The sequence below is a fragment of the Lampris incognitus genome, chromosome 3, assembly GCF_029633865.1.
Source record: "Lampris incognitus isolate fLamInc1 chromosome 3, fLamInc1.hap2, whole genome shotgun sequence".
Taxonomy (NCBI): domain Eukaryota; kingdom Metazoa; phylum Chordata; class Actinopteri; order Lampriformes; family Lampridae; genus Lampris; species Lampris incognitus.
The window spans coordinates 17,940,700-18,012,788 of NC_079213.1; the positions used below are offsets into that span (position 1 = coordinate 17,940,700).

Consider the following 72,089-nt stretch of genomic DNA (forward strand, 5'->3'; position numbering starts at 1 on the left):
GTTTGATGGCTGGGAGAGCTAGTGCTGGATCGGCTGGGATAGATTGGTCTGCTGCACTGTGGTCCCAGGGACCGCGGCCTTGCCCGGAGCTGCGCCCGAGGAGGTAACACCGAGGGTGGTCTGACGGCGTGGAAGTGGGGCACACTAAACTAACTACTAGCCCATGCAGACCGGCAGTTCCGATAACACCGAGGGCGGTCTGGCAGCGGCCTCACCTGGTGTTGACTGTGGTGTTTTGTTGTCGTCGTGGAGTGCGGGGAGGTGTGTTGAGGGTGTCTGGCTGGGAGAGCTTGGTCTGCTTGCCACAGGGACCACAGCCCCTGCCTGGAGCTATGCCCGAGGAGGAAACATCGAGGGCGGTCTGACAGGACGCGGAAGCGGGGCAGGCTAGGCTAACTGCTAGCCCATGCAGACTGGCAGTTCCGACAGTCATCCTGGCTGGCGTTTGTTCCCTTGGACAGTGATTTTTTTTGTTTAGATATATTTGTTAGTTTGAATATGTGTGTTCTTGTAGTTCTTGTAGTTTTTGGATGTGTTTTTGTCTTGATGTTGCACTGCTGTGGGCTGGGGGAAACAGCATTTCATTTCATTTCATGTGCGCAAGTACATGAGGTAAAATGACAAATAAAAATAAACTGTTCCTGATTCCTGACCCGAACAGCCACTGGAATGACTTTAAATCAAGAATGTTAAATATTTTTATAACAAAATTTGAAGTGAAGCAGCTCAGACCAAGCACAGACATAAAAGACTGGAAATCTGTCAAAAGATTTCAGGATAGGGTGTCCGGGTAGCATAGCGGTCTATTCCATTGCCTACCAACATGGGGATCGCCGGTTCGAATCCCCGTGTTACCTCCGGCTTGGTCGGGTGTCCCTAGACACAGTTGGCCGTGCCTGTGGGTGGGAAGCCGGATGTGGGTATGTGTCTTAATTGCTGCAAGCACCTCCTCTGGTCGGTTGGGGCGACTGTTCGGGGGGGGGGGACTTGAGGGAATAGCGTGATCCTCCCAGGGAGACGTCGCTACGTCCCCTTGGTGAAATGCCTCACTTTCAGGTACAAAGAAGCAGCTGGCGACTGCACATGTATCGTTGGAGACATGTGGCAGTCTGCGGCCCTCCCCCGGATCGGCAGAGGGGGTGGAGCAGCGACTGGGATGGCTCAGAAGAGTGGGGTAATTGGCCAGGTATAACTGGGGAGAAAAACGGGAAAAAAATTTTTTTTCAGGATAGCTGTTCTCTGAAGAGTATTTCACCATATGTTTCGAGTCATTTTCCTGAAGCAAGTTTCGCTCAAGAATTTTACTGTCACTGTCTCCATTCTCCGTCATGAGTCACTCAGGCCCAGCCATTGAAAAATACCCTTCAGAGTAATGCTGATGTCACACTGCTTCAGAGTTGGGAGAGTATTAGAGGTGTGAGAAGCTGTGTCTGAACTATGACCGAAAAAAACATCTTGTTTGTATTCAATCCCCCCCCCCCCATAAGATCACAGCTCCTTGTAAGCCTCATGCTCTCAAATGCGTTTTTGTAAACTGCAACAATTTGGACATGTGCCTCTTTTAGACACTACTATACAGCCCCATTACGGCACAGTTGTCCTTCCATCAAATTCAAGGAACTAGTTTTACAGCACTCCACAGAACCGTGTTCACCTCCCTGAGATGGGTCTTTGCTCGGCTGTTTGGTTCAACTAAACAAACTTCATCTAAAAAAAGACAGTGGGTAGTCCTGGATATTTTCCATTTCCTAATTTTGGGGTATCCGGTTCATATGCTCATGAACTAACTCCAAAAACTTTTGAGACAGTTTTACACCCTTCCCCAGATCAATGGCTTTTTAAAATCTCTTAATTCTATAAACAGTTCCTGCACCAACTCAAAATGCACTGTCACAGAAATGTAGACGACAGTATTCAGATCAAGGTGCTTTTGCAGAGAAAACGGCAGAGAAAATCTTACAAAATCTTTGCACAAAAGAAGCCTTTATTATTTTTTCAAAGCCCATATAGGAACTGAAAGAAGCCATTTCACAACATAAGCAAACACACAAATACATCAGGCTAAGTACAAATGTAAATAGAGAGAAGTACTCTGTTATCTTAAGGCAAGTTCAGCAGAGTGATGTCTGGCCTAGAAACTATTCTGCTTTCATTTGTTTTCTTAGTGTCCACTCCAACAGGCTGGGTAGCCGAATTCTATTGGCCAACTTGCAGCACACCGAGCAGTCCTCCCCAAGTCACTGACTGTTTAGAAAGCCACTTTATTTTTGTAATTGTACATTTGTTTGGTTACAATGAAATTTATCTTGTGCGTTTAACCCATCCTACTCTATAGGAGCAGTGGGCAGCTGTGGTGCAGCACCCAGAGACCAACTCCAGTTTTTTTCTCCTATTGCCTTCCTCAGAGGCACAGGCAGGAGTATCACGCCTAACATATACATGTATTTCGGATGGAGGGAGGAAACTAGAGCACCTGGAGGAAACCCACGCAGACACGAGGACAACAGGCAAACTCCACACAGAAAGGACTTGCGATGGCCTGGGGTTTGAACCCAGGACCTTCTTGCTGTGAGGCAACAGTGCTAACCACTGGGACACTGTGCTTATCCAGCCTCGACCAAATTGCACCATTTAAAACTAGGAAACAAAAATCAAATAACCTCCCCTCGCTGAAGCCTTTTTTCACTTACGTAACAGCTAAAATTCAGTTTTCCTTTCCATGGCTGACGCAGACTCAAACACATGCATTTGTTTCGTCCAGACTTGATTACTGTAATGTTCTGTTTTCAGGTCTGCCACATGCTAGTACTAAAAGTCTTCAGATGGTTGAGAAGGCTGCAGCTAGAATCCTCACTAAATCTAGAAAATTTTACCACATTACACCAATTCTTGCCTCCCTTCATTGGCTCCCTATCCATGTTAGATCAGATTTCCTGGTGCTTCTGCTGACTTATAAAATCCTAAATGGGCTTGCCCCATCGTACCTGTCTAATCTCCATCACCCGTACATTCCATCTCGAGCTCTTCGCTCTCAAAATACAGGGCTCCTGTGTGTACCCAACGTTAAAAATAAGCCAGATGGTGGCGGGGCCTTCTCCTATCGGGTTTCGTTCTTGTGGCATAACCTGCCTGCTGCCATCAAACAATCAGAGTCTGTTGAGTCCTTTAAATCCAAACTTAAAACTCATCTTTGGAGTACTTCATGACCTGTAGTGCATGGCAGGTCGATTTCTGTCTCAATGAATTTACCAAGCACTGTTCTGCCAACAAGATTATAGAGTACAGATTATTGACTACTGCAAACTGTTCTCTTCTCTCACATAATGATTTCTTCTCCTTTCTCTTCTCCTGTGTATGTGAATGGTGTGAGCTGAATCTCTCCCATGTGCACGTGTAGTCTGTCCTCCCAGGTCTCCATGGTCACAGCTGTCACCACCTGGACCCTGCTTGGCTTCCTTCTCATCACATTTTTTAAATATTTTATGAATCCATATAATCAGGGGTGCACGTAACTTTTTTGGGCTGGTTCTCAAGGGAGCATCTGGAGATGTTGCTTGGTACTCAGTCTTTACGCAGAGCGGTTATCCTACAAACTGTCACCATCACTACCCTCCCGACTGCTCTCCTAACTGTCTTCCCCTCTTTCAAAGATGGCAGATGAAGATGTAGGCCTACTCCTTTCTCCCTGGTTGAGTCTGCGATTAGCGGTTTGCATTCATAAGTCAACAGCTGGCTTTGGGTCAAAAGTCTCTGTTGTCATCTTAGACAAGTGGATGTGCATCAGGGATGAGGTGAGAGTCTGACAAGCGGGATCTGTACTTACTTTTTATTATATTGAGACGTGAAAATTCCCTCTCACATGTAGCACTGCTCAAGGGCAGTGTAAGGGACAAAGGGGCAACAGAACGACTTTATGAATTTTGGAGTAACTATCTGGATTACTTATCTTCACTATGTTGACCAAGTCATATACAGATTCAGATTCAGACAAGGCTGCCAAACATTTTCCTGCTTGCTTTAAATGCATCCATTCGCTTACAGTGGAATCTCTGTCAACAGCCAAGCTGGCCTCATATTATTGAAGGATGTTAGTAAGTGTTGTGTTGCCAAAACGGGAGATCTTGCATTTCCTGAGGCCAAGTTGAAGGATCAAAAATTAAAAATTGATCACATGACTTAAGGGACTTATATCTGCTTTCAAACTCATGAATTAGACCTCTCAATACATCAGCCTTGTACCTGTCAGCATCAGCATTTGAAACCGTCTCTTTCCTGTACTTGCCTTCACTGTCAAGCAATAGTGTCAGCTGTCCAGCAGCTACCATGAGCTCGTCTTTGCATTCACCAATAGCCAATTGGTCTTCCTGGAACCTGAGAGAGGTGAACTGTAAAATGTTTCCAGTGTCAAGCATGTTGGCTAGGAAACACTGAAAACGATGTGCGCAGATACGTTTTAGGTCACTGTCATCAATTGTAGCCACTTGAATTTGAATGGCAAGTAATAGCCTCATATTTTCAAGTCTCTTGCCTCCATGCAGACCATCTGATGTGCAATGCCTTTCTCATCACATATCTCTTTAGTTGTTCTGTTCTTTTTGTGCCCCCTCTCTGTAAATAAAAGCTCAGCAACTTGACAACGGAACCATTAAATGTCTCACAGTATGGTACCATGCGATCAGCTTACTTTGTGCAGTTCTCGAGGGTGTGGGCAGTACACAGAATATGCACAAGAGAATCCCCAGTTGCCACCATCTGACACAATTTGGGAACGACCCCACTGCAAACTCCAACGTTGACTGCTGCTCCATCTGTACACACTGAGACCAACTTCATCTTCCACTGATCCCCTAAACCACAAGCATGGAAGTGCTGCTCCAGTCCGTTCACCATGTCCTGTGCTGCTCAGTTCACACCCAAATTAATTAATCCAAGGAAATCTGAGGTAAACTCTCCGTAGCTAGACACAGACACAATGTACACAATTTCCTGCTCCACTTGTGTTATATCTTCTGATCCATCAAAAAGCATGCCCCAAAATTCAGCTGCCTTCAATTTTTCACTCAATTCTAAACTGACTGTCTGTGCAATGCTCTACATGATGCAGGTCCCCCCTTCTCGTGAATGATATGCATTCCTGACATTAACTGCAAGCCTCTTGAAGGCCAACAGAAAAATATTACACAGTGCTTGACGATGTTCTTCATTCAGTTTGTCCTGCCACATGTCAACAGGGCGAGTGGATTTCTGATCCTGGCTGCACCGGTTATCAATAGTTTGCACTATGTTCATGTGCTCTTTACTCTTCTCGTGCTTTTCAAAAGCTGGATGACTGGAAAAACAATTGTCCCTATATACAAGGTGTTGCTTTTATCTGTGAAATTGGGATTTTCATGGCATATTTTGCACTACATCTCTGTGTGGTCATTATCTGTTTGGAGCCAGGCTACTTCCTGCAGCCACTTTTCCACGAATACACATTTTTTATGTATAGGTTCAGACTGGCATTTCTTTGGAGGTGGTGCAAAACCATAGTAATGACTTAATGTAGCTTGCTTCTTGGACATTTTGATGAATGGACGAAAATCCTAAAGCCAGAGAAAAAAATGTGACATTAAGCTAGCCGTAACGTAAGCTAACTATTTGCTGGAGCTCAAGGTTTAACAGCTAACCTTGCTAACTTGGGGGAAAAAAATGCATCCACTTAATCAAGAACGAAGGCTAAAAGTTGCACGATTTACAACTGATTATCAAAATTGACACATTTGTCATGACTTTCTTACCAGTGAATCCTGTTGTTTCAGTAAGTAATTGTGTCCCAAAAATGTTGGTACGCAAAAGTGTCTCTTTTCGTATTATCTGCTATGCATCATTTATTTTGACCACACATGCGCACCAGTTATGTGTACCTCTGCATATAATTTTGTTATCCTGTTTCAATGCTGTATCCTTCTCTCACTCCGATGTGACCGTTTTTTGTCCCCTCTTCTCCTGTGTATGTGACTGGTGCAATGTGAGTCTCCCCCGTGTGCATGTGTAGTCTGTCCTCCTGCCAAAGTCTACATCGTGATGGTGGTCGCATGGCTCAGGTCCCATGCTGTTCTGGTGGCATCTGGACATTGCTTGGCATCCTCATCATACTCTTCATATATATCTTATAATTCTGTTATCCTCTTTCAATGTTGTATCTATAAATTGTGTTTTATTCTGCACACACAACATCCATTGCACTTCTTTCCATCTTGGGAGAGAGATCCCTCCTCTGTTGCCCTCCTTGAGGTTTTTTCCTATTTTTTTCTCGCCGTTAAAAGGTTCCTTATCCGATGTGAGGGTCTAAGGACAGGATATATTGATGTAAAGCCCACTGAGGCAAATCTGTGATATTGGGCTACATCAATAAAATTGACTTCACTTAAGTCTTAAGAAACTGCTTTAGAGATACAGCCAGCTGTTAGTCTTATAAATACATTTTCCAAAGCTTCAGGGTTCTTGCTTTAAAAAACTGTGAGGTAGCATCCTTTGCAGACATATCTTTTAAAGGTAAAAGTCACCTTTTTAGAGATCATATCCAAAAAACAGGGAAGTTTTTCTAAATTTCAACCTGTTGATTGAAAAAGCTAAAACCAAATTCTCCCTGCTAAAGGTTTTTATTTAGAGAGTTGTTTCTTATCTGATGAGAGGGTCTAAGGACAGGATGTTGTGCTGCTGTAAAGCCCACTGAGGCAAATTTGTCATTTGTGATATTGGGCTATACAAATAAAACCGACTTGACTTGATGACAGTTAAAGGATGAGGAAGAGTTAAAAACACGCCAAATACGGAGTGTTGTTTAACCAAGAAGTACATCACACCATTAAATGTTAACACACTTATGAAAAACTTGAAAATAAAACTTTGTGACCTATCAAAATAATTTCAGCTTTTGCTTTGGCTCAAAGAACCCATCATGGCAGTGCACCATTTCTTTGACAAGTAATGAGGGAGCTACAAGGACAGCAAAATATATACACTTGCTAAGTGCTTCACCGGTTTATTTTATTCTCTTGACTAAATAAACTCTCTTTGAAAAAATACTTTACCTGTAATGTACATGACAGGTTTCATCTACCGAATCATGGTTTGCTAACATGCGTCAAAATCCAGTTCGACAGCAAAAACAATAGACTTCAACTCACACCAAAGTTCAGTGCAAAGCCATTTAAATTAAATTCTTGGAGTGCTTGAGACTTAGATACAGTATGTAGACAAAGTAATTACACGAGACCATCAGATCAAGTCTTGAGGCTTGGAGATCAGCAACAATCAGAACAAAAATGCTCCACTGTGCCTGCACCAATTTCATGACCAAAAAAATTATTAACCGTTAAATGACCTTCTATGTAATTTGAATTAACTGTTAATGCAAAATATTGTGGCACGTTAACCTGAGCTGCTCAGTCTTTTAGGTACCAACATCTGTAACTTGTATGGGGTGTGTATTCATAAGCAGGCAATACAGGGAACAAAAGAAATATATGCTTCTCCCGATTAATGTAGCAGTAAAAGAAATATATGCTTCTCCCGATTAATGTAGCAGTAACCAATATTCGGCCTCAGTGTAGCCTCATTGCACTGTTGTAACTGTTAACTGTTGTGTTGTAATTAAGTGTTGTAACACTGCTCTAAAGAGCAAAGAAGTATGGAAGGAAGAAAGGAGAAACACTTTTCTGTGGCTATAGCAGAATACACGTCTGAAACACAACTAGGCACCCACTGTAATCTTATGGCCTATGCGTGTTGTCTCAGAATTCGGCATTGAAGGGATAGTCCTTGTGCTTCAAGCTCCTGTGTGGTTTAAAAAAAAAAAGAAAAAGAAAAAAGACACTGTCACTTAATGTCCACAACACATTTGAATTGCAGTAACATATGTAGCAGCACATAACAAAACCATCTTAAACTGACCTCAAATAGTTTTTATATTTATTCTTAGTATAGAATGATTACACTAATGACTAATGTTAGAAACTACAGAAAAACAAAATATAACTCAAGGTAAACACAAAACATGATCCACTGTAGAAAAGAGGTGTAGCAGTGCTAACTCAATGATAACATTCATTAATGAACTGATGATCTCACCACTGCATGGGACAGGCTCTCCAGTTCCTGTTGAATCCTAATATAGTCTTCATTTCCTCCTCGGAAAGCTCAAAGTCAAATACCTGCAAGGATTAAAAGGAAAACATTCCTGCTCCACACGTCAAAAATAATGCGCAAGAGTCACATTTATTTGAACAAGTTCACATGCAGCCAAATACCTGGAAATTCTCCTGAATGCGCTGGGGTGTAACAGATTTGGGAATCACGATCACGTTTCTCTGGATTTGGAAGCGGATTAAGACCTGACATCGAGAGGAAAACGACAGCAGAAACACGTGAAAGGAACAGAAGATCAGTGACCCTGGGATAACCAGATCCTATAGCACAACTGGGCTTCATGAATCAAACGGGATACAAATCCTTTCCTTCACAAGTTGTTTGTACTTGCGTTTACACAACAGAAGCGGTATTGAGGAAAGTTTTCGGGAGTCAGATTGGCTCAGGAAAAGAGCTCCATTGCACGCGTGCATTTTGCACATGGGAACATTTAATCTTAAACTCCAAGAGTCAAATTACCAGGTGTACTTATTCTAATCAGCTCTAGGTTGAACCTTTTATTCTATTTTTTTTTTACCCCCCCCCCCCTTTTTCTCCCCAATTGTACCTGGCCAATTACCCCACTCTTCTGAGCCATCCCAGTCGCTGCTCCACCTCCTCTGCCGATCTGGGGAGGGCTGCAGACTACCACATGCCTCCTCTGATACATGTAGAGTTGCCAGCCACTTCTTTTCACCTGACAGTGAGAAGTTTCACCAGGGGGACGTAGCGTGTGGGAGGATCACGCTATCCCCCCAGTTCCCCCTCCCCCCCAAACAGGCGCCCCAACTGACCAGAGGAGGCGCTAGTGCAGCGACCAGGACACATACCCGCATCCGGCTTACCAACCGCACACATGGCCAATTGTGTCTGTACGGACGCCTGACCACACCAGAGGTAACGGGGATTCGAACCAGAGATCCCAGTGTTCGTAGGCAACGGAATAGACTGCTACGCTACCCGGATGCCCTGCCCCATATTATCCACTTTTACCTTACCAACACTACGCTCTGTGAGAACACTGAATCAATCTCTGGTATCTCTTTCAAGCTTTTTTATTTTTGCTGGCACAGTAATGCCATTGCTAACACTGCTGAATAAAGTCCACCATTATCCAAACTGCTTATCCTGCTCTCAGGGTTGCGGGACGCTGGAGCCTATCCCAGCAGTCATTGGGCGGCAGGCGAGGAGACACCCTGGACAGGCCGCCAGGCCATCACAAGGCACGCACACACACACACACACATGCGCGCGTGCACGCACACACACACACACACACACACACACACACACACACACACACACACACACCTAGGGACAATTTAGTATGGCCGATTCAGCTGACCTGCATGTTTTTGGACTGTGGGAGGAAACCGGAGCATCATCATCATCATCAGGTCGAATATCCTCAGATGGATCTGACCCTCTCACGCCACCTGTCTCTATCCTGCATGGCAGCTGGAAGATCCTCAGATGGACATCCTGTGTCGCCGACAAGTTGATTGATGTAATTTCTTGCAGGCCTTCCCACACATGTCTTTCCAAGTTTGGGTGACCAAAGCAGAGTGACATTGCAAGTGCTTTCTTGGTCCTCCAGCAATGACAAGCAAATCGAACCCTTCGTTCTCCGATAGTGTTTGAGATGGCAGGTATATTGGCATAGAGACACTTCTTTCTAGGGTGCTTCTTCCAGGATACATTTAGTGGAGCGCGCAGCATTCTGGTGAAAGCCCCATCAAGTTTGGATTCAAGCTGTTTAGTGAGGTTCCAAGAAGATGACCCATAAGTGAGAACGGACTCAACTGTTGCTTGGAAGAACTCCCGCTTCAGTTTGTCTAGGAACGTGGACTTCCAGATGATGTTAAGTCCCTCAATGGCACCCCAAGCCTTTCCAATTCGAAGCTGCACATCTCTTTCGGTGGATTCAATGTTGCTTCCCAAGTAAATGAATTCCAAGACAGATTTGATGTTATGACCATCTGATGAGGAGATGATTCCTTCTTGGTTGTAGCTGACGAATTCAGTTCTCCTAGTGTTGATGTGGAGGCCTACTTGTTTTGCTGTGCAACAGCATGGTAGCATGCTCAATGATGTCAGCAAGATGGGCAAGATCATCTGCGTAGATGACATCAGTTAAGGTTTGAGCAGGATGTCGACTGCTTTTCCTGGGCTTCAGTGAAAGGCCAAGCTCCTTGAATGTGTCGATGGAGGTTCTTCGTACATAATCGAGACACAGAATAAAAAGGAATGGTGCTGGCATGTCACCTTATGACACGCCAGCAGCAAAATCAAAAAACTCTGTCTCCACCCGGAGAGCGAACTTTTGTGCGCATATCTATGTATAACATCATGATGGCTGTGACAGTTTCTTGTGGAAGGCCGTAAGCTAGCATGATTTTCTCCATTCTATCACGGTCAATCGAATCAAAGGCCTTTGAAAAATTGACAAACAAAATTACAGCTGGTAGATTGTTTGCCTTTACACCCTCGATGACTCGCCTCACTGTCAGTATTTGACCAACTGTTGATCTGTACTTGAGAAATCTATTCTGATTTTTACAAAGAATGTTGTTAATAGATGGCTGCACTCTGTTTAGCAGCATCTTGTTGTATATCTTTGCTGCTATTGCTGTAAGTGTGATGCCACGGTAGTTTGTAGGTAGGCCGAGGTCGCCTTTCTTTGGCAAAGGAAGAATGCATCCTTCTCCATCGGTCGATTGTTTGATGATTAAAAACATGCTAACTACTGCGCCACCGTACCACCCTGCTGAATAAAGTGTGTTGTGAAATTGAACCAAGCTCAATATACCAATCAATATAAAGCCTGGAAGTTCGAATTTTTCTGTCTTTTGGCTACTATTCCATTCTTTGGTTGCCCTTCCTTCTTTCCCTTTGGGGGGGGGTCATTTAAAGTTGTAATTTTGTGGTAATCACTTCTGCCATGAACACACCTTTGAATTATGAAAGATTGGCATTTATCAATATACTCAGGTGAATACAAATGTAATCTGTGCCCCAAAAATGTTTTGTACATCCACTGAGAAAATTTTGTTTGGATACCTGTACAAGAAAATACACACACATCCTTACTAATAGGTTGCTAAATTAAGCTGTTGGCTCCATTTTCACTTGCCATTTGGATATAATTTATCCAACGAAGTACAAAATGCTTGTGTGCCGATTTGAAAATGGTTAATAGATTTTTAAAAGATTGCATCATTATTTCAATTAGGAGCAGGGTTGCCACCAGGGCAATAAGTTTCACCGTGGGAGGGCTTTGCAGTTGACCTCAGAATGCTATTACTATGTTGCATGAATGAGAAAGAAGCTATGAAAGAGAAGTGAAAATGTACACACTACATGAACTATGATGCACAAAGTAAATCTGTTGTGGCAAATTAGATGTTTTCCATGTGTTTTATCTTTACCATATAGCAGACTGCAACCTAAGCCAATCCTTTAAAAGACTATTTCCTTTCATTCACATTTCATGTGAGCTTGTACTCTCCTGCTAACTAAATGTGAACAATTGTCCCACCTGTAATGCTGACACTGATTAAGAGGTAAGTATTTTAAAAGCCTTCTCCTCAAAATTATAAAGTAACTGCAATCCAAATACTGGTGTTTTGAAACTTAACTTGGGTATAATACAGATACTTCATTTCCACATTCTGAATACGTAATGCTTTTACTTGTATTCTGTAACAACCCAGCCCTGGTTTCATTCCATTATCCTCTCACATCCCTGTGTTAGTGTCGAACTAATTCTACTTGACCTCTACTTAATTTAGCAAAGTTTGGGTATCCATCCATTACTCAAACTACTTATCCTGCTCTCAGGGCCACGGGGATGCTGGAGCCTATCCCAGCAGTCATTGGGCAGCAGGTGGGGAGACTCCCTGGACAGGACGCCAGTCCATCACAGGGTATGTTCAGCTTAATTCTGGTAAAGTGAATAAGGCTGCTGTACCTGGGCAGGTGTCTTCTTGTGCTTCTCCGCAATGGCCTTAATTTTGGGATCTTCCATGAGTGCGGGGTCTTCAGGTTTAGCCCTGTAAGTGAAATGCATCACCCATTACTGTACACAGGGTACATACACAGCAACAGCATTGGATTATCTCACAACAAATGCATTTTTCCATCAGTGCGTTTGGTGCCAACTGACCAGGGTCTGTCAGGGGAGCCCAGGGGGCTGTAGGCCGTCACTGAAATGCCCTGAGATTGGCAGTAATTGATGAGTTTCTCTTGGGTCAGGTATGGATGGCACTCCACCTAAAAAGGTACACATGTACAAACACAGAGGTCATGGGATTGATTCACTGCAATTTGTGGGGTCCCATTATGCTAAAGATCAACAGCTGATTAGTGACCATCTGTTGACCGCTAGGTCACAGATTTAGTCCAAGCAAGCAAGATCCACTGAGTCAAATTGATGGTGATTAGGGCTGGACCCAAATATTCGGCTATCTGGATATTTGTTCGTTGGGTAGGTATTCAGTCACTGAGGGGTCAACGTGGATACACGCCAGCCACTGTAAAAGTGTACCCAGTCCCCGAGACAACACCACAGCGATGCCAGACACTCAATAGAGTGAGAATGGGGATAGAGAAAACATCACAAGATGGATGTCTGTGCATACTTTTGTTGATGACACCGAGTCAGGTCAACAGAGAGGTAGCAAACCCACTGGACAATCCATCGCTCATTTCGCAAGTGTCAAATGATTCTTGCTGGGTGTGTATGTCAGCTCAACTACGACTGTGGGTGGCTCTGCTGCCATATACAGCCAAGTCATATGTGCTCAGTACAGCCTATCATCTAATGTCACATGTCCCTGGTACTGTATGGTGACCAGAGGATTGAGTGGAAGACCTAATGCCGGCAATTTGGACAATTTCATCAACCAAAATTGCCCATCAGTCGAACCTACTGGGGGACCTGTCCCACAATGGGCACCTCCCATTTGGCCAACAGCTAGTTTTGAATGTTTTTTTATCACACCGGCAGAAGTCTCACTGACGGCATAGCTAACAACACTAAATTAGAAGATGGTAGCACCCTGCAAGATGTGGGTAATTTCACAGGAAACTGCTCTATCATGTATGTCATCTATTCAGATACAGGGATCAGTTGTACCAAAGATGATAAAAGCCACAGCGCATGTAATGATGCCACGGCTGCGGCACTGTTATTGCAAGGACTCATTTATTGTTTATGTGGGGAAAAAACGCTTAAGGCACATATCACCTATGGCTTGGAGAGGGTTATGCACTAGAGTAGTCTTATCTCAGTAAATACACATCATGCCAGCTGATCACGACAGCACCCCGAAACAGGACAATCATGTCCAAAAACGAGAATATACAGAAGACCCACAGGTTTGGATAGACAGCATAGGACTGCCCAGAGGAGTACCCAGTGAATTTAAGGCTCGTAATCAGCTAGTAGCAGGGTTTGACCCCACTATCTTCTGGTGGAGCATGATCAATAAAAATGTTGATTGGATCAATTATCTTTATTATGATCAACAATGATTCATTAATTATATGAGAAATGCATTGTGCTCATTAGGGGGACAGGTGCATGCAACCTCGCAGATGGCCTACCAAAACAGACTTGCCTTAGATATGATATTAACAGAAAAGGGGGGTGTTTCTGCAATGTTCCATGACATTTGTTGTACCTTCCTTCCCAACAACACCGCACCTGCAGGCTCCTTCACTAAAGCCACAAGCAAGCTAGATAAATTGGCAAATGAGATGAAGCAAAATGCGGGTCGCGGCATGTGGAGCATCGATTGGTTTGATAACATATTTGGTATATGGGGGGGGCACTTTTTGCAAAGATACACTCAAAGCTATTGCAGCACTCTAGAGTGACAGTTGCGCACTGGTAAACTCAGTGCAAAGACACCTATATGGACAATCAGAAATAAAAAAATAACTGTGGATTACAGAAAACCCAATTACAGCATATTTGTAATAGTTAAGGATGAATTGCAAAGCGTAATCCGACTATTCTTTTGTGCATCAGACATCAACCTCTGCTGGTTATTTGATTTCCAATACTATGAAAAACAGGTTATTTCAAATCAATACAATGTTTGAATTCCTTGTTTTTGTAATTACTTGGATATTTGTTTGGTCTAGCGACACAAGTATCACAAAGTGGAGCCTCTACTGCAAGTTGACCCATGCAGTAGCTGCATGTCAAAACAGTACTAGACACAAGGGACATTTATGGTGAAGTATGGCTCTGGAAAACAGCAAGAATAAAAGGTCCCCATATCTAATTAGCTTCCCTAGAGGGAACCTGCTGTGCTCGATTACAAACTAACATTTATCTGTCAGGCCCATCACTTCCAACAAAACCAGAGAATGGGAGATAATGGCATTAAGGCCTTTTGCCCTTTACGAACAATTCTAAAAATCTACAAATGGAGGACTGTGGCTGGCACTTCACAACCCAGTGCTCACTATTGTAAAACAGTCTCAATTTCCCGAGCCTGTACTCGAAAACTGTGCTTGGGAGTTGAATGCAATGTTAGGCCGTGGCACATGCTACTACTGTTTTAACACAGGTTTATCAAGCAAAGATTATTCCTGAAGGCGAGATGAAATTAATAAATAGGTCTTTTGCATGGTACCTGGTTGATGGCAGGCTTGTACTTGAGGCCTGGTTTGTTGAGGATGGCCTCAGTCTGCTCCTTGTTAAAGTTGGAGATACCGATGGCCTTAACCAACCCAGCATCCACCAACTCTTCCATGCCCTGAGGAAAAAAATGACAACGAAGATGTTATCAGAAGCTAGGGTTGCATTATTAAGAAGGAACATTCGACAAACAAACTAAGCTTTTTTGTCTCCTGCCCACACTACAGTGTAGATGCTTTTGTTCTTGCTCTGCGCTTTGCTCTGTAACTTTCCGGGTTTTCCTACTTTTTGCTACTTCTCCACGAGCAGTACTTAACAACTAGATTATTTGTAAAAGTGACCACGGTTTGCACTGAGTTTTCAGATTTCATCACTTTGAAGGGAAGAGAGTGTCTGTCCATGGCACTGAGGCTGAAACATAAGTCCCGCTACACTTGGGAGCCAGACTGGCTTTTCTTTTTGGAGACTGTTTTCACTTCTGGTCATGGAATGTGAGGATTTAATGTGGATAAATCGCTTTGTTTTGCTCTAGGGAAAATGCCTCCCCTCTCTTCTCCCTCCACTGAATGCACAAGCTGTGCCATGTCCAGCCAGAAAATCCCAGAGCTTGAAAAAAGAATCTCTATGCTCTGCCAAATACAACAGGATAGAAAACTTACTGACACTCTGATTGCTGCTTCCCAAGCTGGTGTCCCAGAACCAGCTGACGATCAGAACCAGGGACATGAAGCGCGTTGCGAAGTGGCTTTCAGACATAATGAGCCCCATGCCGATGACTATGTGGACACTACTCCCTGGTCCGGCCCAAACCCGCTTGAAACTGACACCACATTGAATCTGTGCTATTGGCTACACCAGGGAGCAAGGCCAAAGACATGTTCTACCCCTGCAGTGTCAAACCCTGAGCTCTGGACAGACATCCAGGGTAAAAGAAGAGTCAGACACAACAAGCACAGTTCCACTAATGTCTCAACAGAGGTTCGGCTGGACAACAGGTTTATTATTTTGGATGAGCTGCTTGTCGGCGAGTACATTGGTAATGCCACAGCTGGCATTAGCACTGCTAGCTCAGAAGTTAATGCCAAGACCCATGCAGCCATGGCCCGTGATACAGTTAAACCCTTGAGGAGTGTCTGTCGGCGGCATCCAGAGGTAAACAACAAATCAATAGCCACTAAAGCTAATGTCACATCATCAAAAAAGACAACATCACAGCAGAACATGCACTGGACATTCGAAAAAGAAGTTAACCAAACTAGACTAGAAATCAAACCAAAGACTCTGCTGGTAGGTGACCATATAATAAGAGATGTCAAAAGTAAAGTTTAGAAAACCATCCGTCTACCCAACGCTATGGTTAGCGACATGGTCAAGACACCGCCACAAGTGTAATTCGACCATTCGGGCACGGACACACTTATTTTGCATGTTCAAACAAATGACGCTTGTCCTGGAATGACACATGGCTCAGAGCTGTTAAAAAGGGACTTCATACACCTAATGGACATTCTACAAGTCCCAGCTCAGATATTTGTGTTAGGTCCAATCCCCACTTTAGGGAAAGGATTGAATGTTTCAGCCACTTGCTGGCATCAAATATCTGGCTTTCTCCTGCATGCACTGCTCAAAAACTGAACTTCATTGACAACTTCAACCTGTTCTGGGAGCAACGAAACCATTTCAGAATTGATGAGGTTCATTTAAACCGAGTGGGGGCCCACATGCTTACTGCCAACTTAAACCAATGGCATCCAACATCCCACTACTGGTATTTGGAAACGGTCAGGAAAACCTGGGAAAGGTAGAGCAATGTTTTCTACCCAAGAAAACAGGGACAACACCATGGATCATTCCCAGCCCCCACCCCCTTCCACACCTGCCCTCCCTCGGGTTTCAGTCAATGAGCTTGAAGATAATTTTAATCCTAAAATTACAGATGTTACTGGTGCCATTGCACCCATTAAGGGGGAAGTTGGTCTCTGGTAAGAAAAGATCTCCATGGAGATGTGCCACACTGGTCAGTATCGACCAGAAGTGTCTTACTGTTCATTATGACATCTATAAACAGAGACTGCACAGTTATAATTTGGAACAGAAATGTGAGGCAATCCTACTTCTCTGACATCATTGCCAAAAACAATAACAATGCATGTGCCTTTTTTGCTACTGTCGACAAGCTAACAAACCCTCCTGTGGCAGTAGCCTCTGAATTTCTATCTACCAGTGTCTGCAATGAAATTGCCTCCTTCTTCAATGACAAATTTCAGAAAATTAGACAGGGAGTTAGTGCCTCCATACTAGATACAGGGTATGTTGTCTCTGTATCCACCTAAAATCAATTCCAACAGCATGACACAATTTGATCCCATCAACCATAAAAACTTGGGTGGATATTATACAACATCTGAAATCCTCCTTCAGCTGCCTTGATATTCTGCCAACAGGCTTTTTCAGAAATGTTTCTAATTGCATGGCCTCAGATCTTCTACAAATTGTCAACACATCTCTTCTCTCAGGTCTCTTCCCACAGGTCCTGAAAACTGCAGTCATCAAGCCACTCTTAAAAAAGAATAATCTAGACACTTCACTAATGAACATTGTAGGCCCATATCAAACCTCACGTTTCGAAGTAAAATCATTGAAAAAGCTGTTTTCCAGCAGCTGAACAACTTTTTGGCACTAAATAACAGTTTTGATGTCTTCCAGTCAGGCTTTTGACTACACCACAGCACTGAGAGTGCTCTTGTTAAGGTCTTTAATGACATCCGCTTAAACACAGAAAGTGGCAGAATCTCAGTCCTTGTATTATTGGATCTCAGTGCTGTACTTGGCACAGTCGACTACAACATATTTACTAGACCGATTGGAAAACTGAGTGGGACTTGCTGGCACAGCACTAAACTGGTTTGAATCCTACTAAAAGGACAGGGACTAAGTTGTGTATATAGGCAATTACAAATCTGAGTGTACAAAAAGGACCTGTGGAGTTTCCCCAAGGCTTCATTCTGGAGCTGATTGTATTTAACATCTACATGCTCCCACCAGTTCATATTTTGGAAAACAACAAAATATGTTCCCATAATTATTCAGATGCCACACAGACCATGCATAACCATATCACCAAGGGACTATAATCCCATACAAGCACTGAGTAAGCACTGAACAAATCAACGATTGGATGTCTCAGAATTTTCTTCAATTAAAGATAAAACTGAAGTAATCGCCTTTGGAGCCAAGAAAGAATGATTAAAAGTTAGTGCTCAGCTACAATCGGTAATGTTAAAAACCACGAAACAAGCGAGAAATCTTGGTATAGTTATAGACTCAGATCTGAATTTATATAGCCATATTAATACAATTATAAAGTCAGCCTAATATCACCTGAACATATCAAGAATTAAAGGATTTATGTCTCAGCAGGATTTGGATAAACTTTTCCACGCATTTATCTTCAGTCAACTTGACTACCGTAAAAGTGTCTTTATAGGTCTCACTAAAATAAAAAAAAAATAAAAAATCAAACAGCTGCAGCTGATTCAGAACACTGCTGCTCGAGTCCTTACGAAGACCAAAAATGTGGATCACATTACTCCCGTTCTGAGGTCGTTATACTGGTTTCCTGTCCATTAAAGAACTGATTTTAAAACTCTGCTCTTTTTTTTTATAAAGCTATGCAATGGCTTAGGGCCAAAATACATTTCTGATCTTCTGTAACACTATGAACCATCCAGACCTCAGATCATCTGGTAGAGGTCTGCTTTCTGTCCCCAATGTCAATACTGAACGTGGAGAGGAAGCCTTCAGTTTTTATGCACCACATATCCGGAAAAAACGCCCAGGAAACTGCAGGTCTGCTGCAACTCTCAGTTCTTTTAAATCAAGGCTGAAGACCTTCCTGTTTACCGCTGCCTATGATTAAATAAAATGTGAAGCTTTTGATTATCATCTTACACTGCACTGAAACTTCTACTTTCTTTTTATTTGTTTTTCAACATCTTTTTATTGCCTTATGTTGCTTCTCTTAAAGCCTCTCCCTTTTTCTCTGGGGAGTTTTTCCATCATCTGCATCGAGATTCTAAGGATAGGTGGTGTCATCCATTGTAATTTACTTTATCTACCAGTTTCTTTCTCTGGGACTGTAAGACCTTCTGAGACCGTAAATGTGATGGAGAGCTATTGCAAAATAAACTTGACATGTTCGTTATAGGTCAGCAGATTAGACAGCCTCTTTCACTCACCTCCCATGTCTGCAGGAAGCAGGTATTGTCACTGATGACTTCTCCAGTGCTGTCCATGGGAAATAATCCACTTTCAGGCTACAACACAACAAAGGTGACACTTGTCAAAAAAAAAAAAGTCCCACCAAATAACCCATAGAGGCCTTGGTCTTCCAAACAATAAACTATCTATCCATCCATCCATCCATCCATTATCCAAACCGCTTATCCTGCACTCTGGGTCGCAGGGATGCTGGAGCCTATCCCAGCAGTCATTGGGCGGCAGGTGGGGAGACTTCCTGGGCAGGCCGCCAGGCCATCACAGGGCTGACACACAAACACACACCCACATTCACACCTAGGGACAATTTAGTACGGCCAATTCACCTGACATACATGTCTTTGGACTGTGGGAGGAAACCGGAGCACCCGGAGGAAACCCACGCAGACACAGAGAGAACATGCAAACTCCACACAGAGGATGACCCCAGACGACCCACAAGGTTGAGCTACCCCGGGGCTCAAACCCAGGACCTTCTTGCTGTGAGGTGACTGCGCTAACCACTGCACCACCGTGCCGACCAAGCGCCACTGTGCCACCCGAATAATAAACTAAATCATATGAAAATTACATTAGTCCTGTCAGCCCCTGCTCAGCCACCCTGGTAAAGTCTACTACTCTAAGGTGCTGGAAAGGAGGCTCAGACCAATTGTCGAACCTCGGAGCCAGGAGGAACAATGCGGATTCCATCCTGGCTGTGGAACAACAGACCAACTCTTTACCCTTGCTGAAGTGCTGAGGGGGACATGGGAATTTGACCAGCCAGTCTACCTGTGTTTTGTGGACTTGGAGAAGGCTTATGACCATGTACCCCTGGGCACTGTGGGGGGCACTGCGGAAGTATGGGGTACCGGGGCAGTTGCTACAAGCCATCCGGTCCTTGTATAACCAAAATGAGAGCTGTGTCCACATTCTCAGCACAAAGTCAAACATGTTTTCGGTGGGTGTCAGACTCTGCCAAGGTTGTCCCTTGTCTCCGATTCTGTTTGTGATATTCAAGGACAGGACCTCAAGGTGCAGCCAAGGTGAGGAGTATGTCCATTTTGGGAACCTCAGAATTACATCTCTGCTCTTCGCAGATGATGTGGTTTTGTTGGCTTCATCAGAACGCGACCTCCAGTGCACAGTGGGGCGGTTTGTAGCTGAGTGTGAAATTGATGGGAGGAGAGTCAGCACCTCCAAGTCTGAGGCCATGGTTCTCTACTGGAAAATGGTGGATTGCTCCCTCCGGGTTGGGGATGAGTTGTTGTCTCAAGTGAAGGAGTTCACGTATCTCAGGGTCTTATTCACAAGTGAGGGTAGGAGTGAGTGGGATATTGACAGGTGGATTGGTGTAGCATCAGCAGCAATGCGGACGTTGTACCGGACCATTGTGATGAAGAGGGAGCTGAGCCGGAGGGCAAAGCTCTCAATTTACTAGTCAATCTTCGTCCCAACCCTCACTTATGGTCATGAGCTTTGGGTCGTGACCGAAAGGGTGAGATCACGGAAACAAGCGGCTGAAATGAGTTTCCTCCGTAAGGTGGCTGGGCTTAGCCTTAGAGACAGGGTGAGGAGCTCGGACATCCAGAGGGAGCTCGGAGTAGAGCCGCTGCTCCTTCGCGTCGAAAGGAGCCAGTTGAAGTGGTTCAGGCATCTGATTAGGATGCCTCCTGGGTGCCTTCCTTCGGAGGTTTACCGGGCACGGCCAACTGGGAGGAGACCCCGTGGTAGACCCAGAATTCGCTGGAGGGACTACATGTCCAATCTGGCCTGGGAACGCCTTGGGATCCCCCAGGAGGAGCTGGAGGGTGTTGCTGGGGAGAGGGACATCTGGAGTGCCCTACTTAGCTTGCTACCACTGCGACCCGACCCTGGAGAAGCGGCTGATGATGAATGAATGAATGAATTACATTAGTCCAGACTGTAATGTTCATTTGTCATATTATTAACATGTGATTTGCTTGTTAGAAACTATATCAAAAAGCACTGCAAGCAAACAAATCAACCCCCCCCCCCCAAAAAAAACCACTGTCAAAAGGAAAAGGCTGATCTTGTTAACTTTCCAGTCTCACATCCACGACATTTTTATCTGACCCCATTTTTTTACCTTGAACCCCATGGGCCAGTGCACTAGGTAGAGATCCAGGTAGTCCAGTTTTAGGTCACTTAGAGTCTTCTCACAGATTCCCTTTACCAGAGACTTCTCATGGAAGGTGCACCACAGCTACAGAAAGAACAAGAAAGACATTATTCTTTCAGAAATCAGGCTGGCAGTGGTGTACATGGCCAAATTCTAACCCCAAAAACATCAAACTTCTACAAATAACACTATTTCAATTGATATCAATTATATGGTTACTATGGGGTAGAAACAACAATGCATGTGTGTGCAACGTATACGTGCAACCATAACTCACCTTGCTGACCACGAAGAGGTCCTCCCTCTTCACCACTCCTTCCTTGATCATGGCGTGAATGCCCTCACCCACCTCCACCTCATTCTCGTAGACAAAGGCTCCGTCGATGTGTCTGTAGCCAGCAGAGATGGCTGCTTTCACCGCCTCCATCACTTTACCAGTGGGGGACTGTAAGAGGCAGGAGAGGAGATGGGAGATTTAATGGAAACATTTTGCTTTCATTTACAGTCTACTACTACTACTACTACTACTACTTTCGGTTGTTCTTGTTAGGGGTTCCATCTCTTCCTATCCTCTGCATCTTCCTCTGTCACACCAGCCACCTGCATGTCCTCTCTCACCACATCCATAAACATCATCTTTGGCCTTCCTCTTTTCCTCTTCCCTGGCAGCTCCATATTCAGCATCTTTCTCCCAATATACCCAGCATCTCGCCTCAACACATGTCCAAGCCATCTCAATCTTGGCTCTCTTGCTTTGTCTCCAAACCATCTAACCTGAGCTGTCCCTCTAATATACTCACTCCCAATCCTGTCCTTCTTTGTCACTCCCAATGAAAATCTTAGCATCTTCAACTCTGCCACCTCCAGCACCACGTCCTGTCTTTTCATCAGTGCCACTGTCTCCAAACAATACAACATAGCTGGTCTCACAACCATTTTGTAAACCTTCCCTTTAACTATTGCTGATACCCTTCTGTTGCCAAGCACTCCTGGCACTCTTCTCCACTCACTCCCCCTGCCTGCATTCTCTTCTGCATTCCCCATTACTTTGGACAGTTGACCTCAAGTATTTAAACTCATACGCCTCCGTCACCTCTACTTCTTGCAGCCTCACCATTCCACTGTCCTCCCTCTCATTCACTCATTTGGATTCCGCCTTGCTCCTGCTGACTTTCATTCCTCTTCTCTCCAGTGCATACCTCCACCTCTCCAGGCTCTCCTCAACCCGCAACCTTCTCTCACTACAGATCACAATGTCATCCGCAAACATAGTCCACAGAAACTCCTGCCTGATCTTGTTGGTCAGTCTGTCCATCACCATTGCAAACAAGAAAGGGTTCAGAGCCCATCCTTGATGTAAGCCCACCTCCACCTTGAACCCATCTGTCTTTCCAACTGCGCACCCCACTACTGTCACACTTCCTCATACATATCCTGCACCACTCCTACATACTTCTCTGCAACTCCCGACTTCCTCATACAATACCACACCTCCGCTCTTGGCACCCTGTCATATGCTTCCTCTAAATCCACAAAGACACAATGCAACTCCTGGTTTTCTCTATACTTCTCAATCAACATTCTCAAAGCAAACATCACATCTGTAGTGCTCTTTCGTGGCATGAAACCATACTGCTAATCACTGACAGTTACTTCTTCTCTTAACCTAGCTTCTATAACTCTTCCCCATATCATCATGCTGTGGCTGATCAACTTTATAACTCTGAACCTGCTTTCACTTACAGTATCCAACCAAAATTCCCAGTCAAATTCATTTAAGACACAGAAAAAAAGCAACAATCCTGTAATAAGTTTTAAAAAGATGGAAAAAGGAATAAAGTAAATGGAAACCTTGAATTTTCTGTCTTATAATTGCTAAATGAAGAGGAGTTTTAATGGTGCATACTCTTTGTATTGTGTAGAACTTTCAGCTGCATTTCATGTATGAAACGTGTTGTATAAATTTAGTTACTTATCATCAACATTATTGTTATAACCTACAGCTACTAGACAGCATGGATTACATCATGAGGGCGTTGTCAAGTCAAGTCTAGTCAATTTTATTTGTATAGCCCAATATCACAAATTACAAATTTACCTCAAGGGGCTTTACAGCAACACAACCTCCTTAGACCCTCGCATCGGATAAGGAATAACTCATTATTGTTATTATTATTTACTTATTGTCGTGTCTACACTATATGTAACATTAAACCGTGTTAAATATAACTCGCAGTTACTACATCCAAAACAGATCCAGCGTTACTGATACGATATCAGTCTCTAAAAAAAAACCAAATCTCAACGATTGCACGGCTGATCATGCAGATATCTGCACAATACGCCACCTTACAGAGCAGTAACTTAACACAGCAGTAACTCAGACGTAAGAAAGTTGCAGCTCACTTATTCACGCTTTCAATCTGCAGCCACACTACGCTATTACGTGAATGTCTGCAGAGTAATCGACGGAATAAACGTTACGCACCTTCCACGTACCGAGTCCCACAATCGGCATTTGTGCACCGGTGTTCAATTTCACAGACGTCGCCATTGTTCTCAGGCGGAAAAAGAGAAATAGAAGCACGAAGGTATCGTCAGAGAAGTTGTACGGAGGACCGCCGCCGGAGAATGACGCTCTCAGTTAAGACCGAGTGAGTCGTCGTTCGGTCAGATCGTAGGTTGATTGTTAATGCCTGCGGTCAACTCGGGGCGTGACTTATTTTTTTCCTATATATATATATATATATATATAATTGACACGTTTTTATTGACATGTTTAAATTATACGCACAACACATGAAAAAAGGGGCGGGGGAATAAAAGTAAAGAAAATTAAATAAATAAAATTCAATACTCCAGCACCCCCGCGACCCCGAGAGCGGGATAAGCCGTTCAGATAATGGTTGGATGGATAAATACATAAATGAAATGGGGGGGGGGGTCGTTGGGGTTCTTTTCAAGTTCAAGTTCAAGTTCTGCTATCAAGCCGGAGTTCCACAGCATTCTTCTCAAAAATCACATCCTTTTTTTTTAAGGTCAGAGAAATTGTCAAATTTAGGAAACAACCAGTAATGCAGATCTTCCCAAAAGGCATCAGCAAACTGACATTCATAAAACACACGGTCTGTTGTTTCAGTGTGTTCGTTGCAAAATGAGCAGTTGTTACAGTCTAAACCAAATCGGTATTTTATTTTTCAATAGCGCAGTGAGGAACTCTGCCTCTGATTGGTTAAGGTTGGGTACGGTTAACAAATCAGAGGCGTGCAAACGCTTTCGTCATACGAAAGTTAGATCTAAAGTGGTTGTTGCTAGAAGGCATCGTCCGGAGGGAGGTGGGCGGGAACTCCGCTATACGTCATCAAATGCTCACAGCGGAATCGGCCAGTCTTGTGATTGGGTAGGGGCGTGGGTAGGGGCTAGTTCAGTTTAGGAACAGCGGGGAAACAGTAGATTGACGTTAGACGCAACTCGGTCCTTTGGCCCTCGCACCCTTTACTTACCAATTCTATGTCAACGTGGATTGTAAAAAAAAACCACACAGCTAAATAACTATAAAGCGCAACATAATACGTGACTCCGCTGTGAGCATTTGATGACGTGCAGCGGAGTTCCCTCCCACCGGACGACGCATTCGTGAACCCACCATCTAAAGTATGCTGGAAAAACGACGGGCATCCGGGTGGTGTGGTGTGGCGGTCTATTGCGTTACCTACCGACATAGGGACAGCGGTTCGAATGTCCGCGTTACCTCCGGCTTGGCTGGGCGACACAATTGTGCGGGAGGGAAGCCAGATGTGGGTATGTGTCCTGGTCGCTGCACTGGCGCCTCCTCTGGTCGGTTTGGGCGCCTGTTGGAGGGGGAGGGGAACAGGGGGGGGAATAGCGTGACCCTCCCTGTTATTTATCCACATATTACATAGCAGAAACGACACGACTGCTCAGTAACCGTCAACATCAGCTGTTTTTTTCCTCTTTTTTACGTCATTTTCTTACGTCTCCTTTCTACCCCCCCTAGTGGGCGGCGGACTAACTACAAGATATAACATCCCTCCATCCCTCGTTGAGCGTAACCATTACTTTGAAATAAATGCCCATCAACACTCAGAGCCCTGTGATGGCCTAGCGGCCTGTCCAGCGTGTCTCACCGCCTGCCGCCCAATGACTGCTGGGATAGGCTCCAGCATCCCAGCGACCCTGAGAGCAGGATAAGTGGTTTGGATAATGGATGGAAGATTCACAGATGAGGAAATATGGGTCTAACCAAATAACATCATATTCACTGAAAGAACGATATAAAGGCAGCTAACTCAGAGTGGCGGTGGACTCAGAACAAGGATTATTGTGCCCCAACAAGCTCTGGCCACTAACTACAAATCAAGTTTTCCGGGGGGGGGGGTTTACAGTCTGATCAATATGGAAACGCACTTCCATCCCTTTTAATGTCCCAAGTTCATCTTTGCAGATATCATGTTTGAAGAGAACATGTTGCAGCTCGCCGTCTGTGACCCTGAAAATTGGCTTGAAAATCTCTTTCCAGTTGAGCCGCAACACACTCATCCAGTCCCGTCCCAGCAGATTTGGACCTCGGTTGCGGACTACCAGCACGTTCAGCTGTAATGTCGAGCCCTTATAGTGAACGTTCACCGTAGCTTTGCTCCAACCCTGGGACTGTGGCTTGTAGTCTGGTAGAACACTCCTCACCTATGACCGTTCGAGATGCCCCCGTGTCCACTTCAAAATGCACTGGACAGTTGTTCAGCTCAACTGTTATAGTGGACCATGTGGTCTCTCTTTCAGCGCCAAAAGATGACCAAGCTGTTCCTCCCCTTCCTCTACAGCCGACGACGGAGAATACTCTGACATGAGATGAGCTTTCCTTGAGCCCAGCGTCCGAGTCTGCTTGCCTTTGTCCTTTATCCGCTGCTTACACACACACGGGCGATATGACACCGTTTTTTTTTTACAGTAATGACACTCTAAGTCTTTAAACCTGCAGTTGTCAGCTGGGTGTGGATCCCCACAGCGGTAGCATGTTGTTGACTTTGTCCCTTGTCGTGCATGTGTAACTGACCCTGGGTTTGCTACCTGATTAACTTGGGGTACAGGCTGCAGGGTTTGTGCACCTTTATCTGCTGCTTCCGGTGTTATGGCTGTATCATGGGCAGACTTCCATGTCAAACTAGAGATTGCCAGTAGGCGGCGATGCATCTGTTCACAGCCTATGCCCCAAAACGAACTGATCTCCCAGTCGCTCCTCTAATGTATTACCGAAGCCACACAGTGTGGCAAAGGACTGAAATTAAAATCCCTCCACAATTTCATTTGGCTTGGGATCGAAATGCTCACCTACACGCTTAACTAGGACCGCAAACGTGACTTCAGTAGGTTTCAGTGGCGCAATCAGATCGACTATTAGCCCGTACAGTGCGCTGCCGCACGCAGAAAGAATGGCCCGTTTTGTCTTTTCTTCCGTTACCTAATTTGCTTCAAAATAAAACTCCGGCCTGCCCACGTATCTACTCAAATTTTCCGAAGTTGGATCTAATGCATGTTTCCAAAGACCGACATCGTTATTGTTTCGTCGCCGATACTTCACTTGGCTCCACTCTCGCTGGCTTCGCCGCCTACTCAGGCGTTACGTAACTGTGCCTTCGCGTCGCTCACGTAGCTCACGATATGGTACATTACTTCTTAGCGTTGCTTTTACATCGTCGCAAATGTTTTTTATCCACATATTATACAGCAGAAACGACACGACTGCTCAGTAATCGCCCACATCAGCTGTTTATTTTCCTCTCTTTTTTACGTCAGTTTCTTACTTCTCCCTTCTACTGCCCCCAGTGGGCGGCGGACTAACTACAAGCTATAACACTCCCACGCGCTACGTCCCCCTGGTGATACCCCTCACTGTCAGGTGAAAAGAAGCGGCTGGCGACTCCACATGTATCGGAGGAGACATCACGTGGTAGTCTGCAGCCCTCCCCGGATCAGCAAGGGGGGTGGAGCAGCGACCGGGACGGCTAGGAAGAGTGGGATATTGGCCAGATACAATTAGCCCCCCCCCCCAAAAAAAAGGTTGGCAAAACGACAGACACACCGGGACATTTTTTCCCCAACAGTACTACAGGGAACTCTACCTCTGATTACAAATTTGCCTCAAGGGGCTTTACCGCAACACAACATCCTGTCCTTAGACCCTTGCATCGGATAAGGAATAACTCACTATTGTTATTAATATTATTTACATATTGTTGTGTCAACACTATATGTAACATTAAACCGTGTTAACTATAACTCGTAGTTACTACACCCAAACAGATCCAGCGTTACTGATACGATATCAATCTCCCCCCAAAAAAACAAAATCTCACGGCTGCACGGGTGATTATGCAGATATCTGCACAATACGTGACATTACAGAGCAGTAACTTAACACAGCAGTAACTCAGGCGTAGGAAAGTTGTAGCTCACCAATTCACACTTTCAATCTGCAGCCACACTACATGCTACTGCGTGGTATATATTGTGATTATACCTGGTCCGTTGCTGCCACCTATAGGCGGACCAGGGTATTGATATTACGGGTGCCTTGGGAGTGTCATGTGACAGTTGTTGTACAATAAAACCGCCAGCTGTCATGACGGCAAATTTCGAATCCCTCTCCCGACTGATTTATGTTGTAACCTAGCAGTATAAGTTGGTCACTGCTCTAAGGAAGATACAACAAAGTGGCGACGAGGATCTTATTCGAAATCCGCGTGTGTTTCTCCACTGGTTTTGAAGATTCTGCGCCGGACTGTTGCTGTGAAAGCTGGAAGCTAGTAGGTTACCAAGTTAGCTTCACCGTCAGAGGCAGCAGTTTCGGCAGAGGTAAGATACTTGTGAAACAAAGCGGCGAACGAGGTGAAAATGGCGGGGATGATTAGGATCATTTACCCCTTAGATGAAAATACTGAGCAGTGGCGCTCCTACACAGAACGTTTTGAATACTTTGTTCAAGCAAATGGGATTGCAGATGAGAAGATTGTGCCAACGTTCTTGTGTGTAATGGGACCGAACACTTTTGGTCTGCTGCGTTGCCTGGTCCAGCCAGCCGAGCCTGGGGTTAAAAGCTACGCTAGCATAGTGGCTACGTTGATGGCCCATTTCTCACCCAAACCACTGGTAATTGCAGAACGTCTTCGTTTCCATAAAAGAAACCAAGAGGAAGGGGAGAGTGTAACAGTGTCTGTGGCTGCACTGAGGAGGCTAGCAGAGCATTGTGAATTCAATGATGTGCTGAATGACACCATAAGAGACAGACTCGTGTGCGGGCTGAGGAGTGAGGCTACTCAGAAACGTCTGCTAACTGAAGGTTCACTCACATTGGATAAAGCTGTCGAGATTGCTGTGTCAGTGGAGCTAGCTACCAGGGAGGATCAGCACCTCAGTGCAAATGGTAAACTACACCGGGTCTCCATCGTGGACAAGGGGGCTCATGAAAAATGTTACCTATGCGACAAAACAGGACATTTTGCAGCTGATTGTTGGATTAAGGATGTGGATTGCAGGAAGTGTGGAAAAAAGGGGCACCTGGAACGCGCTTGCAGAATTAAGGGAGCTGACAGAAACCCAAGGCAAGCAAGTAACCAAAAAGCCAATGCCCAAATTCAAAAAGAGACAGTCTGTACACAGTGTGGAACCAAGCCACACCACCGCTGAGCCCAACAGCTCATCAGATGAGGCATCAGTGTATGTACTGTCAGTGCAGGGAGGTCCAGATGGATATTGGGAAACTCCACTGCTGGAGGGGAAACCAGTGTGCATGGAAATTGACACCGGTGCAGCTGTCTCCATTGTGTCGTATGCTGTTTACAAGGAAACCTTGCAGCACCTTCCATTACAACCAACCAGCCTCAAACTGAAAATATACACCGGCGAGTCAGTGCGAACAAAAGGCGTCGTCAATGTCACAGTCCTGGTGAATGGCCAGACAGCTAAACTACCATTGTATGTAGTCAAAGGGAACTTACCATCTCTGCTGGGTCGGTCGTGGCTGGAGGAGCTCACACTGGACTGGCCTGCAATTCGTATGGCGTGCAAAGGTGAAAAACGTCTGACAACGGTTCTGAACAAACATGCAGATGTGTTCAAGGAGGAACTGGGAACAATGAAAGACATAACAATTAAACTGAATATTCAGCCGGACAGCAAACAAAGGTTCATGAAAGCCAGACCAGTTCCCTACACAATGAAGCCAAAAGTGGAAGCCGAGCTGGAATCCTTGGTCAAGAGGGGGGTGCTGCAGCCTGTCAGCCGGAGTGACTGGGCCACTCCAATCGTGCCAGTTATAAAAAAGATAATTCGGGGAGAATCTGCAGTGACTTCATAGTCACCATAAACCCAGTGCTTGAGGCTGAACAATATCCATTGCCCCACATTGAGGAGCTTTTCACTGGATTGGCTGGAGGACAAAAATTCAGCAAAATTGACCTCACACAAGCCTACCTCCAGATGCAAGTCGATGAGAAGTCAAGAGAGCTGCTCACAATCGTCACTCACAAGGGCCTCTACCAATACTACAGGCTACCCTTTGGAATAACATCGGCCCGGCTCTCTTCCAGCGTGCGATGGACCAGATACTGAGCGGCTTGGCTGGCATCCAATGTTAATTGGACGACATACTGGTCACTGGGAAGACAGAGCAAGAGCACCTGGAAAATCTGGACGCCACACTGCAGCGGCTGGAAGAATATGGACTCAGGGTCTGCAGATCAAAGTCTGAGTTTTTCCAGTCTGCAGTAGAGTATTCGGGTCACGTAATAGATTCAGAGGGCTTACACAAAGCTCCATCCAAAATCAAAGTGATCGTGGAAGCACCGACGCATCAAAATGTGAGTCAACTACGCTCTTATCTTGGGCTCCTAAACTACTATGGGAAATTCATACCGAGCCTCCCATCTCTGCTGCGACCGCTTCACCAGCTGCTGTGCCATGGAAATGGACTGAACAGTGTGAGGCTGCCTTTGCGCAAACAAAAAAGGCGCTGCTTGAGTCTGACACGCGGACACACTTTGACCCCACATTGCCCTTACAACTCGCATGTGATGCTTCCCCTTATGGAGTCGGGGCAGTCATTTCTCACATCATGCCCAGTGGTGAAGAGCGGCCGGTCGCGTTCGCTTCACGCACACTCAACCAAGCCGAACGCAACCATGCGCAGATTGAACGAGAAGCGCTAGAAATTGTGTTTGGGGTCAGAAAATTTCACCAATATCTCTTTGGGAGGAAATTTGTCCTTCTGAGAGACCACCATCCCCTGACAACAATTTTCGGGCCCCATACTGGTATTCCTTCGTTGATAGCCAGTTGGATGCAAAGATGGGCCTTGTTGTTGTCCGCCCATGACTACGACATCAAATACCGCAAGTCGGAGTTGCATACAAATGCCGACAGCCTCTCTAGGCTGCCCCTGCCGGTTGACCATGGTGAGCCACAGCAGGCTGGCATTTTCTACTTCAGGCAAGTGGAGGAGGCTCCCATCACTTCTACTCAAGTGAAACGACACAGCCGAAATGACCCTGTGCTGTCCAAACTGATAGATGTTGTGATCAGAGGAAGGAGTGGGAACCTTCCAGAGCTAAAACCGGACCTAGCAAGAAGGAATGAGCTCTCTGTGCAGGCAGGATGTCTCCTATGGGTGATTATTATAGTGATTATTCCACCCACAATGCGAAAAAGGCTACTACAGCAGCTACATGCAGGCCACAGCGGAATGGTCCGCATGAAAGAACTCGCCAGGAGCTACTTCTGGTGGCCTGGGCTGGATGGGCAAATAGAAGAGACTGCGAGAACATGTCCATCTTGTCAGCAGGTGCACGGCATGCCACAGCCAGCCCCCCCCCCACCCATGGGAATGGCCAGAGGGACCCTGGCAGCGTGTTCACACTGATTTTGCTGGCCCGTTCAAGGAGAGGATGTTTCTGGTGGCAGTTGATGCTTACAGCAAGTGGCCAGAAGTGGCCATAATGAGATCGACAACAGCTGAGAAACTTGGGGAAATGTTCAGTCGGTTTTGCTTCCCAGAACAGCTGGTGAGTGATAACGGGCCCCAATTTGTCTCACAAGAGTTCGAGCGATTCCTCGAGGTAAATGGAGTGCAACACATCCGCTCTGCTCCCTATCACCCATCTGCTAATGGATTAGCAGAGAGATTTGGTCAGAGCATGAAACACGCTTTGAAGGCTTCTCAGGGCCAGGGCTCTCTCCACCAGAGGCTGAACAACTTCCTGCTGTCTTACAGAAATGTGCCCCACACAACCACAAGAGCTGCTCCTGTGGTACTGCTCATGAAGAGACAAATCCGCACCAACCTCGACCTCTTAAAACCACCAGTGACCAAAGAGACTGTTCACCTGAAACAACAAACTCAGGTTCATCAATGCCAACATAAAGCAAAAGAAAGGGTTTTCTTCCCAGGTGACAGTGTACTGGCATGCAACTTTAACACCGGACCAAAATGGGTACCAGCCACCATCCTGGCACAGACAGGGCCTGTGTCCTATACAGTCCGGACAACTGAGGACACTGTCTGGAGGAGACACACAGACCAACTGCTTGCTGCAGAAACAGCGTCTGAGAACACTACATCACCACTACCAGTGGTCTGTGCTAAGCCATATGAGCAGGACAACCCAGCCCAACCCCACCCAGAATGCACCAGGTCACACAGAACCTGCTTCTTCTGGGCCCATCTCTTCAGCAGTTTCAGAGACAGAACTGTCAATATGCTCCACACTGATGTCTAGCCTTGTTGCACCCCTCGTAGATCCGCCAGAGGCTGGTGCTAACCGCCGGTCTGTCTCCTAAATGCCTAGATTTATAGTAGCCACACCCTTGAAGAATGGGGGAGAATAATCCCCAGGGTTATGGCAGGGTCTGAGTAGTCCACCACATTTCCTTCGTTAAAAAAAAAAAAGGAAAAAGGAATATTGTTGCTTGTCATTGGGAGTAGGGGACTGTTAATTATATTATTATTTGTAATTGAACAGTTTTGATTCCAGGGATTTGAGATATTTTAGTTACCATGGACAACATGGTGTTTACATGTCATGATAGTGGCTTATTGGTTACAGGTGTTTGTTCTGATATTAGTGATGCCACATGTTCATTAAGTTGGGGGGAGATGTTATATATTGTGATTATACATGGTCCGTTGCTGCCACCTATAGGCGGACCAGGGTATTGCTATTACGGGTGCCTTTGGAGTGTCATGTGACAGTTGTATAATAAAACCACCGGCTGTCATGACGGCAAATTTCGAATCCCTCCCCCGACTGATTTATGTTGTAACCTAGCAGTATAAGTTGGTCAATACTCTAAGGAAGATACAACACTGCGTGTCTGCAGAGTGATCGGCTGAATAAACGTTACGCACCTGCCACGTACCGAGTCCCAAAATCGGCATTTGTGCACCGGTGTTCAATTTCACAGACGTCGCCATTGTTCTCAGGCAGAAAAATAGAAAAAGAAGCACGAGGGTATCGTCAGAGAAGTTGTACGGAGGTTCGCCGCCAGAGAATGACGCTCTCAGTTAACACCGAGTGAGCTGCCGTTGTTGATGCCTGCGGTCAACTCGGGGACGTGACTTATTTTTTTCCAGTATATACATACATACATACATACATATACATACATACATATATATATATATTATTGACACGTTTTTTATTGACATGTTTAAATTCTACGTACAACACATGAAAAAAAGGGGCGGGGGAATAAAGTAAAGAAAATTAAATAAATACAATTTAATACATAAACGAAAGGGAGGTTCCTAATGGTTCTCTTCAAGTTCTACCAATTCAGGGTTCCGCAGCATTCTTCTCAAAAATCATATCCTTTTTCTTTCTTTTTTTTTGTAGTTCAGAGAAATTGTCAAATTGAGGAAACAACCGGTAACGCAGATCTTCCCAAAAGGCACCAGCAAACTGACATTCATAAAACACACGTTCTGTTGTTTCAGTGTGTTCATTGCAAAATGAGCAGTTGTTAATCTAAACCAAATCGATATTTTTTTCCAATAGCGCAGCAGGGAACTCTGCCTCAGTTTGGTTAAGGTTAGGTAGGGTTAGCCAATCAGAGGCGTACAAACGCTTTTGTCAGATGAAAGTTAGATCTAAAGTAGGTTGGAAAAACGATAGACACGCCGGGACATTTTTTTTCCAACAGTACCACAGGGAACTGTACCTCTGATTGGTTAAGGTTAGGGTTAGCCAATTAGACATGCATGCACGTTGTCGCTTGCGGAGTGGGAAACACGGGTTCGCGTCCCGGCTGTGGTGACGGTCTCCCGGACTGCCCCTCGAATTCGCTACAGTATTGTCTTTTTATTTAGACTAATTCTTTTTTCTTCTCCGTTTGTAACAAATAAATAAATCGGGCCCGGACAGGCTCGTTTTGAGATTATTTTCGGCTCCGTTTTCGGCGCAATGATGCAGTCTGCTAGAAGTGTCAAAATTAATTTTGGCTGCTCCCGTTAGGGGTCGCCATAGCGGATCATCCGCCTCCCATCTCTCTGTGTCCTCTGCATCTTCCTCTTTCACGCTAACCACACGCATGTCCCCACCTCATCACATCCATGAACCTCGTTTTTGGCTTTCCTCTTTCCCTCTTGCCTGGCAGCTCCACTGAAGTGTCGAAACACTTCCATGAAATTACCGAGAGGTGCATTTTATGGGAAATGTGCAAAGTTATGATTTCTTTGCAATGTATAGATTAAAATACATTGCTCCTTCCTGACAGTACGCGGGGCAATACTTCGCCATTCCTTGAAAAAACTAAACCCTCCTCATTTTAATCTGGCTTGCAATATACAGATTTGATGCATAATCCTCAGAGCTGGAAGTTTCCCCCTGAGATTTTGAGGATTCTCAGACTGAATGTGAGAAATATTTCAAAGCACCGTGTAATGAGCCTCGCAAGGCGTCGAAATTGCCCACGACCCCAAAGTACTATCTGTAGTCTGACCTGACTTGTAGTCTACAATGGAGACCCTTTGCAGGCTACCCAGGCAGTCTCCAAATCTTCTTTCCTCATTTTATCAACTCGCCGCTAGAAGGAGCTATAGCCACACTCACCGAATAGGAGCAAATCTTTCAAACCCCCCAACTATGCTCAAGGTTAACGTCTTTAGTGGGTTTCCTTTCAGCTCCCTGTTTCTACCTTTGTAAAACAGTGCTGTCATTACCACTTTGATAATTATATCAACCCAGTGATCATGACTGCTCAACTCACACAGGGCTCTCAAATGAGCAAAAGGTAAAACATACCAGCCTTGGCTATACTGCATGTAAAAAGTTGCTTTATAATAAGGAAAACCCCATCACTGACCCTTCCCTGCAAGATCACGTAGCATGTTTAAATCAGTCATAAAAGGTCACATGACATTACAGTCATTTAGCCGACGCTTTTATCCAAAGCGACTTACAATAAGTGCATTTAACGTAGGAAATGTAGGTTATATTATTAAGCGTGTTAAAATTGAGGTTTGTCTTGAGAAAAACTGTGACTGCAACCTTTACTCAGCATTATGCAGGGTACCTACAGAAAGACGTATTTTTATCACAGTGTAGTCCGGTGCGCGCGCGCAGACAGACAGACAGACAGACCGCAGCCAATTCAGAGACCCCAAACCCCAAGAGGCAGTCAAAAAGACAGAGTAAAAAACACAGCATCCTTTGTCAAAATCAGATAAAACCTCACAGACCTTTAACTGAGCCATTTCACCATTCTGAGCGGAGGATAAGAGAGGAAGAAATGAAAAAAAAAAAAACACACACACACACAGAGGGAAAAGTTATGAGCACCAGCAGCCACTGTGTACCTCACAATAGCTCTCCCGAAAGTTTGTGTCTCTTCTGATCTTCTCCCAGCTGGACGTCTGCTTTTCAGGGGCCCCCGTCTCCTCTGATCTTGCTTCAGACATTGGAGGGCTCTTTGCCAGCCTGCCAACTGTCAAAGTACCCTGGGAATCAAACACCATCCCATGCTCTGTCATGATCAAAGACCAACAGGTAAACCAGACGAGGAGATGGCCACATGCAATTGCCATCTAAGAGGTGGTGGTGGTCATAGGGGGGCATTTTCCATTTCCTAAGCCCTTCTTTTGCAACCACAGGCTGACGCCACTCCGCCGAACCAAGTGCATGAGAATAAAGGGAGAAGAGACACAACTGGGCATTTGAAGATACAACAGAGAGGATGAGTCAAACCAGGTGCCTGTCAAGAAAAAAAAAATGGACAAAGTGTATGAAGAGTTGAGTCGTGATTGTACGGATGAGGGAATTTGGGCTTTGAACAAACAGGAGTTAGAAATCCCTTTATCCATTATTCATGTTAAAGCCATTTCAGTTAAATAAACACACAGTCTATGTCCTTGTCAGGGAACTGTATGGACATAAAGACGAACATATAGAAGGATTAGACCGACACTGACACACACAGACTAATGGATAGCCATCCTCGGAGCATATTAACAAACATGCGCAAGTGCACACACACACACACACACACACACACACACACACACACACACACACACACACACACACACACACACACACAGTGGTGGTGACTCCTTTCATTTCCTTGATGTGTGGCCATAATGAATGGCCGGTGGGGCTGGTGGTATTCATGCTTTCTTAGACTGTGCATAAGATTAGATGCTACACCGGGGAGACCTGACCTGTCCTGGGAAGATCAAACACGAACTTTCACCACAGCTACGCCCCCCCCTCTCTCTCACTCACCCCGTTCTCTCTCTCTCTCTCACCCTGTCCTCCCTCTCTCTCTCTCACCCTGTCCTCCCTCTCTCACCCTGTCATCTTGCTCTCTCACTCACCCTGTCCTCCCCCTCTCGCTCTCTCTCTCAAAATTTCCATCAATAAAAGTAATGTTGAGCATCAGCTTCCACTGTTTCATGCCCATATTGCACACATTCCGTCTATTGAACAACAAGCTCAAGAAATCCTGACGTCATGAACGGAATTCTTAGACTTTTCTTCACTATCCATCCAGCCAATATCCAAGCCAATTATCCTAATTAGGGTCGCGGGACGCTGGAGCCTATCCCAGCAGTCATTGGGCGGCAGGCGGGGAGACACCCTGGACAGGCTGCCAGTCCATCACAGGGCCCCCACACACACACACACAAACACACACCTAGGGACAATTTAGTATGGCCGATTCACCTGACCTGCATGTCTTTGGACTGTGGGAGGAAACAGGAGCACCCGGAGGAAACCCATGCAGACACGGGGAGAACATGCAAACTCCACAAAGAGGATGACCCCAAGGTTGGACAACCCCAACCTCATTTATCTTCATTATGTTAAATTAAATTACATTTATTTAGGTGCTTCTCCCCTTATCTCTGTCTATCTGCGATGGGGATAGCACATGATAAACACCTGCAAGTTGTTCCTGATCCTTTCTGCATCTCTGAAGCGGCAGTGAAACTGAGTTTTTGTCTGTCTGCCAAGTGACGTGTACATCGAAGGAAAACTAAATACAGCCTAGCAGGGTTTCTAATACTCAAATCTACCCTAAATACGCCGTTTAAAAAACACATCCTCGATCTCTTGGCTATGTTTCCGATGATGGAAATGACATCCCACAACACCAGCACAGCGGATTTTATGGAAAATGCAGAAGCTTAGGTACAATGCATGTACATATAGGCGCCGTGGGAAAGACTGAGCAGGAGAATGCAGATTTCTCCATCAATATAGTGCACAGAGAGGACTTCATTGCTTCAATCCACTGCAGTACTCATCAGTACTGATTGCACATACACAAAACCGTCGGTGAAATATTACTTTAAGTAAATCATGGTAGAGACCTACCAAACTTGATTACCTCCTGGCAATTCAAAATGCAAAGCTCATTAAAAGGCTTTGATCGAGAGCTTGATATGAGAGACAGCGAGAGAGAGAGAGAGAGAGAGAGAGAGAGAGAGAGAGAGAGAGAGAGAGAGAGAGAGCAATAGACATACCTTATTTTTCTCTTTGTACCACAAATATCTTAAGAGGGTTGGGCATCGTTTGGATTTCAATGATTCCGATTCCGATTCTGCTTTTCGATTCCGGTTCTTAACGATTCTCAATTCTGGTTCTTTGAGAGGCAGTGTCAAAACAGGTAACATGCTTATTTCACAGAATAACATGCTTATTTCACAGAAGAAACATTTATTAAAAAAAACTTAATACAAGCCATTCTGTTTTAAGAACAGGTCATTCATGTGAATGTCTCATTCTTATATTTACGTTTACAAACGTCTTCATACGTGAAGACGAAGAAATAAAGACACTGTCACACCCTGGTCCGGACTACCGGGTATTAAACTCCTTAAATTAGAAACAGTTCTTGTTTAGAAAAATGAGCATATCTGCCTTCCCAGGCTGTATACGCGAGCGTTCAGTGTTGTGTCCTGTAATGTTTATCTTGTAACGCCGCTAGGCGGCACTGCTGGATAATGAAACGTGTGTTCTACGTTAATACAGCAAGAAGAAGAGAATATAAGATGGTGGCTACGCATGTAAGATTGAACGCTTAGCGATCTCAGTAAACCTCTTCTCAACATTACCTGCCGTCAAAATAGATACTTTAAGTCATCCCCCAAATTTGTTGTTTTTTTAAATGAATTTAGATTATACTTGAAATCTTTAAAACTAATGACCGATACAAAAGCTCTAAAGATTTATGAGGTGTTAAGACATTTTCCCACTGAATTAGAAGACTGATATCCTTATTAATTCCCCCTTGTATGATGGACTATGTTTTATTATTTTCAATTAGTGTATGTCATGTATTTAATTTATTATTGTTTGTACCTTTTCATAATATATTACCGTATATTTGTCATGTGACATTCAATCTCTATGTACTTCCTGATATACTGTATAGAAATGTTTACATACTGTTCCCTTTGGCACTTTGGATATATCTATGTATTTTTGGATGGAATGTATATTTGCCATGTTTGTTTTATAATGAACTTTCTTCAAGAATCTGTACATGAATATGAACAATGTTCAATAAAAATATATTTAAAAAAAAACATTACCTGCCGTCGTTGTTGAAATCTACGACGACACCACAAATTGGCGACGAGGATCCCCAGCGTTTAATTGTAACTGGCCAACAAAAAGTCACATTTCAGTATTTGCATACAGTTTATAGCAATTCGCTCATGTATAAGTTGCTTGCTGTCTCGCTGTTGCGAATAAGACAAACGCTAATTTCCACCTACCCAACTGCGACAAGGTGCCGCTCACCGCTTGCTCAGGGTCGGCTGAAGAGGACGCCGAGGCAGGAGACGGAGACCGGCGCAACGTGTCAAACACGGTACACCGGTTAATTTGTACACCGTGTAGGCGAAGGTGTTTGGCCGTATTTGTTGTGCATCCGCCCTTGCACGAAATAACTTTGCACTGTGCCAACCCTTAATAAATGAGGGCACACGCTCGACAGCCGCTTGCTCTGGTCCATGATGGCGCACATTTAACTTGCGGAAGCGGAAACTACGGAAGCTGCATGCCGCCATCACGTAAACCGAAACTAATTTAGCGCGAGTGGAATTTATTTCGGAACCGATAGGCAGAATCGAAATCTGAATTTGGTAACGATTCCTTTGGAATCTGACTTTTGGAACCTGTCGATGCCCAACCCTATATCTTATGTCCAGAGTGCTTGAGGTCTCACCTTTAAACCTTTATGTCCAGAGCTTTCTAACTTTGTATTAACACGATACACTCATGCATATGACTACGTACAAACATGCGCATTGAAATAACACACACACACACACACACACACACACACACACACACACACACACACACACACACACACACACACACACACACACACACACACACAGAGCTTTGGCCTTGTCCACAGGCAAAGGGTGTCTCCTCAGCAGCCCCTCAGACAGCGCTTGTTTTTGGGCTTGATTAACCACTTAGTTCAGTCTCTCAGACACAAGATTGCAGGGAGACGGCAAGTAATGAAGTGCTTTTCAAATTTACATTCTTAAGAGCATTCGCAGACGCCTTGATTTCCGTCTGGCTTCGCTGTTTGTTCTTCGTGGGGAGTTAAGTCTGCTATTTTAGCTGTTACATGTAACAAGTGTCCATCCAACCTCCTCCATATTGCTCCCTCATCAACCTAACTGGCGCGAATAAACACAATCAACACATCTGAAGGAGAATTTGTGGAGGGTTTTTTTTCTTCCTTTTTCTCTCAAATCGTCCCTGATGGGATGTTCATCATAGTTATTATGCAGATTACAGCGTGACCGTGAACGCACCATCGGGGCCCTTTTCTTTAGAATGGAATGTCCAAGTTCCACAAAGGTGAACCGAAGCCATTCCCGTGTTTTCTTCTTCAAAAGTTGAGCAGCACTCATCTCTTATGGACACACCGTCTGAAGACCGTATCATTAACAGAATTCAGTCTAGACTTGGAAGTCAAGTCTCTGTTGTCAGTGTTGACATTGACAGCAATAGGAAAAAAAAATGTATAGCGGCATCTGAGTAGCGTAGCGGTCTATTCCTCCGCCTACCTACCGGTTCGAATCCCCGTGTTACCTCTGGCTAGGTCGGGCGTTCCTACAGACACAAATGGCCGTGTCTGCGGTTGGGAAGCCGGATGTGGGTATGTGTCCTGGTCGTTGCACTGGCGCCTCCTCTGGTCGGTCGGGGCCTGTTAAGAGGGGAGGGGGAACTGGGGGGAATAGCGTCATCCTCCCATGCGCTACGTCCCCCTGGCGAAACTCCTCACTGTCAGGTGAAAAGAAGCAGCTGGGGACTCCATGTTGTGACTTCTCTTATGTACACTATTGTAGTGTTACTATTCGTGGGTTACTAACTTAATCACTATTGTATATAAGTACACGGAGACGAGGATGCGGCACAAGTCTGATCTTTACTGACGGAGACATCACACACTACTAGGCTCGACCAGTGTATTACAGAACTCAGTAGTGGTGACAGTCCAACACAATCGAGCACCAAGTGCTCGATCCAATACACCACATCCCTCTTTTCCAACTGAGATGTGGCCTACTCATCAGTTGCTTCAACAGTAGACCCTTTACCGCCCCATTAACACTATGGCATTAACACTGAACAAGTCTTTTCTACTTGCATACTTCAATGATTAATACAGCATTTTTTTAAATGACAGATGACTCTCATTAAACAACATAAACCATTTCCTTTTCACATTCTGGTGGTTAGCATGTAAACATTTTGAACATTCAGCAATCTTGCAACATTTCAGGTTAAACACACCTTGTACTCTTTGTTTCACCTTCTTTTTTCTTTTCTTTTTTCTTAATAAACACTTGAATGATCACACAAAAGAACCCTGAGGTTAGTCATTGTATCTGGCAGGGCGCCTAACTGCTCTGCCGCACTTTGTGTAGCATGTGGGTGTACTGCCTGTAGTCACCGGAGGAGGGTCGTGTGGTGGCAGGTCATGTGGTGGTGAGTCGACTGGCACAGGCGCTTGTGAGGGTGAGGGTTGTACCTCTGGGTCAAAATGTTCCTCACTGTCCGTGTCTCTGAATAGGCTCGGATGTATCTTCCTCAGATGTCGCCTGTTCCTTCTTTGCATCCTCCCAGCCGGTGTCTGCACAGTGTAGGACCGTGGTTCATCTCGCTGTCGGATGACAACGGCAGGCTCCCAGCCGCGCCGCGTTTGCATGTGTACGGTGTCTCCTGGGGTCAACACTGGCAGGGGCTTTGCACACTGGTCGTAACGTTGTTTTTGGCGGAACTGCAGGTTCCGGATCTTGCTGTGAATGTGCTGTGGGACTGATTGTGTCAGCACAGCACTGGAGCACGGAAGTGTGCTTCGTAGAACTCTCCCCATCAACATTTGTGCAGGTGATACGTCCAGTCCTGTCACCGGTGTGTTCCTCAGTGACAGCAGCACCAGATGTGGGTCAGTGCCGGTCTGCATTGCCTTCTTCAGCGCATGTTTCACTGTCTTTATGGCTCTCTCAGCCATGCCATTTGAAGAGGGAAAACCTGGGCTGGAGTGTGTGAGCTTGAACTCCCATGAAGCTGCAAATGACTTCATCTCATAGCTGGCAAATGGGACATGGTCACTCACTATCTCCCTAGGAATCCCGTTGTAATATATTCGCTATATTATCTGAATGTATCCTATACTGCTAATATATCCATAACAGTGATTTGAGCCGAAGACCAATTCCCAACGTCTTGTCCTCTTTATTGTAGCTCTCCGACTGTCGCAGCAGTCAAACATTCGGGGTATATGAGAGCCTAGCTTACCCACCACTAGGTAGCACTTTTGGTCTACTACACTCCTCCCCCTTAAACTATGAAGTTCCCCTAAATAAATATTATCACTCTACAACATGCTGATATGGCAAATTACTTTCAACATCTTTTACTTGGTCATTACTGGTTACACAACCCACTTCGACCCACATTTGCCCATTTACATATCAGTCTCAGGAACTCTTTTTCACATTTTTTTTCTGAACAGGAGTTGAACAATTTAGTCTCTCAGGAACTCTTTTATTCAGGAACTCAGGGGAAGTGGATGCTCGGTGAGGAGGCAACACGGCTTGCCCACCGAACCTCGTAAGGGTGTTGCAAGCTTCTCCGGAGCCTGCATCCTTGGAACGGGTGTATCTTCAGGTGAGTACGGGCTAGCACCTATGGCTCCATGTGTGCCTCCCCCCCCCAAATTCGCAACTGCAGGGTAGGTGTTGCTGATACCCATCTGGTCATCCTGAAACTGAAATGCCTCAGGAGGACTGGAGGGTCGGTCGAACAGCAGATGGTCAATGTGGACTGAACGTCGGTTCACTCCATTCCACACCAGGTAGGTGACTGGTCCGAGTCTCTTTTCCACTGTCCCTTTCGTCCACCTCTCCTTTCCTCCACGGAAGTTTCGGATCAGTACTGAGTCCCCCTCTGACAGATGTCTCAGCTTCGAGGCGGGTTGGTCATGATAGTCCTTCTGCTTTTGTTGTTTGTCCCCCACCACTCGAGCGAGGTCTGGCTTCAGCAGGCTGAACCTGGTCCTAGGCTGAGGTTTGAGGAACAGTTCTGCTGGTGTGCAACCTGTAACGCTGTGTGGTGTGGTCCTGTATGACAACAGGAAGTTGGCGAGCCTGTGTTTCACTGTAATAGTGACGTTTTGTTTCTTCTCATCGAGCAGCTGTTTCAGAAGTGAAGCTTTCACCGTCTGGACTGCTCTCTCTGCGGCACCATTAGAAGCAGGATGGTAAGCTGGCACCAAGGTCTGCTTAATGCCGTTGCTTTTCAGGAATGTTTTGTATTCCAGCGAGGTGAATTGTGGACCGTTGTCCGAGACGATCTCATCAGGAAGACCGTAGGACGAAAAGATGCTCCGCAGCACTTCGATCGTTTTGGCGATGGTAGTTGTTGCCATGGGGATCACCTCAAGCCATTTTGAATGACTGTCTACTAACACTAGGAAATGTTGCTGATCCTTCTCTGCAAAGTCAATATGTAGCCTCTGCCACACTCTCGTAGGCCACTGCCAGCAGTGTAGTGGTGCTACTGCTGGTAGTTTCCTCACACTCTGACAAGCATCACATTGCTGCACTGCACGTTCGATATCACTGTCCAACTGAGGCCACCATAAATAGCCCCTCGCCAAACTTTTCATCCTGCACCCTCCGGGGTGCCCTTGGTGTAGGTCGTACAGTAGTCGTTCTCTGTGTGCTGGTGGGATGATAATTCGAATTCCCCACAGAATGCATCCTTGTTCCACAGACAGTTCATTCCTTCGGTTGAAGTACGGTTTCAGTGTGTCATCGCTGATGTAACTCGGCCATCCAGACCGGGTCAGTTACAGTACCTTGCATAGGACTGGGTCCTTGAGAGTGCTCTGTGCAATCTCTGTAGCCTGCACGGGTACCTCATCTACTAATGACAAATAAAAAATGCTGTTCTCCTCCGCTGTTTTGTCCCTTCCTTTCACCGGCAGTCTAGATAACGCATCCGCATTTGCATTGTCCGCTGACGTTCTGTACTCTATACTGTAGTCATAAGCCATAAGCCTCAGTGCCCATCTCTGCATACGCAAAGCGGCTAGTGTAGGGATTTCTGACTTGGGTCCTAAGATGGCAAGGAGGGGTTTGTGGTCAGTTATTAAACTGAATTTGCGGCCATAGAGATATTTATGAAATTTGGTCACGCCAAATATTATGGCCAACGCCTCCTTCTCTATCTGACTATATTTACTCTCTGCCTCTGTCAACGTACGTGACGCAAAGGCGATTGGTTTCTCGTCCCCATTTTCCATTATGTGTGACATTACCGCACCTATCCCATAAGGGGATGCGTCACAAGCTAATCTCAGTGGTTTCTGCGTGTCGTAGTGTACTACTACTGAGCTTTTCACTAACTGTTCTTTGGCAGCCTTGAATGCTGCTGCACACTCTGGTGTCCATTTCCATTCGACTTCCTTCTTCAGGAGTTGGTGTAGTGGCTGCAATACGGTCGACAGATCTTTCATGAAACGGCCATAATAGTTTAACAGCCCTAGGAATGACCGTAGCTCTGTGACGTTTGTGGGCTGGGGTGCATTTACGATGGCGGCAACCTTTGTCTCAGTGGGGTGAAGTCCCTCTTTATCTATCAGATGCCCCAGGTACTCTACTTTCTCCTGCATGAAGTCACATTTTGCTCTTTTCACTCTTACCCCGTAGCTCTCCAGTCGGCCCAAAACCTCATCTAGGTTCCTCAGGTGCTCCTCTCTTGTTCTGCCTGTGACTAGTATGTCATCGAGGAAGCAGGTCACATGCTCTAAGCCTTGTAGTATCTGGTCCATCACATTCTGGAACATAGAAGGTGCACTCGACACTCCATATGAAAGGCTGTGATAAACATACAGTCCTTTGTGGGTATTATTGTTAAATTCTTCTCTGAGTCCTTCTCTAACTCAAGCTGTTGGTAGGCATGTGAGAGATCTAATTTGCTAAAGAGAGTGCCCCCGGCCAGTGTGGCGAAGAGATCCTCGGCGTTCGGTAGTGGATAGGTCTCCTCTTCCACACTCTGATTAACCGTGACTTTATAGTCTCCACAGATACGAATCGACTTGTCTGATTTGGGTACAACTACTATCGGGGCAGCCCACTGACTATGGTCTATCTTTGAGATAATATCAGCTTTTTCCAGCCTATCTAGCTCTTTTTCAACTGTGTCTTTTAGTGCTTCTGGCACTGGTCTTGCCTTTCTGAAGACAGGTTTTGTATCTGGCTTCACTTTGATATTTGCCTTAAATTCACGAATAGTGCCAAGCTCCTCAGCAAATACTGCTTTGTGTCTCTGTAACACTGCCTCTACATCTGTGTTATCACTGCCCCCTGCTGGTGTGCCTGAGAATATGCTTGCCCAGTCTAGTTTAAAATTGGCCAGCCAGTTACGGCCAAAGAGGTCTGGTCTGTCACCTTTCACAATCACAAGAGGTAAATCTCCACTCTGGTTGTCATATTTCGCATTGACAGTCACTTGGCCCATCAAGGGAATGTTCTCACCGGAAAAGGTTGACAGACGCACTTTACTTTCTTTCAGTGGCAGGTGTGAGAGATGTTCCTTGTACACTATCTCAGATACCAGGGTTACGGCAGCTCCTGTGTCAAGCTGCATATCTACAGGGTTTCCTTCTAACTTAATACTGACCTTAATGTCCTTTTTTCCATTACCAACTGTATTCGTGGAGTACACTGTATTCATCGGATACGCACCAAACAGTTCATCCTCATTTCAATCTCCTCTCTCACTTGGACTGTGGTCTTCAGCCACATACTGTGTATGTCCCTGTCTATTTTTAGTTTTACACATTCTTGCTAGGTGCCCTACCTTGGAACACTTGTGGCATGTCTCGGTTTTATACCTACATACTTGAGCTGCATGGTTGTTACCTCCACATCGGTAACAGGGTTGGTGCGTTTCTGTTCTCTGTGGTCTAGAGTTGTCACTGGTAGGTTGCTTGCTTTTCCACTCGCTGGTGGACGACTTGCTTCTCCACACACCCTTGCTTGTTCTCTTCTTGTCTATCTTATTCACAGTTGCAGCTCCGCTTGGTTTGCTGGCAAACTCCAGCGTATTCTTTGACGCCATTTCCATAGATAAGGCCAGCTCACATGCTTTTGCAAAAGTCAGATTGTGTTCTGCGAGCAACTTTCTCTGAATAGCCTCCACCTTTAAACCACTAACAAATCGGTCTCTCAGTGCTTCATTTAAATGCTGACCGAATTCACAATGTGTGGACCAGTGCTTTAAAGCAACCACATAATCACACACTGACTCATTTTCTAGTTGGTTTCTTTTCTTTTTCTTTTTTTTTTTTAAATTTATTTCTGATTTTTCCCTTTTTTCTCCCAATTTAGTGGCCAATTGATCCCTATTTTAATTCAAACACCCACCCTCGTATTGCATGCGTTCGCCAACTGCATCTCTCCGGCCGGCAGTCTCGAAGGAAAGCGCCTCCCCACTTTCGTGACAAGGCGAATCCAAGCCGAACCACTGTTTTTCCGACACACACAGAGACGCATTCACATGACGAACACAAGCCGACTCCGCCCCCCTCCCGAAGACAGCGTTGCCAATGATTGCTGCTTCACCGAGTCCGGCCATAGTCGGATCTGACGAGACCGGGGCGCGAACCCCAGTCCCCAGTGGGCAACTGCATCGACACCAAGCCGATGCTTAGACCGCTACGCCACCGCGGACGGTGTTGGTTTCTTTTCTGAAATCTAAAACGTTCAGCTATGATTAGTGGCTTGGGTTTATAATGGGATGCTAGTTTCCCGTTCAGTACTGCATACATGAGGCTACTCGGTTTTTCTGGTATGCAGAGGTTCTTTAGTAGGCCATAGGTTTCTGCGCCTATCACAGACAGGAAAACATTGGCCTTCTTACCGTCCTCCCCTTCATTAACGATCATCCATTGCTCCAATCTTTCAAGGTACGACTCGAAGTCCTCTTTACCTTCCTTGTATTCAGCAATATTGCCGATGAAATGCGCCATGCTTGTGCTTGGCTTGGCTAGCTAGTCTTTTCTTGCTGGCTGTAAACTAGCTTGTAGCGTCACGTTGCTTCGTCCGCTTTTATTAACTACCGGGATTACCTTCTCACATTAAAGGTATCCCATCCGTCGTCGCCACTGTAATATATTCGCTATATTATCTGAATGTATCCTATACTGCTAATATATCCATAACAGTGATTTGAGCCGAAGACCAATTCCCAACGTCTTGTCCTCTTTATTGTAGCTCTCCGACTGTCGCGGCAGTCAAACATCCGGGGTATATGAGAGCCTAGCTTACCCACCACTAGGTAGCGCTTTTGGTCTACTACACCCGTGTCTGGCAAACACAGACTTCATCTTCTGGATTACTGTGTATGCTGTTTTGTCAGATATGTTGAGCACTTCAGGATACTTGGTTAGGTAATCAACTAACAACAGGTATGACTGACCGTGTAGCTCGAAGATGTCAGCTCCGACTTTCATCCATGGCAGTTCTGGGACCTGATGCGGCATAAGTGGCTCAGCCTGCTGTTTGGGCTGTAGCTGCTGGCATTGCACGCACTTTTCCACCATTGCCTCTATATCTCGTGCCATGCCAGGCCAGTAGAGAGACTTTCTTGCTCTGGCTTTTGTGCGCTGCACTCCTTGGTGTGCAAGATGCAGCTTCTCCAAAATCGTGCTCCTGAAGCTCTGGGGTATGATGATTTTGTCTCCGACCAAGACAATGTCATCTTCCATGCGTATAATGTCCTTTACTGCCCAGTAGGCGTGTAGTTTTCAGTCCAAACTTTTCTTTTTCATGGGCCAGCCTTTCTTGTGTTTCTCACACACAGCTTGCAGCACGCTATCTGCTGCCGTTGCTTTTTTTAATTGGCTGAGTGTTTCCTCGCTCAAGGCATCTGTGGCATCCAAGGCATACACAACTCTCTCATCACAAGGGTTTTCATCAATATGGTCACCTTCTCTGCTAGCTGTAGCGCGTGAGAGTGTGTCGGCAATGTACATGTGCTTGCCTGGTGTGTATGTTACACTCAGATCATACCTCTGCAGTTGTAAAAGCATACCTTGCAGCCGCGCAGGTGCTTTGCTCAGCGGTTTGCGCATGATGACCTCCAGAGGCTTATGATCGGACTGGACAGTTACTGGTCTGCCGTAGACATACTGGTGGAATCTCTTAGCAGCAAACACTATAGCGAGCAACTCTTTCTCTATCTGAGCGTACCTCTTTTCTGTGTCGGTGAGCGCTCGTCAGGCATAGCACACTGGGCGGTCGTCCTGCATCAGACAGAATCCATCCTTTGAGGAGTCTGCTTGTAGAGTGAGAGGCTGCTTGTGATCGTAGTATCTCAGCACAGGGGCTTGTGTGAGGATGGTCTTTAGTGCCTTTAGCGCTGAGCTGTGGTGCGGGCACCATTGCCACGCTACATCCTTCTTGAGCAGCTGTCTGAGGGGTGCCGTGAGTGAGGCTTCGTTTGGTGTGTATTGCGCTAGGAATTTTGTCATTCCCAGCAGACGTTGGAGACTTTGTTTGTCTTCCGGGGTTGGCATGTCGACAATCGCTTTGATCTTTGTGTCGTCAGCTCTCTGTCCTGCTGCCGTGATGACGTGTCCCATGTACTTTACAGCATCAACTTTAAACTGGATCTTGTCTCTGTTAAATTTCACATGTGCGGTCTTGGCTCTCTCCATTACTTTCTGCAGGATTTCATCATGTTCCCGCTCTGATGACGCTGCGATGATCATGTCGTCTGCTATAATGTACACACCTGGGATATCGCCGAAGGTCTCACAGTTCTTTTGTTGAAACACTTCGCTGGCCGATTTGATCCCGAATGGGAGTCTGAGGAAGCGGAACCGGCCCCACGGCGTGTTGAAGGTGCATAGCTTAGACGACGGCTCATCTAGCTTGATCTGCCAGTATTCATCCTTTTCATCTAGGATGGAGAAGATGGATTTTCCTGTTAGCCTGCTGCGCACGTCTTCCGGTGTAGGAATGGAGTAGTGTTGACGCTTGACTGCCTCATTCAGGTTGCAAGGATCCAAACATACCCCTAGCGCACCATTTTTTTTCTTTGTGGCAACAAGACTGTTCACCCATTCTGTAGGTTCATTGACAGGAGTTATGACTTTCCTGTTCTGCAAGTCTGTGAATGTCTCTCTTAGTGAGTCCATGATGGAGAGTGGTACGTTCCTGCACGCGTGAATCACAGGCGTGACGCTGGGGTCAATGTGTATGTGATGAACTCCAAGAAATTCGCCTAATCCTGTGAAGACCTCCGCATACCTCTGCAGCAGCTCCTCTTTGGTGGCCGGAGGTTTTGCTGGTTGTGGGGACTCCACTGCAAGCGCCTCGACTCTTCTCACCAGCTGCAGCTCTTCACACGCATCTCCACCCAGGATTGGCTTGTCAGCTCGGCTAGACACATGGAAGTCCAATATAGCCGTATGCTTAGATGTGCGGCAATCTAGAGATGCAACACCATCTGAGGGTAGCCGTGCACCACCAAAAGCAATCAGCACAGTCTTTGTGGGCCGTAACTGAACGGGACCTGGTAGCTGCCGGAATACGCGCATAGGAAGCACATTTGCATCGGTGCCTGTGTCCAACTTGAAGTTAATTGCTACGCCTCTGACCGTGGCTGTTTCACGCCATACAGCGCCTTTAGCTTGGTGGGCTGCTTTGTTTTTGTATTTTCCAATCATGCCTATATATAAGGAATCAATTTCACTTTCTAGATTATGCACTGTCTTTGTCTTGTAATTGCCGCTTTTTTCAGTGCTTGATTTACACACCTTGGAAAAATGATTGTTCTTACCACATTTGTGGCACACTGCACCATAAGCTGGGCATTGACGGGGCTCATGTTTATTTCCACACTTGTGGCAGAGAGTTGTTGCTACATGCCTCTTGCTGCTCGTTTTGTTCTTGTTCCAGCTGCGCGTGCGCGTTTGCCCTGTTGCTTTCTTCAGTGCCTCCACTGAGGCGTCTTGGACAACATGTGACGTCTGCATCGCTTGTATTTGTGACTTAGCGAGCTCGGCTGATCTACATATCTCTACGGCCCTGCGCAAAGTAAGCTCATTATCACGTAACAGTCTTTCTTTCAAACGGGCATCATTTATGCTGAACACTAATTTATCCCTTATCATGCCATCTTCATGTCTGCCAAACTCAGAGTCTTTGCTCTTCTGGCGCAGCTCTGTGATGAATCTGTCCACCGATATTCCTGCTGACATCGTGTGCGACCAGAATTGATGGCGTTCGAACACGACGTTCTTCCGAGGGCTGCAGTAGTCCTTGAAGGCTTTCAGAACATCCTCCATCGATTCGTCGTCTCCTTCCGGGATGATGGTGAGTGTTATACACTTCTAGCGCCTCCTCGCCGATGGTGTGAAGCAGAATGGCTATTTTAACCGTCGCTTCCTTATCCAACGCACCTGAAGCGGTCATGTACAGCTGGAAACGCTGCTCCCATCTTCTCCAGTTTTCTGCGACATTCCCGGTAAGTATCAGCAGTGGTGGCGGCTTGAACTGTTCCATATTTGTGCTCAGGCTAGCACGTGTTAGCTAGCTGCCTCAGCTACCAGCGAACTCGTTGAAGTACCGCCCTCGAATTATACCGTAACTCCGTCTTCTGACACCATGTTGTGACTTCTCTTATGTACACTATTGTAGTGTTACTATTCGTGGGTTACTAACTTAATCACTATTACATATAAGTACACGGAGACGAGGATGCGGCACAAGTCTGATCTTTACTGACGGAGACGTCACACACTACTAGGCTCGACCAGTGTATTACAGAACTCAGTAGTGGTGACAGTCCAACACAATCGAGCACCTCGATCCAATACACCACACTCCACATGTAACGGAGGAGGTATGCCATGTGGTAGTTTGCAGCCCTCCCCAGATCGGCAGAGGAGGTGGAGCAACGACCGGCAGTGGCGGTTCTAGACCATTTCAAATGGGGAGGGGGGGCAGGCTGGGGCCACATGCGATTTTAGGGGTACCAAATATATTAACCACAACTGTTACATACCACCACCACCCCCATAGGTTTGGTTCTCTTGTCTTTTGCCACAGTTAGGGGTCTGACACCTAAATGGTTCGACTATACAACATGATTTATTTTCTGGTTCCACATTTATTATATTTTTCTGCCTTACGGAAATATTCACCACAGTTAGGGGGGCCAGAGGGCCAGGCTTAATATTACGGGGGCACTGGCCCCCTTGCCCCCCGTAGAACCGCCACTGGTGACCGGGACGGCTCGGAAGAGTGGGGTAATTGGCCAAGTACAATTCATTGGTTTCCGTAGCCCAAGTCAGATGTTTGCCATGTGGCAGGTGCCAGGTGAGTACAACCGATATCTTTGTTTTTGGTGCGAATTTCCGGAAGAAACCGGTGCGAATGGAAATCCTTCCGCAACATAAAAAGGTAGAGAGAGCCAACCGCCCTCCACAACTCAGGACACCAAATCAGTTTAAAATCTATCTCTCTCACACACACACACACACACACACACACACACACACACACACACACACACACACACACACACACACACACACACACACACACACACACAATTTGTGGTTATGCAAGAGGATGACTTGTCAGAATCTGTGATTATTTTGGTCTTTCATAGAGAGGCTGGTGACACAAAAGCTTCCCTTTGCACCCCGCTCTGAGACACTGGAAAAGAGGAAACAGACTTTGGTTTAAATTTGGGGGCCTTTCACTTGAGCATGCCTCCATCCGAGCGACCGAGAGCGCCAGCAGCTATAGCAATAACCCATTTTGAATTCAGGCTGAACGTAAAAGCAGACAAGCAGACAAATACTAAGAAGACCTGTCCTCCAGAGCCTCCAAACTACAGGTAATTGAGAATCTGAGAATCTTTGCTGGGGAAAAAAAAAAACTGAAATGTGCCAGATTTTTATTTCCTCCCCTGGGAAAGCGGTGGTCTCGCCGTGTACTGTGACCATATCTCCCCCAAGGACAAACAGGCAAAACAGATTTAGCACAGATACGTGTCGTGGCTCTGGGGATAGCTGCTTGTAGGTCAGCATTGTTATACTGTGCAGGGATGATGGTTGTAGAAAGTAAGTTGGCAAATGTTATATGAATGTCTTACAAATAGGTCTTTCTGATCAACGTTGCACACACACACACACACACACACACACACGAGGACAAAAAACAAAAATGCAATTGACAATCTCATTTGAAAGAGAAGGACGGTGTGTGTGTGTATGTGTGTGTGTGTGTGTGCGCTTGTGTGTGTGTGCTTGTATGATGTGAGCTGCTGCAGCTTTACGCCTGCAGCTGAGCTGGTAAGTGGTCTTGCTACATCTTTGGAGGAAGCATGTTTTACTGTTGTCTGCAAATGGACGGCCACAGCTGTTACTCTGCACAACAGAGGACCAGATTATAAGCATTACTATTTGCATTGTGTTAATGGGTTTCTTTTGTGTCGTGAACTGCGCTCTTGCTGCAGGAGCAATTGTGTTATGGTATACAAAATCATGTTCTCTATTCACTCGGCGAGAGAGTGTGCAGGTAGCCCTGTTCAGTGTGTGTGTGTGTGTGTGTAGGACCTAAAGAGGTAGAGGATGGAGACAGGTTCTTTCTTCTTTATTTTCTTAGACGCCTCATTTGCCTGTATCCCGCAGGGGCACGGCATACTTTTTAACTTGTTTTCTAAAGGTATTAAAACCAGGGAACCAGGGCTCTGATCAGCTGTAGCATGCTGCTATATTTGTACTCAGTGGGAAATTATAGGATATATAGGATGATGGTGTGTGAGCTCTGCCTGGCAACCCCGTGACCTGAACTGGAGATAGATATAGTACATATGCATACACTGTGATGAGATCTTTCCAGCCATCATTATTCATGCTTATTTTTCTACTGAACTGGGCATATAGTCAGAAAAACTTTTGATTTTCATAGTTTTCATGCATATTGTCAGCGGATCTATGCAGTAGTAACAGAAGCTTTTGTAAAACTACATCATCTTTTGTGGGGATAAAGGTTGGCGCAGGGCTATTTGGAGGTGCTCCTTTTCCATCTATTTGAGCTTCTAGTGTACAGACACAGAATATGCAGCTTTATAAGCTGGAAATCAGATTCTCAAAAGAATCTGATAAGTTGTGAATTAGTTTTCTTTCTTTATTTTTAGCTTTACTACTGTCACAGTGATACCGACAGCTGCTGTATACTCAACCCTTTACAAGCATAATTTCATTTTGCATTTCAGTTTTCCTAGACGCTGTTGTATTACTTCCCTGAATTAATGGATTTGACCTCATCAGAAGCATTTATGTTATTGTGAAACAGGCAAGATGTTATTCTGCTTGCTATACCCCCCCATGATGATGATGATGATTTATTTTGAACATGCAAATAAGCAGGATATAACATACAGATAAGCCATTGCCAGTAATCTGACGTGATCAACAAATCCACACCACACTCGGCAAGCAGATCTCCGTATGCATCAGATTATTTGTTACATGTTGGAAAAGGAGTAGGAGGAAGTATACACTTCTTTTCCCCCCACCCCTTCTCACCTACTCCTCAGCTAATTCAGCTACTACATATTTCAAACTCAGTTCCCACGGTACTGTGTAGCTCACATTCAATGCAAGTTGTGTTGCACAATACAAACTCGACTACTGTGAACAATAAAAGAAAAAAGAAAAAGAAAAACACATCCTGATGTCATGTAGCAAGAATAAACAGATCTCGGTGCTACGTCGAACCCAAATATCCACTCGGTGTCATAGAAAGAAAAATGGAGGAAAAAAAATGTCGGTCTCAGTACCGAGTCGTAGTGCCATTTATCCCCCAAACCACAGACAATAACGTCGTTCATCCTTGTATATTGTTCCAAGCATCCAAGCGGGCGTCTCGAACAGGGGTGGGCAACCTTATCCAGTAAGGGCCGGTGTGGGTGAAGGTTTTTGTTCCAACCAAGCAGTTAAACGTCCGTGTCTCCTAATCAAGTTCCTCAGCAAAGACTCTACTGGTTGAATAGTGGGATCAGGTGTGTAACCGCTTGGTTGGAACAAAACCCTGCACCCACACCGGCCCTTTCTGGATAAGGTCACCCACCCCTGGTCTAGAAGGGCAATTTTATTATCCCTGTCATTGCTAAGCTCCCTTAGGGCTCCAGTTTCCTTCATCGTGTCCTCGAGAAGGCCTTGTTTGCCCTGTTGGCCTTGGAGCAATTACTTTAGCTGATCGATTTCTTGCTGTTGCTCGATCGTTTTCCTAGCAGCTGAATTCTCATCGCTTAATGCTTTTCTAACTGTTCCTTTAACCGATCGTCGTTGCCTTTACTCACGCCATTTCCATGACCCACACCGTTTCTCTCGGCCATGCCCCTGGCCATGTTGCCACTGGATTTGTTGTAGTGTGACAACAGTCGGTCGACACTTTTGCTGTGCTGTTAGCTGTTGCTAACTTCACATGTCGGTGGCCATGTTTCCCGAACGTTCCAAGAGGCCTGTAGCGCCTGAAATCCCAGGAACTGACTTCTGCGGTTGTTTTTTCCCCACAGGTCCGTAGTAGTTCGAGCGGCAATTGCGTTAGACAAGTGTGTGATCAAATACAACAAGAAACAGTGTTTGTTTGTTTGTTTGTTTGTTTGTTTTTTAAAGTAAAAGAAGTAATTTGTTTGGGAGTGACTCCTCGCACGTCTATGATTAATAGTAATACGATCAATAGTATAGCATTATCAATGCAACAACAGTAAGTAAATGTGTTCTGTATAGAGCACTATCCAAGCAGAAGTTAAAGGCAGCATGAGTAGGATTTTCCTAAAAATAAACATATAGACTTATACAAAAACAATCCCTGTCAATCATTACGTATGAACAGTAGCATACCGTGGGGTTTCAGTCAGGTTCTTCAGTAACGAACTAGACCCCCCCCCCCAACACACACACGCACACACAAATTTCTCATATGGGTGACGATACAGCTAACACAGCCACATACAAAATACATTACCAGTGACAGTGTATTGTATCTATCACGCACTGTTAAGTACTACTGGATCACCACCAACTAGACAGCTGATCTTCCAACAACCCCAACGCACAGCACTGAGCACCAGAGCAGCTACTGCAGCGTCACCATCACATCTTCCCTTATGTCACTCAGCTACCGGATTGCAAACGCACACCACGTGGCACACAAAAGCAACTAGAAGAGTGCACTCAGTAGAGTGCAGACCTCCGCCAAGCGTAACTCCCCCTTCTCCGGCACGCCGACTTGGTGACAAACCAGCCCTTTTTTTCGCCTACCGGGAAAAGGGGCCCTTATTAAAAGACTTCAGATGTGTTCAACCGTTGCGGTTTTCATGTTATAAAATGAATCTGGTCGAACGACTTTCAATCATTCTAAAGCAATAGAAACGGTAAGAAAACTGACTAGATCAGCAATGGGGAATGTTTTATTGTCGCTACTGAGGTGGTTTCCAGCTGTGACTGTAATTAATCCTACTCTTGAAATTGGTATTTTTATAATGGAGTTGTAACGTTGGAGTCTGTGGCACTTGGACGTCTAATCCCCCGTCATGATGTCAGCTGAACAAACATGGTGGCGAAGTGGATAACTCAGAATCAACTTTATTAGTCCGGCATGCCTGCACACGAGGACGTTGACTCAGCAGCTGCTAGCGCTTGCACACCTCACTCACACAGAAAAAGAGAGACAACAAAAGAGGGGGGGAAAAACCCATAAGAAATAATAAAGTGGCTTTTTTTTCTGGTCAGAGGACTGGGATGTTTTGTAGGGGGGTCGGCAGATCAGAAATGTGAAATGGTGGCTGTTTAAAGCCTTGAAGGTGATGAACAGTCTTGATGTGAACCCTAAAACCCACTGGGAGCCAGTGTAGAGAAAAAAGGACAACAATGATGTGACATGTATACACCAGTTCGGTTTGGCATGACAGGGGTCTCAAGGCGGCCTTTTGGACTACTTGCAACCAAGCAAGGGTGTATTGTCTAAGGCGAGTAAATAAAGCATTGCAAAGGTCAAGGGAGAGGAAACAAATGCACAAATGTAAAACTTTCCAGACCATTAACTGAAACAGATGACCAGGTTTTGAAGAGATTTCGCCAGTGACAGAAGAAGTTTAGAGTCACGGATTTGACGTGTGTGCCAAATTTGAGCCCACATCTAAGTTTCTTGTTGTTTATGTTTATGTTTATTTATCGGGATCCCCATTAGCTGTGCCCTAAAGCACGGCTAGTCTTACTGGGGTCCACATAAAAACAATACATTTAATACATACATTTAGAAACAAGACAGAGAAAAACAAAAAACAAAAATAGCAAAAACCTACATTAAACTTAACAGTACACATAAGCCATCATCCAACAGCAAAGACACATACATAAATCATTCCAATGTACAAACTGTTGAGACCATCCAGGCTATACAATTCAGTTCCAATCACACCTTACCCTGTCCTGTATGTGTGTGTGTGTGTGTGTGTGTGTGTAATACGTGTACGTATGACCATGTATTTTGCATCCTACAAATATAACATTCCAAGGTGTTTCTTTATTTGCTGTTTAGATATTGATTTCTGTGTCAGTTTAGTCGTCGGCAGTGGTAAGGAATTCCATGCTTTCCCTGATCTGTATTCTACTGGACGCTTCAGAAAATTAGTGTTTGGCTTAGGAAGTGAAAACCGGCCTTCTGTGGCCTGTCTAGTGGCATATGTAAATGATTCTGAATGGTGTTTTAACTGATCGTACTGATATAATGGAGTTTTGTATTGTAAAACCTTCCATATTGAAGATAGAAGTGCAGCATTCATTCTGTCCTCAACTTTTAATCATTGTAGACAGAAGTGCATGCTGTTGATGTTTGTATTGTATGGACATTGGAGAGCAAGGCATACCGCCTTGTTCTGTACCAACCGGAGTTTGCTTAAATCTTTTTTTCATGGCATTCGCCCATATTATTTGGCAATAGTCAAGCTGTGAGAGAACAATAGTGTTTATCACCATTTTAGTCAATTCTGGCGTAAGGTATTTTCTGCATCGTCTTACCACTGCCAATGCCTTACCCATTCTGTTTACAACAGTGTCAGTGTGTTTTGACCAGGACAGCTTATTGTCAAGAATGATGCCCAGGAGCTTAGCTTCCTGTACTTGTTGGATTGGTGTTTTCTTTATGAGTTTTAGCTCTGGCTCTTTCCTAAGAGAATGATTTTAACCAAATATAATGCTTTTCGTTTTAGTTGCGTTAAGTATCAGTTTGTTTTCAAAGACCCATTTCCCCAATTATATCTAGCTCCCTATTCAAGAGGACATTTAACTCAGCAGGTGTTGACTTGATGTTTGGACAAAGGGGACCAAGATATTGCCCCAACGGAGTGACCTGTCCAGGGTGCCTCCCCGCCTGCCGCCCAATGACTGCTGGGATAGGCTCCAGCATCCCCGCGACCCTGAGTAGGATAAGTGGTTTGGATAATGAATGGATGGATGGAAGGTAGCCTGGTGGTCAGGGCTGGTAATGCGAACCTCGGTTTTGCTAGCATTCAGTGGTAAAAAATTTTGGAGACATCCAAATTTTGCAGGGAACATATTTTGTCCGTGGCATCAGGCTGCTAAATAGGTTAGTGTGTCATGTTTACAACACAAACATTTGCCCTTTGTTTTGATTTGTTTTCATTTTCCAGCCCCAGTTAAAGAGCCCAAAAATGACACAGCAGGAAAGGCTTCGATGCTCCTCTGATGGGCTACTTCCTCATTTCTTAAGTCACCAGACAATATTTACAAACTGTTGAGGAAATCCCATGAACTTCTCTACTGCTGCATGCCCGTCACGGGAATGTTTTCCCTTGTGTGTGTGTGTACATATATACGTATATATGTGTGCGTGGAGAGAGCGTGTGAGTTTGGCGGACGGCATGCGTGTCAGTAGAATGTGGTATGTGGCATGTGGCAGCTCTTGCCTTGCCAGTGTGGCACAAGAAGGGGGGGCGTGAAGTGGGTGTTTGAAGGCCTCATGGGACAATGTGTCACATTCATGATGACTAAGTATTATTTTTACTCACAATATTTTGAACAAATTGTCCTTGACAGAAATCCTGGGGGGCAAAGACGTAGGATCCAACATTACATCCACTTCATTTTATTCTCTATACATATGAAACGAATCCGCTCATGTAAACTTTCATGAGAATTAAGGCTTTACGTCAGCAGATCAAATAAACATACATTTTTCTTACCGATGTCCATTTAGGGCTTAGCCCACTAAAATGGGGACCCCCCCCAAAACAAAACAATCTTGGACCTTTTTATTTCAAATGTAGGATATCTTATACAGTGCATCCAGAAAGTATTCACACCCCTTCACTTTCCCCACATTTTATGTTACAGCCTTATTCCAAAATGGATTAAATTCCTTTTTTTTCTCATCAATCTACACACAATACGCCATAATGACAAAGTGAAAAAGGTTTTGTAGAAATGTTTGCAAATGTATTAAAAATAAAAAACTGAAATATTGCATGTACATAAGTATTCACACCCGTTACTCAGTACTTGGTTGAGGCACCCTTGGCAGCGATTACAGCCTCAAGTCTTCTTGGGTATGAAGCTACAAGCTTGGCACACCTACTATATTTGGGGTATTTCTCCCATTCTTCTCTGCAGATCCTCTCGAGCTCTGTAAGTTTAGATGGGGAGCGTTGCTGCACAGCTATTTTCAGGTCTTTCCAGAGATGTTCAATGGGGTTCAAGTCTGGGCTCTGGCTGGGCCACTCAAGGACATTCACAGGCTTGTCCCGAAGCCACTGCTTCGTTGTCTTGGCTGTGTGCTTAGGGTTGTTGTCACGTTGAAATGTAATCCTTCGCCACAGTCTGAGGTCCTGAGCGCTCTGGAGCAGGTTTACATCAAGGATCTCTCTGTACTTTGCTTCATTCATCTTTCCCTCCATCCTGACTAGTCTCCCAGTTCCTGCTGCTGAAAAACATCCACACAGCATGATGCTGCCACCACCATGCTTCACTGTAGGGATGGTATTAGCAAGGTGATGAGAGGTGTTTGGTTTCCTCCAGACGTGACGTTTGGCATTCAGGCCAAAGAGTTCAATCTTGGTTTCATCAGACCAGAGAATCTTGTTTCTCATGGTCTGAGAGTCCTTTAGGTGCTTTCTGGCAAACTCCAAGTGGGCTGTCATGTGCCTTTTACTGAGCAGAGGCTTCCGTCTGGCCACATTACCATAAAGGCCTGATTGGTGGAGTGCTGCAGAGATGGTTGTCCTTCTGGAAGGTTCTCCCATCTCCACAGAGGAACGCTGGAGCTCTGTCAGAGTGACCATCGGGTTCTTGGTCACCTCCCTGACTAAGGCCCTTCTCCCTCGATTGCTCAGTTTGGCTGGGCGGCCAGCTCTAGGAAGAGTCCTGGTGGATCCAAACCTCTTACATTTACGAATGATGGAGACTGCTGTGCTCTTCAGGACCTTCAAAGCTGTAGAAAATGTTTTGTACCCTTCCCCAGATCTGTGCCTCGATACAATCCTGTCTCGGAGGTCCACAGACAATTCCTTTGACTTCATGGCTTGGTTTCTGCTCTGACATGCACTGTCAACAGTGGCACCTTATATAGACAGGTGTGTGCCTTTCCAAATCATGTCCAATCAATTGAATTTACTACAGGTGGACTCCAATCAAGATGTAGAAACATCTCAAGGATGATCAGTGGAAACAGGATGAACCTGAGCTCAATTTTGAGTGTCATAGCAAAGGGTATGAATACTTACGTACATTCAATATTTCAGTTTTTTATTTTTAATAAATTTGCGAAAATGTCTACAAAACCTTTTTCACTTTGTCATTATGGGGTAGTGTGTGTAGATTGATGAGAGAAAAAGGAATTTAATCCATTTTGGAATAAGGCTGTAACATAACAAAATGTGGGGAAAGTGAAGGGGTGTGAATACTTTCCGGATGCACTGTACAAGCCAACCGTTGACCTACTAGGGCTATGAACACATACTACTTTAAAAGTTGCAGTTTGGAGGATGGATCGCTGAATAATGTATATTTTATTTTTTTAAAAACATAATATGGTTGTGTGGTAGTGACTATGACCGTATTTTTTTCCTTAGGTAAATGCTGCTTGGTTTTATTGAATACACTTTAGTTAGCTTGAAAGACCCCCCCCCCCTTTCCCCAGCCCCCTCCTTGGCTACACCCACGGCATCGGCACACACAGTGTGAAGTGGAGGGGGTGAGGACTGTGCAACTGTGTACAATAAGAGGCTTACTCTTACTGAGAAGAGTGCAGCCAGTCGAGAGCAGTGCCCATCACCATGTGCAATACCGGAGATGCGTTGGAGGACAGAGTGCAAACGTGGCGCGGTGTGCAGTGTGGAGGAGGGAAGTGTGTGTGGGCTGTGACATTATGTTTCCCGTATGAGGCACTGCGTACGGGGCCCAATCTGGGATGAACGTCCATGTCTGAGAGTCACTGTGGATTCATGACTCATATCATTCGTAATCTGGAAATCCAGTTTAGGAAACATATGACATGTCAGATATTTGGAGGCATGTGATGCCAACATTTTTGCGGGGGCACAAGCTACAGGTCACTTGGGGGAAAAACAAAAAAAACAAAAAACAGGTGTTCTCATGACAAAGAGGAAGCTGCAGGACCTTTGTGAGACGTTGAGGAGCTGCATGCAGTGCCATCGTGTGGCTGATATGGAAATGACAACCTAAACAGAAACACTTCACCCTCCACTATTGTGATCGAGGCAAGTCAATTTTTTTGTTTTTGTGTAGCCCAATATCACAAATTACAAATTTGTCTCAAGGGCTTTACAGCAACACAACACCCTGTCCTTAGACCCTTGCATCAGATAAGGAACAACTCCCTAAAAAACAAAACAAAAAAAACCCTTTAACAGGGAGAAAAAGGTATCCTTTTCCATATCCTGTGATTTATATTCGGAATATCTGAACGTCTTTAATTCATTTTTTCCATGTTCTCTAATCATTGCTGTTAGCTGATCATCACTGTTCACCTGATCCATCACTGATGAGCAAGAAACTCAATCAATCGTCATTTTACATAGCGCTTTAAATTAAAAGTTAATCAAATTAAAAGCATAGCCCTTTAAATTAAAAGTTTCTCTTTCTTTTCTACACCCCCCCCCCAGAAAAGTGCTTCATTCATAGCTTGATGACAGCAGTCTTTATAAGAGGGGTCCTCTAAAATCCTAATCCATATCTGCATTGTGGTCCCCCACCTGTTGAAACACTGCTCATCCTGTTGGGTGGCACACACTTCTCTCTTAAGATTTATTGTCTGTTTGTGATTAAATAAAGTTCACTGTCTGACAGGTAGGCATTAGATTAATGTGTATTTTGAGGCTGCAAAAAGGTTCACCTGTTCAAAATTTATCAACACTGAAAGGAAATAGACTTTTTTTTTGTTTTTTATGGAGTTGTTCCTTATCTGATGCGAGGGTCTAAGGACAGAATGTTGTGTTGTTGTAAAGCCCCCTGAGGCAAATTTGTAATTTGTGATATTGGGCTACACAAATCAAATTGACTTGCATTTTTAATTTATGATTGAGTAGGGACATTTCAAGACAGAGATTGTCCCCTTTCTAATTAGGTCAAACTGTTCCAAGAAAGTCTGCACATCTCAGTAAAATAAAACCCTCTGTTATCTTTAAGAGACACATGTCAGAAATGTAGGCTACCTGCACCCTTGTAGTAGTGCTTATCTGGACTGCGGAAGAATGGTTTGACTAGAGGGTGCTCTAGCACAGCAATGCCATGGCACTGAATATCTTAGAGAGACAGAGAGAGAGCGAGAGAGAGAGAGAGAGAGAGAGCGAGAGTGCACTGAATATCTGAGAGAGAGAGAGAGAGAGAGAGAGAGAGAGAGAGAGCGAGAGAGAGAGAGCGAGAGTGCACTGAATATCTGAGAGAGAGAGAGAAAGAGTGAGAGAGAGAGAGAGAGAGAGAGAGAGAGAGAGAGAGAGAGAGAGAGAGAGAGAGAGAGAGAGAGAGAGAGCGAGAGTGCACTGAATATCTGAGAGAGAGAGAGAGAGAGAGAGAGAGAGAGAGAGAGAGAGAGAGAGAGAGAGAGAGCGATAGCACACTGAATATCTGAGACAGCGAGAGAGCGAGGGGGGGAGCCAGACGGAGAGTGAGAGAGAAAGATACAGACAAAATTAGGATGTGTGTGTGTGTTGGGGGGGTGGGTTGTGGGTGGTAATGCTGTGGAAGAATGTAAACATTGTCTGCTCTGGGGGCTGACTTCAAAGTGAGACTTCGGTAACCTCCTCTCAGCAGGGGCTCCTGTTCATTTCACTGAGAGGTACACACGGTGCACACCCCCTCAGCCGATTACAAGCGAAAGTGAGTGTTCATCGCCACGGTGTCTGGCCGCTCCTTCGAACCACTCCACTGTCCCTGATGTCCAAACGTCTAGACTCTGTTTGTCTTTGAAGTCACCAGACAGACCTAATTGACCTGTGAGGAGTCGTCATGCATATATATATATATATATATATATATATATATATATATATATATATATATATATGTCTGTATGGAAAGCATAAAGGCACTCAGGACAGACTACAATACATGTTTCAGGTCTTTAAACATTCATCGTATGAATGGCAGGAGTGAATATCACCATTAGCATGTTTTCATCTAGTTCAGCAGGAGACAACAGCTCTGTCGGAAGGCTTCTCTCGATGCTTTGGGATTTCTTCAGGCCTGCCGAGGCACCCAAACAGACAGGGTGAGGTGGAGGACCAGGTTCACACAGCGGGGCATGGCGGGCAACGCGGCCACTTCCATAAAGCAGAGTGATTACTTAACTTAGAGCGAGCTCAGATGGAAAGTTCACGAGCGGTGATTATATTATTACGTAAGCGTTTGTAGTTATGCGTGATGTTATAGATATATGTCACGGGGTCGACTGGAAAACCGGGCCCGAGTCCAAATCGCGACGCTTCAAAATGTGTCTCTCTGTGTCGATGTGGTCTCCTCTTGGCCTTTGCCATACCATTTGGTTTGTTTATATGGAAAAATCCCACAGGCCCTCCCATGCACAGAGCTGCCATGGCTTCTCTATTCAGTGTTAGGCTGTCACTGGAAATAATAAGATTGGAATAGGAATCACGTGCGGAGCTTGGTGTGGGGGTGGGTTTGGGGGAGGGGGGGTTAGCCACTTGCTTTGGTATTTGTCTTGGCTTGGTATTGAATGCTCCTGCCCCCCCTTCGGGTCTCGGCCCTGCACACTTGATTAGCCTCGACACAGACTCAACGAAGGTGGTCTTAACTACGGCCCTAAGATCAATTATAATCACAACATTTCTATCACCTCACTTCATTTGTCAGCCTGCCTGCCGGTCAGTATTTGACCGCTGTAGCTCATATTGCGTTAGTGCGAGGCAAGTATTTGTACAGCCCATTATCACAAATTACAGATTACAACAACAACACAACATATTGTTCTTTGACCCACGCATCGGATAAGGAACAACTCCCTAAAAAAAAACCTTTAGCAGGGAGAAAAAATTGGAGGAAACCTCAGGAGGAGAAACGGAGGAGGGATCTCTCCCCCAAGATTGACAGATGTGCAATGGATGTTGTGAGTACACAATTTACAGAACACAACATTGGATGAGGATAACAGAATTATAATGGACTTGTAAAGAGAATGAAGAATATGATGAGGAAGATGTCAAGCAGTGTCCAGATGCCACCAGAACAGCATAGGACCTGAGCCATGTGACCACCATCACCATGTAGACCTGACAGGAGGACAGACTACACATGCACACAGGGGAGACTCACATCACACCATTCACCTACACGGGGGAAGAGAAAGGAGAAGACATCATTCAGAGAGAGAGAAAAGAGGTGAGAGAAGAGAACAGTTGGAGTAATCAATAAGCTATACACTATAATCTCGTCAGCAGAACAGTGCTCGTTAAATTCATTGAGACAGAACCTGACCCACCATGCAGTACAAGTTGTGAAGTTCTCAAATTAGAGGCAACTAATTGTAGGCTAAGGCAAAAAATTTGGATTTAAAGGACCCGACAGACTCTGATTGTCTGATGGCAGCAGGCAGGTTATTCCACAAGAACGGGGCCCGATAGGAAAAGGCCCTGCCATCAGCTGACTTCTTTTTAACTTTGGGTACATGCAGGAGCCCTGTATTTTGAGAGCGAAGAGCTCGAGATGGAATGTACAGTTTAAGGAGATCAGACAGGTATGATGGGGCAAGCCCATTTAGGATTTTATAAATCAGCAGAAGCACCATCAAGTCTGATCTAACATGGATAGGAGGCCAATGAAGGGAGGCAAGAATTGATGTAATAGTATGGTCAAATTTCCTAGTTTTAGTTAGGATCCTAGCTGCAGCATTCTGAACCATCTGAAGACTTTAAGTACTAGCATGTGGCAGAACTGAAAACAGAACATTACAGTACTCAAGTCTGGATGAAACAAATGCATGTACTAGAGTCTCTGCGTCAGCCATGGACAGGAAAGACTGGATTTTAGCTATGTTATGTAAGTGAAAAATGGCAGTCTTGGTGATTTCAGCTGACCACAGCTGTCTTAAAACTGCTGGGGACAACGCTGGTAGCAGAAGGTAAATTAACAAAGGCTTTACTTAGAGAATCAGCAGCCTTCTGATGAATCCTGAAATAACCAAGAACTAGAATCTCATCAGAACGAGTAACAATACCTGAGATAAATTCTCCAAATTCTTCAAGAAATAGTGAGTAAGGTTGGCGTCCGGGTAGCTTAGCAGTCGATTCCATTGCCTACCAACAGGGGGATCACTGGTTCGAATCCCAGTGTCATCCCCGGCTTGTTCAGGCATCCCTACAGACGCAATTGGCTGTGTCTGCGGGTCGGAAGTCGGATGTGGGTATGTGTTCTGGTCACTGCAGGAGCGCCTCCTCTGGTCGGTTGGGGCGCGGGGGAACTGGGGGGGAATAGCATAATCCTCCCACGTGCTGCGACCCCCTGGCAAAACTCCTCACTGTCAGGTGAAAAGAAGTGGCTGGCGACTCACATATTTCGGGGGAGGCATGTGGTAGTCTGCAGCCCTCCCTGGACCAGCAGAGGGGGTGGCGCATCGACTGGGACAGGTATAATTAGGGAGAAAAAGAGGGGAAAATCCAAAAAAAAGAAAAAGAAATAGTGATTAAGAGCCAGGAGGTCGATGAGAGTACCACAATCTGGACTGAGCAGAGTCTATTCGTGGCTGAGGGGGACGGACTTTGAATATGAGCCTCAAAAGATTTGAATTCAAGTTTAGAAGTTGAATTGAAAATAGACTTAAATATCAAGGCAACACCCCCACCTTGTTTATCTGCCCGAGCTACATGGGCGTAAGTATAGGCGGGTGGGGAAGCTTCATTTAAGGGAAGGAAACCATTTGGTTTCAGCCATGTTTCACATAACCAATAATATAAAAACTATGTTCAAGCATCAGATCATCTATTAGTAAGGCTCTGGTAGACAATGAGCTGATATTTATGAAACCACGTTTAAGCATCTTGTTGAAGTGATCCGTAGTAAGCAAAACTATAGTGCTACCACTAGATGAAGTATTAACTGGAATTAGACACCTTTTGTTATTGACTGACAATTTTGCAGACCCGCACTTTAGACGGTGCTTTCTAAACCGACACATATCAAGCTGAAAAACTGATCTGCTCAGCTATAAATGTTCACGTCTGATTAGCGTCAGCTCCTGAACTGACCGCTATCCAAGTGGAAACTTTGGAGTCGACGCCAGCGTTCATCTTATATGCGCTCTGCCAACGTAATATCATTTTAGCCCCAAAGACATGATGGGAGGGGGAGATAAGGGAAATTCAATTCTTGACCGCAGACATGTTGAAGCAGGAAGCAAAGACAGAGATTTGTTGCATCGCCGGCTCTCATGCTTCATCTTGAAATAGCAAATCTAATGCAATTATGGTCACAGACAATTATAGATGTGGAGACAATCGTAACGTAGCAGTCTAACTTAAGACTTCAAACTACGACAATGATGGCTGTAGACACTCACTATCATGCATCTTTCATCAATTATGACCATCAGACAGTCCTGCTTATTCTATTTTTTTTAACTACTGTGGTGTGAAGATAAAATAGGCATGCTTAAATACAAAACACAACTTTTGAAATCCTTTGCCCGAACAAACCTTTTCACCTTTTGACCGGAAGAGTGCATGTCGTGTTTGGTCATGTGTGTTTTCCTTGCCAGAGATGCCGCTCCACTTCTTTACCATCTGAGGCCATTTCATAACCATCTTGTAGAGGCAGAACTCTGTAAAGGAAATGGTGGTGGTGGGGGCTAAAAAATTAGCACCCCGGGCATCCGGGTAGCGTAGCGGTCTATTCCGTTGCTCACCAACACGGGGATCGCCGGTTTGAATCCCGTGTTACCTCCGGCTTGGTTGGGCATCCCTACAGACAGAATTGGCTGTGTCTGCGGGTGGGAGGCCGGATGTGGGTATGTGTCCTGGTCGCTGCACTAGTGCCTCCTCTGGTAGGTCGGGGCGCCTGTTCGGGAGGGGGGGGGGGATAGCATGATCCTCCCATGTGCTACATCCCCCTAGCGAAAAGAAGGTGAAAAGAAGCAGCTGGTGACTCCACATGTATCGGAGGAGGCATGTGGTAGTCTGCAGCCCTCTCCGGATCGGCAGAGGGGGTGGAGCAGCGACCAGGATGGCTCGGAAGAATGGGGTAGTTGGACGGGTACAATTAGGGAGGGGAAAAAAAAGGGGGGGGGATAGCATCCTATTGCTGCAAAAAAGTAAAATGGGACCATTAAACAAGTTTAGATCTTCAGATACAACAATGCAGGTGCACAAATACACTGAGCCAACAATCTGCAATAATCACACTGTGTGATGGGTAAAACGTTAAGCAGCGGTTGAGTTAAGGCCTTGGTCGGGCTATCAGTGATAAAGGCTGGATCTCCTCCGAGCCTGAGCTCTTCATCATTATCCCAGCTCACTGATTCACATCTTGGGCACAGAAAAAGAAAGGCCCCAGCGGCCTCCTTGTTCTTTCCACTACGGGATACCGCGAGGGACAATAAGTGAGCATGTGCGGTAAAAAGAGCAAATAAATAGGTGCTTCAGTACATGAAAGCCCAGCGACAAAGCCCACTGTGGACGATGACAAGAGCGAGGGGTAGAGGGGCTTTGTGTGTGTGTGTGTGTGTGTGTGTGTGTGTGTGTGTGTGTGTGTGTGTGTGTGTGTGTGTGTGTGTGTGTGTGTGTAAGCCTTGATGAAAATAAAGAGCAGAGCTCAAAAGGAGGAAGGGGTCGAAGGGATTACAGGTGATGATGAGTAGAGACCTGCGCGGGGTAATGTGTGTCTACGGGAAAAGTTTTAATGAGACGGATGGTGGTGGTTGGAGTGAGCAGATGTGTGTGTGTGTGTGTGTGTGTGTGTGTGTGTGTGTGTGTGTGTGTGTGTCTTTGTGTGTGTTTCCTCATCTGTGACACAGACAGAAAATCCTTTTGGAAAGATACTCCAAACTTGCCGTCTCCTCGCAAGTGGGTAGAAATTTGTGTGTGTGTGCATATACGTCTGCAAGCGTACGTGTGTGTGTGTGTGTGTGTGTGTGTGTGTGTGTGTGTGTGTGTGTGTGTGTGTGTGTGTGTGTGTTTATCACAGGGTGTTGGTGTGATAACATGTCTACAAGGCTAACTATAAAGAAAAAAAGCAGGCCTGCAGCCTGCTATAGAGGAGCTTGACTAGGGTAGAATTGCCCATTGTCTACCAACAAGCCCGAGGCTTTGTCTATCGGCAGATACCGCCTACAGCAGCAGGAGGTCCATGTAGCTGCATTGTTGACGCTCAGCTGTAAAACCAAACAGGACAAACTAGAGGTAACGCTTGCACAACGACCAGGGACGGATAAGGCGGTGGTGACCCACTGCTGGTATCGTGAGTTCAGGATGTCGCCATCACCCCGCCCACAGTGTTAAAGGGTCACTTGATAGGGGCTTTCGGGTGGTGTGGCGGTCTATTCCGTTGCCTACCAATACGGGGATCGCTGGTTCGAATCCCTGTGTTACCTCCAGCTACAGACACAAATGGCCGTGTCTGTGGGTGGGAAGCCAGATGTGGGTATGTGTCCTGGTCACTGTACTAGCGCCTCCTCTGGTCAGTTGGGGTGCCTGTTCGGGGGGGGGGGGGGCTGGAGGGAATAGCGTGATCCTCCCACGCGCTATGTCCCCCTGGTGAAACACCTCACTGTCAGGTGAAAAGAGGTGGCCGGTGACTCCACATGTATCAGAGGAGGCATGTGGTAGTCTGCAGCCCTCCCCGGCTCAGCAGAGGGGGTGGAGCAGTGACCGAGACGGCTCAGAAGAGTGGGGTAATTGGCCGGATACAACAGGGGAGAAAAGGGGGGGGTCATTCGATAGACAATGGCCCTGGTTAGCTAAAGGTGAGCTAACGCAGTTGAGACGGAGGGTGTTTGAGACTCATGACACGTGACGTTTTAGCTATTAGGAAAACCCCCATTTGGCATCCTCTGTGTCCATGTATGGCACGGTGGTAAATAAAAGGCCATTGCAGCTGAGTCTCACAGTCATATCTAGCGAGCATTGCTCTAGTTTGTTTCATTAGGGGAACTGTTAGGGGAAGATAAAAAACGATGAAGTGCAAACTTGTGATGAGTTGCATTGATTTAAATATCGCAACCTTCTCCTTGAATCGCAATGTTGACGCGCAATGCACAGATGCTGTAAAGAGGTTTGATGTCATGATTTCTACGTCTCTGAATGTTTGGATTTGAACTGTTTGCATGTTTACTCAGGGAAGCATGCTCACATTTTAAGCTTTTGCAATGCTTAAAATAAATGTTTTTTTTGTTGCAGTTTTCACATATTATGGTGAGGTAGAAGGTATGCCTTAAAGATAACGATGCTGAATCGCAATATGATATTGCACTGTGCACACAGCTGTGCTCCTTTCTTGTATGTTTGTTTATTTTACTTGCAAAACTTCCACTAATGCTATATGTCACCTATATGTCAGAATAGTTTACATCCAGTTAAGGAATTTCTCCAGCTAAGGAAGTGTCACTCTCTCCATTGTGACCATTTTCCTTGAACGGATCCATTTTTATATTAGTGTGTGGCGAGCACATAGACTAAGAATTGCTGACACCTAGCCATATTTGGGGAAATCATAGAGCAGCAGCACTGAGGCAACAAGAGCCTAGTTCACTGGCACTGTCTCACCCACAAAGCTTTTGTGTGTTACGCCAGTTAATTCTTTGTTAGAAAAGATGCCTTGCTCATGGGCTAACACAAGTACCCAGATACCACAAACAATGACCCAGGCTAAACCCACACAAACAAACCAGTTGTTCCAAACAGAAAGACTAAACAGGCAACCCTGCAGGAATGCGGCTAGGTGGACAAAACCCCAGTATCTTTACGTTTACAAAAACCCTGTTTTCTTGAGCACAGCCACGCCATCTCCACATTTTGCACAAGCTTCACCGGTTATGTGGCCCTGCTGCTCTTCTATGTGGGTGAGAGGGAAACAAAGGCAATTAAAAATCCACTTGCACCATGATTGGACAGACAGGTAGACATAGGCCTTGCACGTTACTCCAACATTAGAAGAAGAGGGGAAAGAAAATGTGTGTGAGAGCGAGAGACAAGAGACAGAGACAGAGAGAGAGAAAAGACATCGAGATTATTCTTCCTCCGCCCTCCGACCTTCTCTATCGCTTCAGACGTTTTGCGTCGGTAGCCACACTGTAATAAATTGCTGTAAAAATATGGGAAATGTGGGGCGTCCGGGTGGCGTGGTGGTCTATTCCATTGCCTACCAACACGGGGATCGGCGGTTCGAATCCGCGTGTTACATTAGGTTTGGTCGGGCGTCCCGGCCTGCAGACACACTTGGCCGTGTCTGCGTGTGGGAAGCCGTATGTGTCCTGGCCACAGCACTAGCGCCTCCTCTGGTCGGTCGGGGTGCCTGTTCGGGGGGGCGGATAGCGTGATCCTCCCACGCGCTACTCCCCCTGGTGAAATTCCTCACTGTCAGGTGAAAGAAGCGGCTGGTGACTCCACATGTATGGGAAGAAGCATGTGGTAGTCTGCGGCCCTTTCCTGATCGGCAGAGGGGGCGGAGCATAGATCGGGACCGTTCGGAAGAGCTGGGTAATTGGCCGGATACAACTGGGGAGAAAACGCCCCCCCCCAAAAAAAACCAAATAAAAACCAATCAGGAAGTCTCGTACGGTAACGTATCGTTCTTCGAAAATACAGTTAAATACCGTAAATGTTGATGCCTTTGAGGAAAAAAATATTAACAGCAAGCTACTGTACAATCTTACGGTATGTTTTATTTTTCAGTTAAGTCAGACTTGGGTCTGATCTGTTGCTTGAGGCGCCCATTACTCATCTGAGCAAAATCATGTTGCGTCAAGTCCGCTATCTCATCAAGTCCCGCCATCTCATGTAGCACGGAGTCAACTTAAAGAAATTATGATAATGTAAACTACTAATAAGACACGTTAGTCCCAAGCTAACGGAGCTGACCCTTTAGTCGAGCGGTTAGTGATGTCGCGTTGTGGTGCAGTACACCACGTATCGAATCCCGCACCGGGCAAGAAAATAACCGGTTACAATAATAATAATAATAATAAAAGGCGTAAAATATGGAAGATCGATTTATTCAAGGTGGAAGGAAGAATAAGAAGAGGAATAACTAAAGAAGACTTATTTTCACCCCGACTCCGACCCTGCCAGCACGGAAGTGGATGGAGCACTCTGCCACGTGCTGCTTCCCTCCTGGCCTGCAAACACCGCTATCCATACTGCTCTTGTGGTTTACTTAACAAGGTAATTGCGATCTTGTCAAAATCAGCGTTACCCTGTTATGTCATTTTGTGTTGAATTTACATTGTATTGACTGTTTTTTTGCCGAAATGACATAAGGCTAACAAAGTTAACTTGGTGTTAACCGCACGTTGCAAGCATTGCATGCAAACGTTTTTCTGTTAACGTTAGCTAGCATACTGCCCATTAGCTGCTGAGTGGACATTTCATCTTTCTTTTGAGCCACAGTACCTGTAACGTGTCGATTTATTTGATTTCCATAGCCACGGGATTGCATTTCTAAGCAATCAAATCAACAAACTAAGTTAGCTAGCATGGCTATTCGCATTTAACTTGTGTTAATTTGCAATCTAATTAAATGTCCCAGGTAAGACGTGATCCTCCATTGATTTGTGGTAAAAGCTATGTTAGGGACTAGGCTCTGTTTTACCATTTGTTTCGGGGCTATTTCAAGTCATATGTTTGTTGGATGTGTTTCTCCATATTATTGCAATCAGCAAAATTGTTGTATTTAACAACAGACACCGTGGTTTATAAGTCAGAAATAGAGTTTTAACTTAAGAAATACCAAAAAATTGGCCTTTAATCGTGTTATAACAGGATATTTTGCCAGAAGATAAGCCCATTATGACACTGGTTTTATTTGCTTTTATTTCCTCCTTGGTGTGAGCAATTGGGATGTATTGGTATCCTTGAGTAATGTATACAGCGTTATTATTAGATGTCATCGGATTCATTTCAGTGATATTTATTTCACATTCAAAGTATTGCTCTGAAATCATTGAAGGATAGCATTGTAATGGATATTTTAATGTTGGAAGTGTGCAGCTTGAAGTCTTAAGAATCAGTCTGCTTAACACTGCTTACAAAGTAATCTAATGCTGTCTACATTACTCAAAGATACCAATGTCTCCTAATGCCTCCAACCAAAGCAGAAATAAAGACTGAGATACTGTCGTAATGATAACAACTGGTCCGTTGTAATCATGTTTTGTTTCTCATAATGATAAAATAGCTTCTCAAAATGAGACCATTCTCTCATAATTATAAGACACGTAGGTCATTATTATGAGAAAACATCTTAGAATTTTCATTTGGTGAACATGTTGGGGTTAAGTGCAAATAATCTTTACTTACCACCCCTAATATGTTATATGCTTTTTCTGTTATTACATTTTTAGGAACTTCATTGGTATCAACCCCGCGAGGGGAACAAAGGCCAGCCAGGGGAAGGTGGTATCAAAGAAGATGGGGAAGCTGGTCCAGAAAAAGGCAGTAACTGTGAATCTCCAATGTGGCCACCCTTATAAAAAAAACCTCATGGACTTTGAGTGGGGCTTCATGTCGCCCACAATGCATCTCCACACAGGACCTCACTCTCACAAAGGAACGGTGCACACTGCAGCCAGATGTTCAGATTGTCATTTTAAGGTAACAACTCTCAGCATCGTGTTCTGTTCAGGCCAGTATAGTTCAGTCCAGTTGTCTCAGTTGTGCAGTTCCAGGTTTGTTCTTTCACTCACTTTCTATTGCACATAATAATTATAATAATAAAGATGGATGCTGAAAGCAGGGTACATTAAGTATGGTTTGTCAGTTGTGTACAGATTGCTGAGAACCTATTTGACATGATTAATTGTTCTTATGGATTGTATTTTACAAAAATTTTATTACTTGAAATTTGTTAGCTACTGAATACGTTTAATGCAGTGAATAAATGTAATGTTATATGGCCATCTCTTGTCATAGTTCAAGAAAAAAAGGAAACTGAATTCAGGGTATATAGACAAGGACAGTCAGATTGAGAACCTGTTCAGCATGAAGAATGGTATTTTATGGATTGTATTTTACAAAAACTTAATTA

The 72,089-nt window shown here is 45.1% G+C and overlaps 2 protein-coding genes across 9 annotated transcripts in view; one reads left to right on the top strand and one right to left on the bottom strand.

Annotated features, from left to right (window-relative positions):
• LOC130109008 (aldo-keto reductase family 1 member B1-like) overlaps positions 1-29 on the top strand; it is a 14,555-nt gene extending 14,526 nt beyond the window's left edge. For all 4 annotated transcript variants that reach the window (XM_056275696.1, XM_056275697.1, XM_056275698.1 and 1 more), the window contains one exon: positions 1-29. This exon is cut by the window's left edge and continues 1,513 nt beyond it. The gene's annotated coding sequence lies outside the window, so the exon portion shown is untranslated.
• A 7,150-nt stretch (positions 30-7,179) lies between these two features.
• On the bottom strand, positions 7,180-35,216 carry LOC130108945 (aldo-keto reductase family 1 member B1-like). 5 transcript variants are annotated; one of them, XM_056275593.1, is made up of 11 exons: positions 35,092-35,216; positions 24,941-25,075; positions 21,502-21,669; positions 21,192-21,308; positions 19,063-19,140; positions 14,820-14,942; positions 12,338-12,444; positions 12,143-12,224; positions 8,295-8,378; positions 8,116-8,198; positions 7,180-7,821 (listed from the first exon to the last, which is right to left on the bottom strand). In XM_056275593.1, exons 1-11 carry the CDS (start codon positions 35,191-35,193, stop codon positions 7,779-7,781), a joined length of 1,122 nt encoding a protein of 373 aa, XP_056131568.1. In that variant the 5' UTR covers positions 35,194-35,216; the 3' UTR covers positions 7,180-7,778. The 5 variants fall into 5 exon arrangements, with proteins under 5 accessions (XP_056131568.1, XP_056131569.1, XP_056131570.1 ...); XM_056275594.1 differs by lacking the exon at positions 35,092-35,216 and adding an exon at positions 32,644-32,764; XM_056275595.1 differs by lacking the exons at positions 24,941-25,075; positions 35,092-35,216 and adding an exon at positions 23,713-23,862.
• Between the last annotated feature and the right edge of the window lie 36,873 nt (positions 35,217-72,089).

Bases quoted from the DNA above. Each gene is read 5' to 3' on its own strand.
- LOC130108945 (XM_056275593.1), bottom strand. From the start codon at position 35,193: ATGTCTGAAGCAAGATCAGAGGAGACGGGGGCCCCTGAAAAGCAGACG. The intron at 21,309-21,501 runs GTGAGTTATGGT...TTCTTTCTGTAG, and splicing joins ACCTCTTCGTGGTCAGCAAG to CTGTGGTGCACCTTCCATGA. The intron at 12,445-14,819 runs GTACCATGCAAA...GTACCTTTTTAG, and splicing joins ACAAGCCTGCCATCAACCAG to GTGGAGTGCCATCCATACCT.